Source organism: Chiroxiphia lanceolata, chromosome 32, assembly GCF_009829145.1.
Source record: "Chiroxiphia lanceolata isolate bChiLan1 chromosome 32, bChiLan1.pri, whole genome shotgun sequence".
Taxonomy (NCBI): Eukaryota; Metazoa; Chordata; class Aves; order Passeriformes; family Pipridae; genus Chiroxiphia; species Chiroxiphia lanceolata.
In genome coordinates this window covers 664,796-733,003 of record NC_045668.1, presented here as the reverse complement: position 1 = coordinate 733,003, position 68,208 = coordinate 664,796, and the positions used below count along the sequence as shown (strand labels likewise).

Here is a 68,208-nt window from a genome sequence, read left to right as displayed (position 1 = left end):
CCATGGCAGCGGGTTCGTGATCCAGAGGGATCCGGGAGGAGTTTGGGAGGTTCTGGGGGTTTCGAGGGGCTCCGAGAGGACCCCGGTCCTGGCTCAGAGTGAACCTCGCGTCGCGCTGCAGCCAATGGGAAGGGAGAGATTGGTGATGGACAGCGAAACAAGCCAATGGAAGAGCGTCTATCGCAAAAGGGCCGCCCACACCGCTCTCCTACAGATGGGAAGTGAGAAGAACGATGACAGACAGCAATAGGAGCCAGTTGAAAGGCGAAGACCCCGCCCCCGGGGTGGGTCTCGCTCGCTGAGTGGTGGTGGCAGCGCGCAGACCCGGAAGTGGGGCCGCCGTAGGGGCTGGAGCTGCCGGGTCCGCGGGCGGGCGGGCGGTGTGTGGGGGGTGCCTTGGGGGGGAGGGGGGGAGCAGGGGCTGCCTTGGGGGATGGGTCTCTGGAGTACTTCAGAGGGGCTGGGAGGGCTCCCTGGGCTTGTTTAGTGTGTCCCTGGGGCTTCCCTGGGGTATCGGGGCTGGAAAGGTCCCTAGGCTGTTTTCGTTGGGCTAGAAGAATCTCTGGGGTGGTTGGGGGTCCCTGGAGTGGGTGGTTTTAGGATGCTGGGGAGTCCCTGAGCTTTCTTTGGGGGTGCTGGGGGAGTCACTCTGTGGGTCTGGGGGGTGCTGGGGAGGCGTCTCAGGGCTGGTTTGGGGATGGTGGGGGGTTCTCTGGGGGCTCCCTGGGATGGGAGGGTCCATGCGGGTGTTTGGGGGAGACTTGGGGGATGTTGAGGGGTCTCTGGGGAGTCCCTGGTGTGGTTTGGGGGGTCCGTGGGGTGGGAGGACTTGGGAGGGGCCCTGGGTTGATTTAGGGGGGCTGAGGGGGTGCCTCAGCTGGTTTGGGGGGCTGAGGTGGCGTCCCTGGATTGGTTTTGGGGCCCTTCGGGAGGTCCTGGAGTGGGAGGGCTTTTTTGGGGGTGCTGAGGGAGGGGTCCTTGGCGTGGTTTGGGGGGTCCCTGGAGTGGAGGGGCTGGTTTAGGGGTGCTGGAGTGGAGGAGTCCCTGGACTGGTTGGAGTGGACTGGGGGGATTACTTGGGGCGGTTTGGGGGTTTTGGCAGCTTTGGGACGCCCGTTTTTGGGGGGGGCTGCCTTGGGGGTCTCACCCCAACATCCCCTTTGCCTCCTCCTCTCCTCCACAAGTTCCCTTTTTGCTGGGATATCCCTGGATTTGGGGCTTCCCTGGGATTCTCCCAACCCACCCCTCACCCCGGGGCCATCCTGGGGGTCCCCCAACCTCACCTGTGCCCCCCTCAAATCCCGCAGCCCCCCCGGATCCATGGATTCCCTGCTCTTCCTCTCCGCCCGCCGGCTCGTCGCCCACCGCCCCCTTCCCACTGTCCCCGCCCAGCTCTATCCCGTCCTCTTCCAAGCTGCATTCCTGGATGGGAGACCCTAGTCCTGCAGGATTTGGTGGCCGAGTGGCCCTTCCCGGTGCTCAACTTCCAGCGGATCGTGGGGGTCGGGAGCCGGGAGCTGCTCCGGGATCACTCCTCCAAGCTCTGCATCCAGTCCGTCATCGGGGCCGTCGTGGAGCAGATCCGGCAGGACCTGGAGGAAGCAGGCCATGATTCCAGGTGAATCTTGGGAATTCCAGGATACACAGAACCCACTTCTTTGGTTTTTCCCTGCTTGTTAATTCCTGTTTTTTCCCATTTCCTGGCCCAGCCGGTGCCGTCTCCGTGTACTGGATGTGACAGGACTCCGGGATGATGCCGCTGGCCGTGCTCCGGAAGGGATGAGTGTCTGGTCTGGCACCGTGGCCCTGGCCAAGGCTTGTGTGGAGGTCTCCAAACACCAGCGGGAACTCCAGAAATGCAGATCCAGGAGCCACAAGGGCCGTTCCTGCACCACGGCAGCTCCGCGATTCATCGACATCCACGCCGATCTCTTTGTCAATGGAACATCCTATGGGATCCTGTGGGATGCACTCCAGGCCGTGAACACCAGCCCACTGCGCCTCAAGTGCCGGGAGTTCCAAGCCGAGGAGCTCTGCCTGGCTGGAATTGTGAGTTTGCTGAAATCCTTGGATCCCTCTGGCTTAAGGAGGGGGGACCTTCGCTTCAACAACCTTGGACTGGGGGGTCTCTCCTTGGTTTTGCCACATCTCTCCCCGATTCCTGGGTCTCCGAAGCCTCCGACTTCCCTACAGCAATGTCGACGTGCGGCGGCCAACACCGGAGTTGGTGCTGGGAATCCGGTGTCTGGCCAGGGAGCTGGGAAAGCTGCAGAGCCTCAGGGAGCTCAACCTGGGATCCTCCAGGCTCTCTGGGAATTTGAGGCACATTCTCTGGTAAGTTCCTGCTGGAACAGATTCCCAGCTGCATTCTTCCTGCACTCACTGAGGATTTGCAAAGGTTAGACTTGGTGGTATTAGATATCTTTTCCAACCTTAGTGACCCCATGATTCTGTGATTTCGTTATCCCAATACTCCATGACTCCATGCTCCCATGATTCCATTAGCCCGTAATTCCATGATTTCATGACACCACGATCCCATAATTCCTTGACTCCAGGATTCTCAAAGGTTGAACTTGACCATCTTGAAGACCTTTTCCAAACTTAATGCCTCCTTGACTCCGTGATCCCAGAATTCCCTGATTCCTTGTTTCCAGAGGACAGCAAGCGCTGCATCCTGGAGCTCCACCAGCGCCAGGTGCTCCTTGCTGGCTCCATGACTCCATAATCCCATCACCCCCATGATTCCATAACTCTATAATCCCATAACCCAGTAATTCCTAACTCCATGATCTGATAATTCCATGACCCCATGATTCCATGATGCAATGAATCCATGATCTCATGGCTCCCACAATTCCATGATCCCACGACCCCCACGATTCTGTGACCTTGTAGCTCCATGATCCCATGACTCTATGATTCCACAATTCCAAGGCTCCCTGATCTCATGACTCCGGAATCCCATAATCCCATGATTCTCAAAGGTTGGATTTGATAGTCTTAGAGCTCTTTTCCAACCTCAGTGATTTCCTAATTCCGTGATTCCATGATCATGAAGGGAATCATGGGTCTTGTTTGCTGCAGTTCCCCCAGGAAGTTGGGAGCCATTCCAACATTTCAAGGTTTCATGGAGGGTTTGATCTATTGGCGCATCCCCTCCCAGCTCCATGATGTCACCACAGGGTCACATCTCCTTTTTCATCCTGGCAGCAAACTCCAGGCTCCGCTGGAAAGCCTGGAACTGGCCTTCTGCTCCCTCCTTCCCGCCGACTTCGCCTTCCTCTCCCAGAGCTTCCACGCGCCGGCCCTGAAGCGCCTGGACCTGAGCGGCCACGACTTCTCCCAGAGCCTCCTGGAGCCCCTGCGGCAGCTCCTGGAGGAGACCTCGGCCTCGCTGCTGCACCTGGACCTCATGGAATGCCGGCTGACAGACTCACACCTGGATGCCCTGCTGGTGTCACTCCGGCACTGCTCCTGCCTCCGCTCTCTCGGACTCTTTGGGATTCCTTCTCCACAGCAGGGCTCAAGGATTTATTATGGAAAACTGTGGTCCTGCCAGATCTCCGCCTGGTCGTGTATCCTATCCCTGTGGATTGCTACAAGTCAGGGCTGGATCCTGGCTGGATTTTGGAGGAGCAGCTGGACAGGAATGTTTGGGGAGCAGTGAGCGCAGAGCTGCCCGGATGCTGGAGAGCTTCGGACGAGCCGATATCGTCTGGACTTCCAACCCCTATGGACACGAAGCCCTGGATTACTTCTGCCTTGTAGCTGGGGAAGAGCTTGGAGCCTTCAGCCTGGAGAAGTGCTGTGGCCTCAGTGCCTCCTTCCTCAAAGAATTGTGTGTATTCCACCTCATTTCAGTGTTTTTTCACCTTATCGCAGTGTTTTCAACCTAATTTTGGTGTTTACCGTCCATCATGCACTGTTTCTCTACCTCATCTGGGTTTTCTGCCTCATCCTGGTGTTTTCCTCTAAACCCATTGTCTTTCCACCTCATCCTAGTGTTTTTTCCACCTCGTTTTGTGGTTTTTCTGCTTTAGCCTGCTGCTTTTCCGCCATCACAGTGGTTTTTTCCACCTTATCCCAGTGTTCTTCTCCTTCTCCTAGTGTTTTTCACTTCTAATCCTGGTGCTTCTCCACCTCATTTGGTGGTTTCCACCTCGTCGTGGTCTTTTCCCACCTCATCTGGTGTTCTTCCACCTCATCCAAGTGGGTTTTTACCACGGCCCGATGAGAAAGGAATAGGGATGCGACACTGCACAGAGGGGTTCTGACAGGTGGAAGTTCAGGGTGCAATGGCCACTTTATTGAGGGGAACAAGGACTTATATAGGGTTTGAGTAGGGGAGGGTCTGATAACCAGGGCAGAGCATGGGATGGACATCTCAGGGTATTGCAGGATTGGGGAATGAGGGAAAGTGGGAGGAACTTAGGAGGAGTTAAGCAGCGGGGACCAATGGGAGCTCACTCCGCACTGCGGCACTTGTCGGCCAATCAGTGGGGGATGAGCGGGAATGCAGGGGAGAACAAGGGGGTGAACAACTTTTGATGGGAAAAACTTGTGGACAAGTACAGACTGTTTGGGGCAATACAATCTAAGGGGATTAATACAGAGGTATATATGTAAGGGTACATAAAACATGGGACGAACTGGGAAGTAACACAGAAGTCCATAATTTATCTTCTTCTCTAAGCTCCATATAAGTCTCTCCAGGCTTGGAATCATTCCCACTCACTCTGATGTTCCTCCACAGGTTTTGACCTCATTTTGGTATTTTTCCTGTTATCCAGTGGTTTTTTTGCCTCATCCCAATGGTTTTCCACCTCATCCCAGTGTTTTCCAGTAACTTTTGTTACCACCTTGTCACCAGCCATAGCTGGGACCAGACCTGATGTCACTGGAAACCTCCCGAACTCTGCTAATGAACACTGGATATTAATTAATTACTAATTAATAAATCAGCATCACTTGGCTGGTGATGAAATTCCTGCCAAATCCCCCCTAAATCCCACTCTCCTGTATCCTGAATCCCAGCACTTCACAGTGAGGAATCAGCATGGTGAGTTCTGGTTTTTTTGGGGAGTTTCATGGAAATAAAGGGATCCCAGTTGCCATGGAAACACCCATCCCAGTGCAGGATGGGGGCTTCCCTCCAATTTTAGGGATGTTGGGGGGTCCCCTGGTGCCAGGGATCTCTGATTCTACCATATCCCATTGCCATGGGAGTGATGGGAATGGATGGGGGGGTCTCAAACTTCACCATATCCTGCTGCTCTGGGAGTGACTGGGATGGTTGGGGGTCAAGCCACCTGTTTTTCAGGAATACCACCCCAGGGACCCCCCCAAGCACCCCTGAACCAACCAGAGATCCTTCCAACCCCCCCGAAGCAGCCCAGGGACCCCTCCAGTCCCCCCTAAACAAGCCCAAGAACCCCTCTAGCCCCCCATCCCAGGGAGTCCTAGCCCTCCTAAACCAGCCCAGGGAATCCCTGCCAAGGACCCCCCCAGAAACCCCCTAAACCAGCCCAGAGACCCCCTCAACCCCCCCCAAACCAGCTCCCCATCCTAAAGGACTCTGCCAGCCCCTTCTAAAACGAGCTTAGGGACCCCCCAAACCACCCTCAGATCGCGTGTGTCTGTCACACCCGTGTGGGATCCAGGTGTGTGTCTGTCACACCAAGATGTTTGTCCAGATGTGTGTCTGTCACACCCGTGCACCACCCAGGTGTTGTCATACCCCCTCTCCTCCCCGGTCTGTTCCCTTCACAGGCCAGGAGGGGACAGGCACAAGTGTCCCACGTGTCCCTGTCCCCACAGGTGTGCACACACACCTGCACACAGGTGTTGCTCAACAGGTGTTTTATGGTGTTCCTATCACCACGTGGCCTCCAGGGGGCGCTGAGGGAGGGGGTCTCAGGTGCCCCAGGTGTGCGGGCACAGCCCCCTCCCCAGAGCCCCGGTGTCACCTGCTCACAACCCGCAGTTATACACCCGCTCTGCCGTGGTCCTGCGGAACTCGGGGGGGCACTGAGTGAGTCCCGGGGGTCCTTGAGGGCATCTCGAGGGGCCCCTCAGTGCCTTCAAAGTGTCGACAGCGGAAGGCCCAGCGCCCTGGGACCCCCAGGTTGCTGGCGGTGGCCGAGGGTCTGCACAGTGGGTGTGCGGGACCCTGGCACGTTGTAATAGTGCACGTCGTCCCCGCTGTTAAAACCCGGCCTGGGGGCATATGGGGGGACACACAGGGGGGAGGACAGGACAGGGTGGGTGGTGAGGGGGGCAGTTCTGCCCCAGTTCCCCGCAATTTTACCCAAAAGGAGATTTATTTCACCCCAATCCACTCGTTCCACCCAAACATTCCCTTAATTGCACCTAAAATCCCCCTAATTTCAGTTAAAATGCACAATTTCACCCCAAATCCCTTAATTCCACCCAAAATTCCCTTAATTCCACCTAAAATCCCCAATTTCACCTAAAATGACCCTACTTCCACCTAAAATCCCTGATTTCACCTCAAATCCCCTTCATTCTCCCCCAGAACTCTTTATCCCTCCATCCCAGAACCCCCCTAGCCCAGTGTGGGGGTCCCTGGGGGTGTCCCCATGTCCCCACCTGTGCAGGGATGCCCCCCCAGTCCACTGTGGGGGTCCCCCATGTTGGCAATGCCTGTTGTCCACTGCAAGTCCCCATAGTTGAGCAGGACAAAGCAGGTGACACCATCGGAGGCCAGCACGGCCTGGAAAGTGTTCACCTGGGGGGACATTGTCACCGTGTCACACTGGCACTGCCACCCCCAGCTGTGTCCCCAGTCCTGTGTCCCCCAGAAAGTTGGGGACACCATGGCTGGGGACACTATGGTTGGTGCCACTGTGGCTGGGGACACCTCGCTTGAAGGCCAAGCCATTTGAGCCCCCTCCCCTCCTTGTCCCGTGTCTCACCTTGTCCGAGGCGGCCCCAAAATAGGCCACACGGTCCCAGGTGGCCACGAGGGCCCAGGTGGGGTGCGGTGGGGGGTCCCCTGGGGGCACAGTGGGTGCCAGGTCCTGTGCCAGGCGCTCCAGCAGCTCAGGGTCACGGCTCTGGCGGTACCAGACGTCCCCCCCCAGCCGCGTGTCCACGTCAGCCCAGTATGGGGCCACGAAGGGGCGGTGGCCAGGTAGTGGGAAGGGCTGGGGGGTGAACTCAGGACCCTCGTCCCGAACGACACCACCCCATTGTTGTTCACCTGGAGGCAAAGGGCACCTGTGAGACACCTGGGGGGCACCCACCAGTGACCCCCCAGTGGTCCCAGTTATGACACTGCCAGTCACAGTGACCCCAAACCGGGTGTAACCCCAGAACATCCCAGAATGGGCCTGGGACCCCAAGTGTCACCCCAGAACCTCCCCATATGGAGCTAGGATCTTCCAGTATGGGACTGGGACCCCCCAGGATGGACCTGGGACCCCCAGTGTCACCCCAGAACCTCCCAGGATGGGCCTGGGACCCCAAAACCACCTGGAGGTCCTGCAGGTGTCCCCCATGTCCCCAGGGGTCTCCACTCACCCATGTGGCCAAGAAAGGAGATGCCACCAACTCTGGTGGCCCCCATCCCACTTGCCATCCCCCCCTCCTGGTGTCACCCCCCAGTACCACCCTCCATGTCCCCTCTGTGTCCCTCCAGTCACGTGACCCACGTAGCAAGAGCGGTGGCTGCTCCCGAAGAAGGAGAAGTTTTCCCACAGAAAGATCTCGGGGCTTGTCCCGTCGTCCTCATGGGGAGTGGGCTCATCCCCCACGCCCGGCCCAAAGGGGTACAGGACCCCCCTGGGGACACACCACAGTCAGGGACGCCTGACACTGCCCAGGATGAACTGGGGTACCCCAGGATGGGCCTGGGACCCCCAGTATGGAGCTGGGACCTCCTGGTGTGAGACTCAAACCTCCCCATGTCACCCTGGGACCTCCCATTATGGGCCTGCAACCCCCAGTTGTCACCCCAGAACCTCCCAGTATAGGCCTAGGATCCCCAGCTGTCACCTTAGAACCTCCCAGGATGGAGCTGGGACCTTCCAGAATGGGACAGGGACCTCCCAAGATGGCCTGGGACCTCATACTGTGGGACTGGAACCTCCCAGTTTGGGTCAGGGACCTCCCAGTTTGGGCCTTGGACCCCCAGTGTCACCCCAGGACCTTACAGTATGGGTCTGGTACCTCCCCACTCTAGGCCTGGGACGCCAAACTCACCCGAGGGTCCCACGGGGGTCCCTGATGTCCCCAAGGGTCCCCATTGCTCTGTGAGGCCAAGGAGGAGGAGGATGAGGACGGGGGAGACCTTCATCTGTCCAGGCCTGGGGGAACAGGGGGTCCCTCCTCAGCCATGTCCCCATGTTACCCCCATGTCCCCAGTGACCCCCCATGTCTTCAATGTCCCCCATCTGTCCCCACGTCCCCCATGTCCCAATGTCCCCCCATGACCCCAATGATCTCCCATGTCCCCATGTCTCCCCATGTCCCCTCATGACCCTCCATGTCCCCCCATGTCCTCCAATGTCCCCATGTCCCCCAATGTCCCTATGTCCCCCCCGTCCCCCATGTCCCCCCCAATGTCCCCACTCACTGCACTCCCATGGTCCCAGTCTGTCCCAGTGCTGTGACTGGAGCCACTTTATCCCCAGGGAGGGGACAGGCTGGGGGGTGGCTGGGGGGGCTGACACAGGACACCCCCAGGTGGCACCTCCCAGGGCCCCGGGCAGTTCCGTCTTTGCCCAGACCGCAACTGGGGGGGGACTGGGATGGACTGGGAGAGGCTGTGGGGGGACACTGAGGGGGGCTGGGATGCATTGAGAGGCACTTGAGTGGTACTGGGACATATTGGGGGACACTGGGATGCTGGGGAGGGACACTGGGGGCACTGGGACAAAGGGAGGGATTTGGGAACACTGTGGCAGATGGGGGTGGGGACTGGAATGCACTAGGAGGGACTGAGGACAGTGGGGGCACACTGGAGGAGACCGGGATCAACTGGGATGCCTGGAAGAGACTGGGGGGGAATTACTGGGTGAACTGGGAACACTGAGGAGCACACTGGGGGAAACGGGGGGGGGGGGGGAGGCTGGGGTGTACTGGGAGGAACTGGGGACACTGGGGAGGGACCCCCCAGCTGTGCAGCCACCCCCTTCCCCCCGGGGCACTCGGATGTCCGGGAGCCCCCCCCCACCCCCCCCATCCGTGCCCCCCCGCACCTCCCCCCCCCGTGGGACTCGGGCCTTGGGAAATATTGACCCACGGGGGGGAGGGGGGCACACGGAACCGCCCGGGGCGGGACCCCCCCCCCCGGCCCTGGGAACCCCCCTCCGCATTCCCACGCTCCTGCTTTCCCCACAACTCCCGGAATTACACCCACAAATCACCCGCAAACGGCGTTTTCCTCCCCAACTTTTATTTTTTGGGGGGGGGGAGGGCAGGGCGGGTTTGAGGGATATAGAAACGCGGCTGTTCCGTCTCCGGGGCGGTTTCGGGTCATGGCAGCGGCGAAAAGCCGATTTTCCGCATCACTGGGAGGAAAAAAAGGAAAGGTCCAGGGGAGCTTTGGGGCGGTTTCCCTCTATTTTGGTCATTTTCATGCTTTTTTGAATTTTCTCCTGTTTTCTAGGGCTGTCTCCCCTCCCCCCCCCCCCCCATCCTCTTCGGGAGGCTCTTGCCCCTTTTTTTTGGTCACTTTCCCCCCTTTTTTGGCTCTTCCCCCCGTTTTTGTGCTACCCTCCCCTTTTTGGGGGCTCTTTCCCCTTTTTTGGGGTCTCTTTCTCTTTTTTGGACTCTTTCTCCCCCTTTTTGGGCTCTTTCCCCCCTGTTTTTGGCTCTTTCACCTCTTTTCTCTTTTCCCCACTTTTTTAGGCTCTTTCCCTCCTTTTTGAGCCTTTTCCATCTTTTTTTTTTTTCCATCTTTCCCCTTGCTGGGTGGGCTCTTCCCCTCTTTTTCACGCTCTTTTCCCCTTTTTTCCTTCCACCCCCACAAGCCCCTCCCCCTTTGCTCCCCCAGGTGCCCCCACCTGGCTGAAGTCAGGAGCCCTCCAGGCCTGTGCCAGCTCCCTCGTGTCCCCTGTCACTGTCCCGTCGGGGCCCCGCAGGTCATTGGTCGTGGCCCCATCGTAGTCCCCGCAGAGGCCACAGAGGGTCCCCCGTGTGTCCTTGTCACCTCCAGGGTCACCCCCTGGGCTCCCAGTTCCACCTGGAATCCTGGGATCCACCCGATCCGGAGGTCCCGCCTGACTCTGTGATGTTCAACTTCCCCGAGAGCTCCGCAGGGAGGGAGGTGGGGACTCCGTTGAGCTGGAAAAGCCAAATTGTGAGGGATTTTGGTACTGGATGTGGGAGGGGGATTGGAGGAGTCTGGGTGGGAAAGAAGGAGTTTGGGGAAAATGATGGGATGGGTCAAGGCATGGTGGGATGAGGGACAGCCTGTGTTTCATGAAATTGGGAAGAAATGAGCAATTTTAGCAAAAATGATGGGGTCCAGTCTATGGATGTGTCATAGTGACCACTGCCCACAGAACTGCTTCCCTGGCATGCAACTGGGAGAAAGAGGAGCAATGAGGGGAAAAAAAGAGCAGTTTTAGGCAAAATGATGGGATGGATCAAGGCATGGGGGGGGGTGAGATGAGGGGCAACCCATATAGGTGCCTCTCTGGCACAAAATTGGGGGGAAAAAAGAGTGACTGGGGGGAAAAAGAGCAATTTTAGTCAAAATTATGAGGTGGGTCAAGGCATGGTGAGGGACAACCCATGTAGGTGCTTCCCTACCATGAAATCAGAGGAAAAAAGAGCAATCTGGGGCAAAATCAAGGTCAGAACATCTTGTGGGGATGGGATGGGACAACCCACATGGACTTTTCCCAGCAGAAATAAAGGAGAAAACCCAGATTTTTGGTTAAAATCAAGGTCAGGAGAACTTCAGGGTGCACTTCTGGGCCCAACTCACCCAGACCCTGCTGTCCGTGCGGGCAGTGATGAGCCCGTGGTGGGTGAAGAGGTGAAGGGCCACCACCCCTGGGTGGTCCCCGATGTCCCCAATGACCCCCAGCCGGAACCAGGTGGGGGCCCGGACGTCACACACAGTGGCCACCACGTAGACGCCGGTGGCCAGGGTGGCCCCGGGGAGGCCATCGAAGGTGACAAAGTGGGTGGGAGAGGACAAGAGGCACCGCCCTGGGCGGGGGCACAGGTCCGGGTGCCATTCAAGAGGTCACAGGTGTGGCCCAGGGGGAGAGGGGCGGCACTGGAGCCCCCCTGGGCCCCGGCACGTGCAGGACTGGGAGCAGTCCCGGGTCAGGATGGTCTGGGATCTGTTTCCAGGGAAAAAGGGGGGGAAAGTAGTAAAAAGTGGTCAAAAAATAGGGATGATGGTGCTGTGAGGTGTCATGGTCCATGTCCCCCCACATCCCCATCCCCCCCATGGCGACACTTAGGGGGACTGGGACCTGCTGAGGACACTAGGAATGCTGGGGGAGGCACTGGGGACACTGGGAATGCTGGGAGAGGCACTGGGGACACTGGGACATTCTGGAGACATTGGGGGACATGGGGACATTCTGGGGATACTAGGAATGCTGGTGGAGACGTTGGGATACTGGGGATATTCTTGAGACACTGGGGACACTGGGAAGGACAGTGGGACATTCTGGGGACTGGGACTTTCTAGGGCACACTGGGAATGATGGGAGGCACTGGGGTTTTGGGACATTCTGGGGATGGTGGGAAAAACACTGGGTGGTACTGGTATAATTAGGAGCCATTGGTGAGGGGGACAGAGAAAAACTGGAGGGATTGGGAACACCAGGCGGATAGTGGGGAAGGACTGGAATGCACTGTGAGGCAACTGGGATGTACTGGGAGGAAGTGGGACAGTGGCACACCGAGGGGAGTGGGATCAACTGGGGATGGCTAGAAGAGACTGTAGGATTACTGGGACAGACTGGGATACTGAGCAGGCACACTGGAGGGAACTGGGGGACTGGAAGGGTCTGGGAGGAAACTAGAGCATACTGGGAGATATAAGGGACACTGGGGGTGCAGTGACGGGGAGTGGATCAACTTGGAAAACTGGGAACCCAGGCTGGGACTGAACTGGCCGGGACTGGGAGGCACTGGGCCACACCCACCTGAAGTACCGCCCTTGGTGGACAGCCGCAGTTCCCCGGGGGACGCAGCGGGCGCCGTCGAAAAGGAGCCCCTCAGAGCACTGACAGCCCTCGAAGCACCGCCCGCTGCAGGGGGGTGGGCCGACACACCTGCGCAGGTGCGGGCACAGTGCGGGCACAGAGCTGGTACTGGGAGCGGGGGGGCACAGCAGGGCTGGGGGCGAGACAGAGGGGTCACCGAGGGCACCTGGGGCCAAGGGCTCAATGGGGTCATATTCCCAACCCCAAAATTCCTGCTATCCCAGATCCCTGACCCCCAAATCCCCAACCTCCAAAATTCCCATGCCCCAAAATTCCTGCCCCCCCCCAAATTCCCAAAGCCAAAATTCCCACCCCCAAAATTCCCGACCCCCAAAATCCTAACACCAAAATTCCCAATCCCCAAACTCCTGCTATCCCCAAAATCCCCAGCCCCAAATTCACACTGCAAAATTCCTGCTATCCCCCCCCCAAAATATCCCAACCCTCAAAACTCCTAGCCCCAAAACTCCCAACCCCAAATTCCCACCCCGTCCTCCCGTGTACTCACGACATCCCGTCTCCTCGCGCCACTCTCGGTTCCCCCCCCGCCGCCTGACACGCGGCCGCGTATCCCTGAATGCGGGCAGGGATCGCCCCCTCCGCCCCCCCCCGCGCACACCTGGACTCGCACGTGTCCAGGTGCGCCCGGGGGCACCGCGCGGTGACACCCCCCGAAGGGCCCCGCGGGGTCCGCCAGCACCGCGCAGCGCCCCGGGGGGCACGGGGGGTCCCCGCAGGGTCCGGTGTGTGCAGTTCGGGGGGCGTCCCCAAAATTTTGGGGTCTCCGCAGAGCCCGCGTGGGGGTTGTTGCGCGGGAGGCAGTGTCAGCACCGCGTAGGAATCGCCGTCGTACAGGATTTTGGGCCCCCCCCGCACGTGGAGCAGCCGGTGGGACCCCACCTGGGTGACCCCCAGGGAGCCCCCCCCAAGCCACAGGGGGAGCACGTGGCGCTCGCCGTCCACCTGGGGGGGCAAAGGGGGGGTTGGAGCCTAAAAGGGGGAATCCCCCAAAATAGGGTTTGCAGACCCACAACTGGGGTTTGTACCCCAAAAAGCAGGGTTTATAATCCTAAAAATAGGTTTAAACGCCCAAAACAGGTTTGCATCCCCCCAAACAGGGTTTATACCCCCCAAAAAATAGGATTTATACCCCATATATAGCAGTTCTACCCCAAACCCCATGGTTTAAAATGCCAAGATTGCGGTTTATACCCCAAAACCCGGTTTATACACCAAAGACAGGTTTATAATCCCAAAGAAATACGGTTTGTACCTCAAAAACAGGATTTATAACCGCAAAAATAGGGTTTTCATCCCAAAACCAGGGTTTGTACCCCCCACCAAAAAGGGTTTATAACCCAAAAGTAGGGCTTGCATCCCCCTCAAACAGGGTTTGCACACCAAAAGACAGGGTTTATACATCAAAAAAAAAAAAAAAGGGGGGGTTAACCCCAAACCAGGGCTTGCACCCCAAAGTCAGAGGTTTTACCCCAAACAGCCCTTTCCTGCCTGCCGCTGGCCCACCAACCCCATTTCCATCCTCTTTTTCCCCCAAAAACTGGTGTTCTCCCCCCAAAACCAGGTTTTTTTTCCCCCAAACCAGGACTTGCAACCCTCAACTCCAGGGTTTGTGCCCCCAACCCAAGTCTCTTCCCCAACCCAAGGTTTTCCACCCTAAACCGGGACTTGCCCCCCCCCAAACCCAGTTTCCCCGCCCCGCACTCACCGTGACCTCCCACGCTGTCCCCTGTCCATGGCCACCGTCATCCCCTGTGCCGTCACCGTCACCCTCCTCACCTCCCCCTCGTACTGCTCCAGGGCCACCCTGAGGGGCTGCGCCCCTCCTCGGGGTCCCCCGCGTCCATCTCCAGCAGCGGGAGGGTGCAGGACCCCCCGAAGCCCCCAGTTGTCCCCCGAAGGTGCTGTAGGTGCCCCTCCCCAGGAGCTGGCAGTGCCCGCAGGCGCTGCGGGGGTGGCACCCCAGGACCCCGTCTCGCACCCCGCACTCCTGGCCCGGGGGCACCCCGGGGTGGGCTCACACTCCACGTGCCCCCCCTGGAGCACACGCAGCGCTGGGTGCAGGACGGGGAGGGGTAGAACTGCGCCCCCCGGGGGTAATAACGACCCTCCAGAGTGCAGCCGCACTGGGATAGCGGGACACAGGAATCCCCGCTTCGGAAATAACCGGGATCGCAGAAACACCCTCGGAGCACGGGGAGGGCTCGGGGCAGGACGGCGGGCCGGACTCGTCCTGGCAGGTCGGGGGGCAGGGGGGGCCACACAGCTCGTAGTGCTCGTTCGGGGGGCACACAGGCCTGCGGGGAGGGGAGAGGGGTGAGGAGCACAAACACATATGGACAAGCAAAAAACCCCCAAACCCCACATGGACACCCCAAAAACCCCATGCAAAACCCAAACCCCCATGGACACCCCAGAAAATTCCCTGCAAACCTTCAAACCCCTATGGACACCACAAAACCCTCACGGACACCCAAAAAAACCCAAACCCCCACACCCTAAAACCCCATGGACTCCCCAAATTCCTATGGACACCCAAAAAAATCCCAAACCCCTATGGACACTGCAAAAAAATTCTACAAAACCCCCAAGCCCTCATAGACACCCAAAAAATCCCTTGAGAACCACAAAACTCCCATGGACACCCAAAAACCCACAAACCTCCATGGACACAGCCCTCCCCCTGCAAACCCTCATGAACACCCAAAAACAATCTGCAAACTCCCAGGGATGCCCCAAACCCCCATGGACACCCCAAAACCCTCATGGTCACCCAAAAACCCTCATGGACACCCCAAAAAAACCCTACAACCCTCCAAAACTCCATGGAGACCCAGAAATTTCCCTGCAACCCCCCAAAGCTCTACAGACACCCCAAAACCCTCATGGACACCCAAGTCTCCCTGTGCAGACCCCCAAATCCCATGTGTGAACCCCAAACCCCCCATGTACACCCCAAACCTCCCTTGCCTGAACTGCACAACCTCCCATGCAAACCTCAAACCCCCTTGTGCAGATCCAAGACCTCTCCTGGACACCCCAAAATTCCCCATGTAGACCCCAAAACCCCTTGTAGACACCCAAAACCTCCCCATTTACACACCAAAACCACTGTGGACACTCCAAACCCTCATGGACAACCCAACCCCTCTCCATGGACACCCTAAATCTCCCCATGCAGACCCCAAGACTCCCCCAACAAACCTCAAACCCCCTAGAGCAGATCCAAAACCTCCCATGGACAACCCAAGACTCTCTATGTAGACCCCAAAAGCCCCATGGACAACCCAAAACCCTCCCATGCAGATCATGAAACCCCCACGGACACCCCAAAACCACCATGCAGACACAGAATTCCCATTCACACCCCAAAACCCCACAGACACCCCAAAACCCCTATTCACACTCCAAAACCCCCATGGACAACCCAAACTTGCCATTCACACTCCAAAACTCCGCCATTCACATCCCGAAACTCCCCATTCACACCCCAAAACCATTCTGGACACCCTGAAAACCTCATGGACAACCTAAAACTCCCCATGTAGACCCTAAACCCCCATGGACACCGAAAAAACCCCATTCACACCCCAAAACCCCTGTGGATACCCCAAAACCCTTTTGGACACCCCAAAAGCCCCATGCAGACCCCAAACTGTCGTGGACAATCCAAAACTCTCCTGCAGACCCCAAACCTCCATGGACACCCCAAAACCCCCTGTGGACACCCCAAGCCCCCATGGACATCCCAAATCCCTCTGTAGCCCCATGCCCCATACTGCAGAATGCGTGTGTGCGCCAGGGCCCCACGGCCACGCCGCGGCTCTGACACGCGCTGACGTAGGCGCCCACGGCCTGGCACACGGCGTCGTGGTGGCCGTCGAAGAGACACGCGTCAAACAGACAGTCCTCCAGGAATGGGGCGGGGTCAATGACCTCGTGGCACGTGGCCAAGGGTCCCCGTTTCTTCACCAGGACCCCACAGTGCTTGTCCCCGCGGTAGGTGCGGCGTTGGTGTTGCTGCACCCCTGGCAGCCCTCGGTGCACCCTGGGGAGCACCCAGGGACCTCGGAGACCTTCCAGTTTCCCCAAAGTGGGTCTCATTGTGGGCAGGGTGGCCCTGGTGGGTGACAAAGTCGTCGTGGGGTCTCCATTGGCGTTGCCGCAGAGGCCGCAGACGGCGCCGGCAAAGGTACTGGGCAGGATCACGCGGGCGTAGCTGTGCCAGTCGAAGGTGACGGTGACGCCAAAGGCCGTGCTGATGAAGCCGTGGACACCCCGCAGGGACACCCGGAGCTCGTGGAGGGGTGAGAGAAGGGCAGGTCCAGCAGGACGCCATCCACCTGTGGGTAGGAGGTCAAAGGATGGACTTGGAGACCATCCAGAGGGTGTGGGATGGGCTTGAAGGGAACCTGGATGGCATAGGAACCTGAAGACCATATAGTGGTCTTGAAACCCAACATAACACCATACAGTGACCTTGAAACCCACCTAAACACCTTAAAAAGACCTTGAACCCCCCCCCCAGGTGTCATGTGATGACCTTGAAACCAACCTGAAGACCATGCAAAGACCTTGAACCTCCCCCAAATGCCACACAATGACCTCAGCCCCTCCTAAACCCATGGAATGACTGAACCCCCCTCCCATCCCCTGCCTCTCCCCTACCTTGACCTTCTTGGGGTGCTCCTGGCTGAGGCTGAGGCTCACATTGAACACCTCCAGGTGACCACCTTGGTGAAGGACACCCGCTTGTTCCCACGGTGGTTATTCTCCACGGTGACATTGAAGGGCACGAGGGTGGGTCAGGGGAGCACAGCCCGGCCAGCAGGTACACACAGGTGCCCATGAAGTCGTAGCGGTGCCCATCAAAAGTGTGTAGTGGGGGTCCCCCGTGGCCACGCAGATGGAGCGGTTGGTGGCCACGCACTTCCTGAAGCCCTCCACCACGGCACACACCTCACCTGACTTACACCTGGCCTCCTCACACACAACCATGCCCAGCTCTGGGTCACAGCGGCACCAGGAGCGGCACAAGGGGTCCCCCCCAGAACTCCTCACCGGGCGGTGGTAGCGCCCGGCGCGGTGGCAGCCGCAGTGGGACACAGGAACACAGTGCCCGGCGCTCAGCACGTGGTCGCGGTCACACACACAGGACTCCACGCACGGCAGGGCACACGAGGAAGGAGCATCCGGGTCGAGCAGGTGGCTGGGCAGGCGGTGCCACACGGCTCATAGTGGCTGTTCTCAGGGCAAGGGAGGCTGGGGAGGGAGAGAACTGGGATGAGGGATGGAGAGAGTGGAGAGCATCTGATGGGAGGGGTGGGAAAGGGTCTGGAAACCAGGAGAAGGGTATGGAGCATGAGGAGGAAAGTCTAGGAAGTGTGGGATGGGGGCTGGGACATGTGGGAAGGGGTCTGGGATACAAGGGATGGGGGCTGGGAACAGGCAGGACAGGGTCTGGAACATGTAGGAAGGGTCTGGGCCATGCAAGATGGGGCTGGGACATGCAAGGAGGTCTAGGAAACAGGGAATGGGGTCTTGGACAAGTGAGATGGGGTCTGGGACATGTGCGAAGGGTGTGGGAACAGGCAGCAGCATCTGGGACATGTGGGAAGGGGTCTGGGACCACAGGATGGGGTCTGGGTCACAAGGAGCAGAGTCTGGAGCACCAGGAGAAGGTTCTGGAGAACTTCCAGAAGAGGAATTTGAGGGGTTCACACTGAGATGGATCTCACTGCTCAAAAAGTGCCCCAAAAATGCCCCCAGGACCTGAAGTGCCCGCCAAGTGGCCCCTCAGACCCCTAAGGCCTGGGAGATGGACCCCATGAAAAGGGGGGGCTCTGGGGGGCCTGGGGCCTCTGGGGGTCTAGAGGGGGTCAGGGAGGGTCTTAGAGGGGTCTTTGGGAATTTTAGGTAGAATTCAGGGAATTTTGTGTGAACTCTGGAGGATTTTGGTGAGATTGGGGGCAGGGTTAGGAGGAATTAAGGGATTTTGGGGTTGAATTAAGGGATTTTTGGTGATATTTGGGGGATTTTGGGTGGAATTAAGTAGTTTTGGGGCAAAACCAGGGATCTGGGGAGAAACCAAGGGGATTTTAGGTTGGATGAAGGGAATTGGGGATGGAATTGGAGGATTCAGGGGATTTGGAATGAAACCAGATAGGTTTTAGGAGCTGGACCGCAAAGCACCCCCATCCCTTACGGCATCCTGCTGGTGTCCTCCAGTCGCCCACGGTCGCCCCACTCCTCTGGCACGTGGCCGCGTAAGTCTCCAGCACCCGGCACAGGACTTGCCTCGCTCCGCGCTCTCCGGCACAGCTCGGCCAGGCAGCTGCCAAAGAACTCCTGGGGCTTCACCACAGCATGACATGCCCGGAAGGGCCCCTGGAAGGACTTCTTGATGATCCCACAGTAGCTGTTCCCACCCCAAAGCTCCTTCTCCTCACACACTGGGCACTCCCCATCACAGTGATCCCAACACAAAGGGGATCCTGGGCGTCGGGGTCGAGCTTCTCCAGCCCCTGGCCCAGGCCCCAGGGCAGGGATGTTGTCACAGCCTCGGGATGTCGTCCAGGGGCTGCAGGTTGAAGTTCCCACAGAGGCCACGGACGTGGTCGAAGAAGCTGCTGGGGAGGTCGATGAAGAGATGCCAGTTCCAGTCGTAGGAGACACGGAGCCCAAAATCTGTGTCCAGGGTGACGCGGAGCCCGCTGGGATGGACACGGAGCCTCCCATCCACCAGGAACACTGGGAGCAGGGCCAGCTCCCCGTTCACCTGCCAGCATTCCCAGGTATCCCAGGGTTGGATTCAACACCACCAGCATTTCATTCCCATATTCTATTTCCCACATATCCCAATTCTTTTTCACAGCACGTTCCCAACATTAAATCCCATCATACCCCAATGTTTACACATCACATATCCCAATATTTTTATTCCTGCCGTATTTTATCCCAACATTCTATTCCTACCATATGCAAATATTTTATCCCAAAAACCCCCCCCAGTATTTTATTCCTGAGGCATCCCAACATCTTATTCCTGAAATATCCTACTATTTTATTCCCTAGATACACCAACATTTTATTCCCAATTTATCCCAACATCTTATTCCCAACGCAGCCCAACATTTTATTCCCTCATCCCAACATCTTATTCCTGGCATATCCTAATGTTTTATTCCAGACATACCCCAGCATTTTATTCCAGGCATATCCCAACATTTTATTCCCAATAAATCCCAAAATCTTATTCTCAAACCATGACACCAGCCTATCCCAACATTCTGTTCCTGACATATCCAAATATTCTATTCCCACATTTTATTCCCACTGTATCCCGACATTTTATTCCTGACACATCCCAATATTTTATTCCCAACATACCCAAACCCATATTCCCAATTTATCCCAACATCTTATTCCTGGCACATACCAATATTCTGTTCCTGACTATCCAAGTACTCTATTCCCAACATTTTATCCCCAAAACATCCCAAAATTTCAACAATCCACCTCCCAGTCTGACTGATTTATCCCAAAACGACACTGGTGCTGTGTGAACCATTGGCCAGGTGAAGGAGGATGTTGGGAAGTACTGGATAAAGCAAAAAGTTGGGAAAAATCTCAGATTTCTCCTCTTTCCCCCCAGCTCACCCGGACTTTCCCGTCCTCGTTATGGTGGAAGGACACGCGTTGTCCATAGACGTCGATGTTGACGACGGAGACATAGGACACGGATCTGATCCCGCCCCGGATGTCACTCCTGGCCTCCACCCTAAAGGGCTCCAGCCTGGGGTCATTCCCATGGGATTCGGCCATGGTGTAGGTGCAGGTTCCTTGGAAGTCGAATTCTAGCCCGTCAAAGGTACGGAAGTGGGATCCCCCCATGCCCAGCACGTGGCCACCAGCGCTGGGACACAGCGGGATTCGGAGCCACGGGGCCGGCACCGCTCCTTGGCGGCACTTCAGGGACTTGCAGGGGTCTGGGAAGGGAGGGAGAGAGGGGGGAATGTGGGATGAGCATTGGGAGAAGCCACAGTTTGGGGGAAATGATGGGAAAATACTTGGGGGAAGTCATGGAAGGAACTATGGGATGGGAAAAACAATGGGATGGGAAAATCATGGAGAAACCATGGGAGGAACCACAGGATGGGAAAAATCGTGGAATGGGAAAAATCATGGGAAAAATTATGGAAGGAACCATGGGATGGCAAAGAGCTGGGAAAAAACTGGGAAGAAGAATGAGAAAACCATAGGATGGGAAAAACATGGGAAAGACCATGGGAAAAACCATGGGATGAGAGAAACCAGGGGAGGAACAATGGGATGGGAAAAGTCATGGGATGGGAGAAGCCATGGGAAGAACCTCCCCATTCCTGACCCTCAGTGCCAGGGATGGGATCTGTTCCCTCTGCCTCCCCTTCCTGCAGGATTTTCCCCAATAAATCAAAATCCCCTTTTCCCCCATTTTCCCTCACTTTTGTTGATACATCCCAAGACCCCCTCCCGAATTTCACAGGATTCATCCTCAGTGCAGGAGTGGTCATGGCAGGTGAGGCCCTGGCCCGGGATACAGGAGCACCGGCGCTGGCAGCGATCCTGGAAAACCACCTCATGGGGCTGTAAGGAGGGAGGAAGGAAGGAAGGGAAATCCATGAAAATAGGGGATAAAAAGGAAAAATGCAGGAAAGAAGGACATAAAGGCAGAAAATCGGGAATAAAATGATTGAAAAGCAGGGCAGAAAAGGCAAAAATGGGGGGAAATACTGGGAAAATAGAAAAATAAGGGAAAAGGGGAAAATGCAGGGAAAAAAAGACAAATGCATAAAATATGGAAAAATGCAGCGAAAATGCATGAAAAGAGATGTCAATGCATAAAATAGGGAAAAATACAGGGGAAAAAACTTCCTAAAAATAGAGAAAAAAAGGAATTACATGCGGGGGGGGGGAAAGACAAACATGGGGGGGAATGCTGGGAAATAGACAAGAAATTAGGGAAAAGGGAAAAATGCAGGGAATAAAGATGTAAATGCATAAAAATAGGGAAAAAAGGGAGGAAGTAATACAAACTGTAAATCCATAAAACTAGGGAACAAAAGGGAAATGCCATGGAAAGAGAGGTAAATGCAGAAAGATATGAACAAAAGGAAAAAATGCAGGAAAAATAGAGGTGAAACAGAAAAATAGAGAAAGAAGGAAAAAGTGCAGGGAAAAGTATGCAAATGTATAGAAATAGGGAAAAATGCAGGGGGAAAGGATGTAAATGCCTAAAAATAGGGAGAAAAGGGAAAATACCCTGGAAAAACTACCTTGTAGTATCGCCCATCCTCAAAGCACCCACACTGTTCCTTGGGAATGCAGCCCTGCCCGTCTGACAGGGAGCCCTGGTGGCACTGGCAGCCCTCAGCACAGGTTTGGGGACACGTGGTGGCCCTCCCGGCGCAGGTGTTGGTGCAGGTGTTGGTGCACAGGGAGTAGGTGCTGTTGGCCGGGCAGGGGGGGCTGGAATTTTCATGGAATCATGGACTGAGTTGGGTTGGAAGGGACCCTAAAGCTCAGCCCGTCACCATCATCCCACATCCTGAGTGTCACCACTGTCACCCAACCCAAGAAGAGACATCCCCCCCAACTCCCAGTGCTCCAGGTGGGCTCTCACCAGGGGATCTCCCCAACCCCAAACCAGGGACATTTCCCCCCAAACTCACAGCAGAAGGATGGTGTCCTCCAATCCCCCACAGCAACTCCAGCATCCTGGCACATGCTGACGTAGCTCTGGATGCTCCGGCACAGGGCACCTGTATCCCCTCCAGTCACACAGAGTTATGGACACAGGATTGGGAATATGGGGTGGGGTCAATGATGCTGTGGCAGGAGCCAAAGGGCCCCTCAGGGGCCGTGAGGAGGCCGCAGTAGTTGGGTTTTTGGAGGACCAGCACCTTCTCCTTGGAGCAGGTGGAACACTCCTCAGCAGGATAGGTGTCTTCACAAGGCCTATCCTTGGTTTTCCATGCGGATCCAAAGGCTGTTGCATCCAGAGCCAGTTGGCCGTTGGAGAGGTGGAAATCATCGTCACGTTGCCCGTTGTAGTTGCCACAAAGGCCACACAGCTGGCCCAGGTAGGTCTGGGGGACCGTGAGTGTCACGTGCTGGGTTAGGTCGTAGTGGACGATGAGGCCGAAGTCAGTGCGGAGCAGGACCCCTGTCCCATGGGGATACACCTGGATTTGCCCCTCACCCAGGATGGCTGGGAGATGGTGAGAGATTGAATTCACCTGGGAAAGGAAGGAAGAGTCCTCCAGTGAGGAGGTGGGACCAGAAATGTGGGGAAAACACCTTCCAACCAATGTTTTGATGCATTTATGGGTCTTGCTTGAAAAAAAGTTGGGATGAATATGGATTGGGCTTGGAGATAGGGTGAGGTGTCCCCTCCATCAATGAAACACAATTTTGGGGGAATCCATGAGATCTGGCCCATGAAGTGCCACCTTACCATGACATCTCCCCCTTTTCCTTGGGTTAAGGTCAAGTTGACCCCATAGACTTCCACAGACAACGCTTGGATCCCGGAAACCTTCCCCTTCCTATGGGCCTCCTTCTGAATTGTGACCACAAACGATGTCACGTCACCCGCGCAGGTCTGGCTGAGGATGTAGGAGCAGGACCCGGTGACATTGAAGGTCACCCCGTCGAAGGTGATATAGGCACTGTCTCCCATGGCCACGCAGGTGCCAGATGCTGGCGGGGGACACTGGAAGATGCCATCAACGACCTTCCCAGGGTTGCCATCAGGACAGGAAATATTTTGGCATTCCACAGCACTGCTGGAGAGGCACCGGCACTCTTCATGCTCTGTGGGGTAGAAGGTCTCATCCTCCTTGTAGTACACGCCGTGGTGGGTGCAGCCGCAGTGAGCTGTGGGCACACACTCATCCCCGCTGAGCATGAAGCCATCATGGCATGCGCAGCCCTCGCGGCACCGCCCTCGGCATGTGGCAGAGCTGGCACCGCAGCTGTGCTGGCAGGTGTTAGAGCAGAGCTTGTAGGAGCTGTTAGGAGGGCAGGGAATATCTGCTGGGAAATAACAGGATCCGTGAAGAACCAGGAAATTCCCAAGCCAAACCCTGGAGGTTTCCCAGTGTTCAAGTGTGTCCAGTGACGAACATCACCAAACACAGAGTTTTTAGCCTAATCTTTGTTTTTGTCCTTGTGGACACGGTGAGGGACATCATCCAATGATAACGCAGTGCCTACCCAGCGATGATCCAATGATCATCCATAAGGAACATCCCAATGCACTTAAATAGGAATTTTTGCCCCTAAATCACATAATTTTCTCCATTTTCATGGAGAAAATTGGGACATTCCCTCAAGGAATGGGATCCTCACATGCTGGATCCTCACATGACCTCTAGGCTGGACCCCTTTGCCCCAGTTCTGCTATTTTTGCATTTTTGGTGGTTTTCCTCTAAATAATCCAATTTTTATCCAATACCAAGAAATTGGAACTCTAGGGGGAAAACGATCCCAGATAAAACAACTTCTTCCTTGCAAAGGGTTTACTTTGGGTGGAAACAGGGATTATGGGACCAACCAAGACTTTGGCTGAGATTCCTACTGGTTTCCCACCTCTGGGTTGTTCCTACATGGATTTGGAGTGGAATTGAGGATCCTGCTGAAGGAAAACCCCTCCAATCATCCCAACTTACAGCAGAAATTATCCATCCTCCACCTCCCAATGGACACGCCGGCAGCCTGGCACACGCTGGCATAGCTGGCAATGATCGGACACATCCCATCTTCCTGCTCTGGGAAGAGGCAGGAGTCCCGGATGCAGCTCTGGAAGTACGGCTGGGCGTCCACGTGGCCATGACATGCTCCAAAGGGTCCATCCTTTTCCAACATAATCTCACACCCCATCCTGGACACCTCCTGTTGCAGCCGTGGCGCCGTGGCGGCACTGGAACATTCCACCATCGATCTCTCAGTGCATCCCAGGATATCGGCACCTTCCAGCTGCTCCCAAAGGCATCCGGGTCTGATGCCATGTTGCTGTTGCTCATCCTCATGTCGTCGCTGGCAGCGCCGTTGAAGTTCCCACAGAGCCCACACAGGGCGTTGGCGAAGGCGCCGGGCACTGTCACGGTGACATGGCCACGCCAGTCATAGGTAACAACAAGGCCAAAGTTGGTCTCTACCACTGCGTCCTGCCCGTGGCGATAGACAACAATCTGCTTGTCACCATGGAGATATGGGAGGTTGACCAACCGCTCATCGATCTGGGGGAAAAACCATAAAAATGGACCAAATTGGGGGTCTGATGGGGAAATCCCAACTTATTTTCAACAGCCGCAGCACCCAAATGGCATTGGTTTAATTAAATATTAGAAGGAATTAAGTTTTGGATTTAAGAGTATGAGGCGGTTCAAGTCCCAGTGGGAGGTTGACCAACCACTCATTAATCTGGGGGGAAAACCATAAAAATGGATCAAATCTGGGGTCTCACAGCAAATTCCAACTGTGTTTTCAACAGTTGGAGCACCCAAATGACATTGATTTAATTCCATTTCAGATTTAATCATTAATGAATGGGTGAGGAGATTTGGGAGGAGGTGGTGGAAGGATAAAGGACCATTTCCTGAGCTCACCATGATTTTCCCAGGCTGTTCCCTGCTGATGCCAATGGTTTTGTTGTAGACTTTGACTGTCACCACGGCAATGGCCAACAGGTGCCCGTCGCCCTGGCGGCCATTCTGCACCAACACCTGGAACCCCACCAAATTTGGGTTGTCTTCACACAACCCAACGAACAGGTAGACACATGTCCCCTGGAAGATGAACCTCCTGCTGTCAAAGGTTTCATAGTGGGTGGCTCCAACAGCGCTGCAGACCCCAAAAACTTTGGGATAACAATCCTGGATTCCCTCCTGCACCCGACACTCCTCCTCTCACTGCAGCTGGAATTCCGGCACACTGCCTGACGCTGCCCGCATCGCACACGCAGCGCTGTGTGCAGGTGGGATCACCCCAGAACTCCTCTCCTAGGCCATGGAAGAGACCCCCGAAACGCAACCACAGTCGGAGGGGGGGATGCAGATGTTGGCATCCAGGACAAGGCCCTCGTGGCACACACAGGAGTCCACGCAGGTGGTGCTGGCAGCACAGCTGGACGGCACAGCCGGGATGTTGCAGGTGGGGGGGCAGGTGGGCCACAGGTGCTGTAGGTGCTGTTGGGAGGGCAGGTGAAAGCTGGAAAGGGAGGAGACCATGGTCAGGGTGAGGTGAGATGTGGTGGGATAGACTTCCTGGACTATCTACACAGACTTCCTGGAGTTTCCATGGATTTTCTGAAGTCTCCATGGGCTTTCTTGATCTTCTACCTGGACTTTCTGAGTCTCCACAGACTTCCTGGAACCTTCCACCTGGACTTCCTGAAGTCTCCACGGACTTCCTGCACTTCCTGCTTGGACTTTCTAGAGACTCCATGGACTTTATGGACTTTCTACATGGAGTCTCCCTGGACTTTTACAGACTTCCTGCTTGGACCTGCTGCCATAACCTTTCCCAGCACACCATTCCACAGATCTTGGGACCCACTTGAATTAAGCTCCGCCCACCCCAGGGAGTATTTCCACCCAACCATCCCCTCTACTCACGACATCCCATCCTCATTCTCCAATCAGAAATGTCGATCCCAGTCTCTTGGCAGTCGTCGGCATAGGCCTGGAGGGCGTGGCACAGCACAGCGCGATGGCCGCCATGGGCGCACAGGTCATGGATACAGTTCTTCACATAGACATTGGGATTGATGGTGCCATGACAGCGCCGGAATGGCCCGGCATGCCAGGACAACACCCCACACCACCGCTCTGCCTTGTATATCACCTCCTCATCCACCCACACCGTCCACAGTCCCCCTCGCAGGTGTCCTGGCAGTGACCGCTTCCATTGGTCACCTTCCAGCTCTGCCCCAGCTCCACGATATCCCACCGCTCCCATCGGGAGCCTGTGCATCATCCTGGGGGTTCCCATTGCTGTTCCCGCACAACCCACAGACTCTCCCAGAAAAAGCAGCTGGAATTTTGACCACCACATGATCGTCCCAGTCGTAGAGGACCTTCAGCATGAAATCCAATTGGATCAACACGGATTTGCCCTTCTGGCGAACCCGGAGCTTCCCGCAGGAGAGGGAGATGGGCAGGCGAGAGCTGTGGTTGTTCACCTAGGGGAGTAACAACCAGCAAAACAACCAAAAACTATCAAAATCAGGCAAAATGTGGAGTTTTTGAAGATTTGGGTTTTTTTCATGCAAGGCCTGTCTGCACACTAGGAAATCCCAGAATTTTAGGAAAACCCTCAAATCACCACTAAATGTGTAATTTTGGTGAAACTCCATAAAATCGCTTGGAATTTGGGAATTATGTTGATTTTTGCTTACCCTCACCATCCCATTTTCTGCCTGGACCACAGTGACGGTGACATTGTCGACGCGGACGTTGATGGAGCCAATGGAGGAGACTTTAGAGTTCTCCTTTTTCTCCTTTTGGACCTCCACAGAGAAGGTGGGAAAGGTGGGATCAGAACTGCAGAGGGTGGTCAAGGTGTAGGTGCACGTTCCCATGAAATCGAAGGTCTTCCCATCAAAACTCCGGTAGTGCGAACCACTGGCGAGCCAGCAGGTGGAGAAGGTCTCCTGGACGCACTTTGGTTGTCCATCCACCACCTCACACCTCCCCTCGCACATCAAATCCTCGCAGGAGACCGGCTCTGGAGCTGCAAAAAGCAGGGAAATCCATGGATGGCCAACTGGATAACACCCAACTGTTGGGTTGACACAACAGGGAAACCCACAGATGGCCAACGGGACAATGCCCAACCATTTGGCTGACTCACAATGGGCTCACTTGTACTCACCGGTGATGCAGAGCCCAGCAAAGCCGTACCCGGTGTTGCTCTCGAACCCAAACACCAGGAGCCCCATGGGTGCCTGTGGGTTCTCGGCACTCCGTGTCTGGGGACTAACTGTGATGCCAGCCCAGGAGAACTCCGTGCCGGGAACCGTGCCACTTCACAGCGGCAGCTGGTTGGTGGTTGAGAGTGGTGGCAGCGGTGGCGGCGGTGGGCGCAATGAGGATGGCATGGTTGTAGTAGCCAGGCACAGTGTTGAGGTGGAATGCGGTGCAGTGGGCAGTGACAGGTGGCACGATGAGGAGGAAGGGGTCTTGCCAAGACGAGCCAGTGAAGAACAGCAGCACCTGCACCGCTGCCACTGCAGTGAGGTGCAGGGGGGAGTTGTGGTTCACCATCAATGCCCGCCTCCCCTGCTGCCATGGCCATGGTGACCTCCCCGCTGCTGCTGTTATAGGTGACGGTGTTGCAATCCTCCGTCACCACATAGATAAGGTCAGTGCCTGGCTGCACCGGGTTGGGTGGCACCACATAGTTCCTCCCCCACGCTACTGTCGGCAGGAGCTGCTCTACCACAAAGTCATAGCCCGCGGCCACCTTGGTGCAAGTGTGGCCGCTGAGCACAGCCACAGGTGTGTTGGCCACCACAGCGGTGCCGGTGAAGTCCTGCTGCTCTGCAGCTGCAGGCTGTGGTAGGGCTGCAGGAAGAGGCGCAGCACCGCGCCCGGCACGTAGGTGTCCCCGGCATACTGGAATGTGGCCGTGGTGGTGATGGAGACGCGGTGATGGCAGCACCGGCGACCACCACGAGCTCAGCCATGCCGTAATTGTCACTCCCCATGGGTGTCACCACAAAGTACCTGGTGCCCAGGCTGGGCATGGGCAGCAGGGCCGTGGCACCCACTGTGTAGCCCTTGGCGCTCATGGCCACCACGGCCACATCGGCACTGGCCCGGACCACCACAGTCTTGTTGGCCATGCGGCTCCCTGTGAGCTCCAGGTGGGCGGGAATGGGCACGGCCTTGGTGACACCGGGTGGCACAGTGACCTCGCGGGTGCCGAAGGGACCATGCAGTGTCACCGAGGCCGCCGTGTCACTGGGGCCCTGCCGGGTGAGCAGCAGCTTCAGCGTTGCACTCGGGGACTCATCATCATTCTGGGGGAACACAACCAGGAATTCCCGACCCCCCGAGCTGCAGTTGGAGAGAGCTGGAAAAAGGGAAAGGGGCTCCTGGGTCAGTGGATAGAGAGGAAATAGGGGATTGGAGGGATGATTTTTATATAGAATGATACACGTGGCTTTTTATAGATTTACATGGATTTGATAGAGAATTATATAGAATAATATATAACATATAGAATTATATAGATTTTTTTAGTAGAATTACGTAGAACAATATCTATTATATAGAATTATAGACATTTTTAATGTAGGGTTATACGCAATAATAAATATTGGATAGAATTATAGAGATTTTTAGAGATTATATAGAATTATATTTTTTAGAGAGGATTGTATAGGGTTTATATAGGATTATAGAGAATAGTATTATTATAAGAATTATATGGATTTTTTATGTAGAACTATATAGAATAATATCTATTATAGAATGATACAGGGTTTTAATGTAGGATTATATAGAATAATCTCTACTACATAGAATTACATAAATTTCTTAAAAGATTATATAGAATAATACCTATTATATAGAATATATAGATGTTTTATAGGGAACTATATAGATTATTTAACAGAGATTATATAGAATACCTAATATATACAATTACATAGGTTTCTCGTAGAGAATTATATAGAATAATATCTAGAACAATAGAATTTTTTATAGAGAGTTTACAGGTTTTAATGTAGGATTATATAGATAATATCTATCACATAGAATTATATGGCATATAGAATTATAGCAGGAATTGTATTTAAATGACATGAAAGGTGTAATGGTAGCCTTATCTTTAATTTATAGGTTCTATTTTTATATATAATCACAGTAGAAATTATTGACAGGTTATTATGTTGATAAATAACATATAAGTGAAAGCTCTAAAATAATTTTAACTATTATTACTCTCATTGTTATGTATAAATAAATTGTAAATTCATAATAAGTATTCTCTACTACTAATTAATTATATACAATTATAAGTAAAATGTTATATTATAATCCAATACAATTCTGTCAAATTTCATTGTATAACAATATAAATTGTCCATATTTAATTCATATTTATATATTATTCCATTTTATAATTATCTCAATATCTAGATGTAATTACAGATATAATTTGCTGCATTAATATACTAATATTACATAAACATATATTTGATATTTTTAGATATTACTGCCATATTAAGAATAACTTAATTTTATATATCATATTTTTAGATAATACAAGAGAGATTTTATTTATTTCCTATTACTATATTCATACATAGAGATTATATTTTATTTTGTTTATCTATTTATTGTGATATTTATATAGACATTACATTTACTTTCTATTCTTATAGTCATACATAAGTGTAGTGGTGTATATTTAAAATTAATTTAGGGTAAACTTGAAATTAATATACCCACAGCATCTAACAATATAAGTATTAATAAGTAATAATGTTATTCAATTACACTGTTTAACATTATTAGCCAATTAACACTTTAAATCTTTGTGTAAGTTAATATTTATCCATATAAATCTACAGAAATATATGAAATTAAACTACACAAAGAATAGGGATTTTAAAAGGACCAAAAAGGGATTTTAGAGATTTTAGTAGATGGTTTTGTTTGTTTGTTTTTTCCTGGGGAAAATCCCAAATACTTTTTTTATCTTGAAAAACCCCACCCAAACCCCAAAATATTCAGGACAAAGTGCACTTTTTTCTGTAAATAGTGAGAAAAAAGGGCATTTTTTCCTGAAAACAAAGGGAGTTTTCACAAAAAAAGAAAATTCTAAAGGCTCTTGGATGTAAAGAATTACTAAAAAATGTGGGGTTTGGTTAAAAATAATAATTTTCTGCCCTAAAAAGCTCCAAAATATACCCAAAATGCAGGAAATTTGGGAGGTTTTTGAGGGAAAAGGGAGGTTTTCTCACCACAGAAGGAAAGGAGGAGCCACCAGGTCCCACGCAAAGCCATTGCTGCAAAAAACACCCAGAATCACCAAAAATTACCTGAAATCCCTGTTTTGGGGGAAAATCCATGTGAGCCCAGAGGGGTCACCAGAATCCCCAAACAACCCCCAATTTACCCCAAAATGGCTTTTTTTTACCCCATGGAAACCTGTTGGGGCTTATTTTGGCCCCTGTTGCCACCAAATCCACCCCGAAAGCTCCAAACCCCATGAATTTTGTTCAAAAAATTGGGTCAAAATGGGGGTTTTAACCAAAATTCCCACATTTGGGGCAAAATGGTTGGTTTTTTTCCCCCAAATCCCTCAAAATTGGGTCAAAATGGAGCTGGGATAACCATCCACACCCACCACCACCAATTTTACCCCTTGAGGCCACCTCAGAGTCCCCATTTCCACAAAATCCACCCCAAAACCTCTCAAAAATGATTAATTTTGCCCCCACAATCCTCCAAAATTGTGGCAAAATGGGGTTAAAAAGCCAGGACAACCCTCCCACCACTCAACCTCCCCTCTTGATGCCACTTCAGAGTCCCTATTTCCACCAAATTTACCCCAAAACCTCCCCAAAATTATGAATTTTGTTCAAATCCCAAAAGCTCAGGTCAAAATGGTGAGGTTTTTTTGCCACAAATCTCCCAAATTTGGGGCAAAATGGGTTCAACAGCCAGGACAACCCTCTCCTCACCTTGTCCCACCCAACCCCCCCAAATCCTTAATTTGGGCTCAAAAAGCTCAAAGAATCCCAATTTTGGGCATTAAGAGGCAAAAAATCTGAACTTCAGGAAAAAGAGTACAAAAAATCCTGATTTGGGGCACAAAAAGGGTGAAAAATGCCCAATTTGAACACAAAAATGGCAAAATATAAAACTGGGGGCGAAGAATGTGAAAATCTGAATTTTGGACACAAAAGGGGTAAAATTAGATTTGGGGAGGAAAAATGGGCAAAACCCCCAAAATTTGGGCAAAAGTGTTAAAAACTTCAAAATTTGGGATGAAAAAGGGGTTAAAGATATGAAACTTGCGGGTGGAAAGAGGCAAAAGTCACTAAACTGAGGGGAAAAAAAGGAAAAACTCTGAAATATGGGCAGAAATTTCTGCACATCCCCAAAAATGAGGAAATGAGGGAAACAGAGAATGAAGGCACTCACCGGTCCCTGAGCTCCCGAATTCCCAGGATCCTATGGACACGGCGTCTGGCCCCAAATCCATCTTTTATACCCAAACGGGTCTCGACTGGAGCCACTTCCAGGGACGGATTTGGGCCAAAACCTGGGGGTTTGGGCCAAAAACCTGCAGATTTGGGCTGATTCGGCAGAATTTTGGGAATGAGGGGAGCCAAAGGGGAGTGACCCCGGAGTTCCAGAGAATTTGGGAAGTGGCAGCTGGATCCTGTCACTGAGAGACGTCGGAAGGGGGGGTAGGACTCCCAGGGATGTCACGACACGTGTGGGACCCTCAGGGATGTTGGGACAGGTGTGGGACCCCCAGGGATGTCTTGGGACCTCCAGGGATCCTCCCAGACCCCCCGAATTCCCAGAATCGCTGCCCCCCTGGAGCCCTCTGCCCCCGTGACCGCGGGGGGAGGGACGGACCCAAATACGGGTTTTTTTTACCCAAAATGAACGACCCGAGTCCCAGCGGGGATTTCCAGGGAACGGGGAATTCTGGCCCAAACCCCAGGCAGGACTGAGAAAAACCATCTGGAGCCGGGAGGGAAATCAGGCAGTTAAAAGTGTTTCTCCTTAAAATGGAGATGGAAAACCCCGAACCCCACTGAGACCCCAAAAACCACTCGGGGACCCCCCAAATTCCCCCCGGAAGCCCTCACCCTCTGGACCCCCCAAACTCCTCCAGAAACCCCAAGGCCACGCAGAGACCCCCAAAACCAGTCAGGGAAACCCAAACCACCCAGAGACCCCCAAAACCACCCAGGGACCCCCCAGAACCCCGAGGAACCCCGCGTCCCCCTGGACCCCCCAAATCTTCTCCGGGAACCCCAAACAAACAAGGTCCCTGGAGGTCCCTGGGAGAGTTTTATGGTTCCCCTGGAGGGGTCTGGATGTCCAAGGGGGACAGGGCACGGAGGTTTTGGGGTCCTTGGGAGGGTTTGGAGTTTCTAGAGGAGATTTGGGGGGTCCCTGTTGGGGACTGGGGGGGCTGAGAGGCACAAATCCTCATTGGGAGCCCCAAAGCCGCTCAGGGACCCTCAAATCCTCTCTGGGAGCCCCAAACGCCCTCAGGAGCCCCCCAAATCCTCTCTGGGAGCCTCAAAGCCCCTCGGGAGCCCCTTAAATCATCTCTGGGAGCCCCAAACGACCTCGGGGACCCCCCAACCTCTCTGGGAGCCCCAAACGTCCTCAGGAGCCCCCCAATCCTCTCTGGGAGCCTCAAAGCCCCTCGGGAGCCCCTTAAATCATCCTGAAGCCCCAAACCCCCTCAGGGAACCCCCAAACCTCTCCCGCCCTCCCCCCCTTCCCTTCTCCGGCCTCCCATTGCCCGCGGCGCCCGCCCGTCATCTCCTGCGGCCAATCAGCGCCCGAGAAGGGGCCGTTGGGGCGAGGCCTGGCGGAGCGCGGGCCATGGAGCGGGTGAGGGCGGAGGGGACCCCGGGACCGGGGGGGATTTTGGGGGTCCAGGAGGGGATTTTGGGGGGTGCAGGGGAGGATTTTGGGGTTCCCGCGTCACCCTCCACGGCTTCCCCCCAGGGACTCGGCCTGGAGCAGCGAGCGGAGCGACTGGTGCGAAAGAGGTGGGGGAGCGGCACGGCCGCCAAGCGATTCCCGGACCTGCCAGAATCCCCCTCAGTTCCCTGCTCTGCCCTCCCAGGAGCCCCTTGGGGACGCCCAACTGCCCCCCCCCCCGGCCCCAAGTACTTCCTTCCGACCTCACAACCCCTCAAATGCCCCCGGGGTCCCCAAACCCCTCGCGGGGAGGGCGATGGGGGGGGGGGGGCGGTATTTGAAGGGTCCCAACCTGCCCTTCCCCCCCCCAGCCAGGTCCTGCTCAGGCCCCGCCCCCGTGGGCCAGAGGGGCGGAACCTCCGCTTAGCTCCGCCCCCGCAGGCCCCGCCCCCGACGACCCCCTCATCCAGTGGCGTCTGAGGCGGCGCCGTGGGGAGGAGCTTGCGCTGGACACGTGCCCAGTGGGCGGGCGACGCACTGGAGTCACGTGAGCCCTCCGAGACCCCAATCAGGGGCCACTTCTGCACCTCCCACACCAGGGGCGACCTCGTCCTGGCCCGACTCCCAGGAGTCCTTGCAGTGGGAACCATGCCTGCGGTCACGTGATGCCACTGGGGCCCTGTGGGGGCGCCATGTTGGGTGTCACGTGATCCTCAGGATCTGCGGCCAATCAGGAGTGGCGTCCAGGATGCCCAGAAGGGGGCACCCTCACAGCAGGCACTGGGTGAGGGGAACTGGGGACTGAGGAGGAATTGGGGGATCTGGGGGAGCACTTAGGGGACCAGAGGGGTAATTGTGGGCTGAGGGTTCACTTGTAGGGCTGTGGAGGGAATTGTGGGGCTGGAGGGTCACTTGTGGGGCTGGGGGGCAGTTGTGGGGCTCAGAGTGATCAGTTACAGGGCCAGGGGGGCACTTGTGGGGCTGTGTGGGTGAACTGTGGGCTGAACGGGGGCACTTGTGATTGAGGCACTTGGGGGTTGGGGGTCACTTATGGGGCTGGGGGGCAATTGTGGGGCTAGGGCACCCCTTGCAGGGTGGGGGGGGGGTACAGTGGGGTGGCCCCCCCATGACCTCTGGCCCCTCCAGTTTGTCCCCAGGACCCTATCCTGCGGCTGCTGCGGTGCCACCACCGGGCCCTACGAGAACAGCTCTGGTATGCCCCCCCCCCGCCCCCCCTGATTTTGGGGGGATCCTCCTGCCCCTACCCCTTCCCCACATCCCCCTGACCCCCTTTGCTCTCCCCTTTCTCCCCCAGGGCTGTTGAGACCCTTCTGGAGCCCACCAGGTACCCCCCCCAACCTGGGGGGGGCCAATAAAGCAATGAAACCCCAAAGCTGCAGCTTCACGGACCCCAGAATCCCCTCCCCCACCTTTGGGTCACTCCAAATGCCCCAAGAGTGTTGGCTCGGGGGCTGTTGGAGGTCTAGGGGGCCTATGGGGGTGTTTGGGGTGGGGTTCTGGGAGTCTCATGAAGGAGTTTTTTGGGAGGGATTCTGAGAGTGTTGGGGGGTCTGAGGGGCATTTGAGGGTCCCTGGGGCATTAGCAGGGGGCTGTAACTGGCCATGGGGTGTTTTGGGGAGCCCAGGATGGGCTTGGGGGCCCTGGGGTTTATCGGGGGAGGGCCTCACCTGGCTCCTCCACCTTCACCTTCACGGCCAACACGGGGTGGGGGGACACCAGAATGCCCCCACCCCTGGGGGAGGGGTGAATGAGGGGCATCCCAAATTGCCCCCGGAGCCCACAGAACCTGCTCCCTCCGAACTGCCGCCTCCCATTGGCTGCCGTGCCCGCCCATCAACACTGCCAACCAATCAGCACCCGAGAATGCGTGGTTGGGGTGGTGCCTTTGGCTGAGTCACTTCACTTGGTGGACTACAACTCCTGTCATGCGGCCCCGTTAGAGAGAGGGTTGTCCCTGAGTGCCCCCCAAACAGCCCCCAAATTCCCTCCCCTAACGCCCAAGGGGCCCCAGGCATCGCAGCGATGATGATGATGATGGAGGGAAAGCCATCCCATCACAGCTCCAGGAACAGTTCAGCCTTTAATTAAAACTTCAGTTAAAACTGCAATTGCTGCTGTGGGGGAGGAGCGCAGGTCCATATTCCATGGGGTCAGTCCCAAAGGAACTGCTCAGGTCCACATTCCATGGGGTCAGTCCCGAAGGAACTGTTCCAGGTCCACATTCCATAGGGTCAGTCCCGCAGGCACTGCTTCAGATCTCTTTCCATGGTCCCTTTCCTGCCGGGCACTGGCAGGCACTGGGAGCTCCTGGCCCATGCTGGGAGCCCAAAAGGGACACACTGGGAGCAACTGGATCAACTGGAAGATACTGGAACCATACTGGATGTACTGGGACCACAACTGGAGCAACTAGGATCATACTGAGAGCAACTGGAACCATGCTGGGTTCATACTGGGAGTGTCTGGAACCACACTGGGGCAACTGGTACCATACTGGGACTGACTTGGACTGATGGGGGATCATACTGGGAGTGACTGGGATCATATTGGGATCATTCTAGTATTGACAGGAATTGACTGGGACTACTGTAATTGTGACTAGGATCAGCTGGGATCATACTGGACTCACACTGGGACTGACTGGAAGTCACTAGGATCATATTGGGACCAAACTGGGATCATTCTGAGAGTGACTGGGATCACAGTGGTAACATTCTGGTAGGGATAGGAATTGACTAGGACCATTGTGGGTGTGACTGGGATCATACTGGGAGTGACTGAAATCATACTGGGATTGTATTGGGAGTGACTGAAATCATACTGGGATTGTATTGGGAGTGACTGGGGTCATACTGGACTCACACTGGGAGTGACTGGAAATCACTAGGATCATATTGGGGGACTGGAATCAATCTGGGCGCGACAGGGATCACACCGAGACCATATGGGGACCATAGTAGGATCTCCGCCGCGCTGGGTGCCGCGGGGCGTGGCCACTGTAGATTTATGCTAACGACTCCGCGGCCGCCGCTGCACCATCGAGTCGCGGCCTCCGGGCGGGGCGGAGCGGTTGCGGTCCGCGATTGGCGGGGGCGGTGCGTACGGAAGTGACGTTCGAGCGGCGCAGAGCGGCGGGAGGTTTGAACGGCGGCGGGTCCGGAGGGGTCCGGGAGTGACATCACGGCGGTGAACAGGGGGGAAGCACACCCGGGAAGGGCGAGGGGGTCTCACCGGCTGCCTGGACCTGCCCTGACCCCCCCCCCGGTCCCACCGGCTGCCTGGACCTGCCCTGACCCCCCTCCCCGGTCCCACCGGGTCCTCTCCAGCGTCTCCCTGACTCTCGGACCCCGCACCGAGCCCGTGGTGTGGTGGCCTCGCCATGCCCCGCCCCAAGCCCACCCCCCGGCGGCGTCGCCCCCCTCCAGCCCCGCCATCGCCCCCCCCGCGCCGGCGGGTACGGAGTGAGTGTGGGGGGATACCCCTATGGACACCCCTATAAACCCCCCTAGAGCCCACCATACCCCCTATGGACCCCATATGGACCTCCTATAGCCCCCATATCCCCTGTTCCTACAGACTCCCATAAATCCCCTATAGCCCCTATACCCTGTCCCCTATAGCCCCCCATACTTGCTGTCCCCTGTAGCCCCCTATAGATCCCTCCCCCATGTCCACCCAGGCCCTATAGAATCCCTTATACCCTCATAGCCCCCTGTACTCCCCCATAGCTCCCCACTGTCCCTCTCACCCCTGCAGCCCCCCATAGATTCCCTGTAGCCTCGTGTCTCCCCAGGCCCTATAGATCCCCTAAGTCCCCTATACCCCTCCTGTGCCTCCCAGGCTCTACAGATCTCCTATAGATTCCCTATAGCCCCCATACCTCCCTTTGTCCCCTCCAGGATTCCGCCCGGGCCAGCGGGCACTGCAGGAGATCCGCCGCTACCAGAGCAGCACCCGCCTGCTGCTGCGGCCTCTGCCCTTCTCACGGCTGGTGAGACCCCAAACCAACCCTGGAATGCCCCAAACCAACCCCTGGGAACCTCCCAAACCCCAACAGCCACCCTGGGACCCCCAAACTGACCCCCAAACACACCCTGGGACCTCCAAACCCACCCCTGGGCACCCGCCTGCTGCTGCACTGGCTCTTCTCACGGCTGGTGAGACCCCAGACCAATCCCTGGGAACCCCCCAAACCCCAGCACCCACCCTGGGACCCCCAAACTGACCCCCAAACACACCCTGGGACCTCCAAACCCACCCCTGGGCACCCGCCTGCTGCTGCAGCCTGGCCCTTCTCATGGCTGGTGAGACCCGCAACTGACCCCCAAACCCAACACCCACTCCTGCGCCTCAAACCAAGCCCTGCACCCCCAAACCAACCCCTGGGACCCCCAAACCAACCCTTGCCCTCCAACACCCACCCCTGGGCCCCCACCTGCTGCTGCGCCTGGGTCCTTCACCTTCCTGGTGAGACCCCAAAACCCACCCTGGGACCCCCAAACTGACTCCAGACACACCCTGGGACCTCTAAACCCACCCATGGGCACCTGCCTGCTGCTCCAGCCTGGCCCCTTTGCCCATCTGGTGAGACCCCAAAAAACCGACTCCAAAAGCCCAACCAACCTCTAGGACTCCCAAGTGACCCTCAGAACCCCCCCAAACTCCCCGAGGACCTTGCTGGGATCCTCCAGCCCCTCTCAGAACCTCCCAAATCCACCTGGGACTCCCTAAGCACTCCCTGAGACCCCTAAGTCCACCCTGAAATCTCCTGACAGCCCAAATCCTCCCCGGCCCCCTCTCATGCACCCCCTGGGACCCCTCAAACAATCCCCAGGATCCCTTCAAATCCAACCCAAATTCCCCCTGGGGTCCCCCCAAATCCAGCCTAGAACCCTTCAACCTGCCCTGGGACCCACCCAAACACCCTCTGGGACCCCCCAGATCCACACTGTGACCCCCCCAAAGTGTCACTGTGTCCCCCGATCCCCCTCCTGGATGTCCTCAGGGTGGTGTCCCCATGTCCCTGTGCCTGGGGTATCCCCAGGGTGTCCCCCTCATGATGTCCCCGTGACCTCACTCCCCAGGGCATCCCCAAGATATCCCCAGAGCGTCCCTGTCCCTGGGGTCCCCAGAGTGTGTCCAGGGTGACAACCAGGAGTCCCAGGATGTCCCCAGGGTGGTAACCCCAGCCCAAGGTGTCCCCATATCCCCCTCATGTTTCCCACTGTCCCCCCACTCCCTGTGTCCCCTGCTGTCTCCATGTTGCCCCCATGTCCCTGTGTCCCCTGAGCTGTCCCCATGTCCCCCCCATGTCCCTGTGTCCCTATGTCCCCTCCATGTCCCTGTGTCCTCTGAGCTGTCCCCATGTCCCCCCCTGTCCCAGGTGCGGGAGCTGTGCCTGCTTTTCACCCGGGGGTTGATTATCGCTGGCAGCGCCTGGCCCTGCTGGCCCTACAGGAGTGGGGGGGCCCAGGGGCTGGGGGGGTCCTGTGGGAGCTCAAGGAGGGCCCAGGGGGCTGGGGGAGTCCTGGGGAGCTGAGGGGGGAATAGGAGGGTCCTATGGGGGCTTGTGGGAGACCTGGGGTACTGGGTGGGGGGTACCAGAGGGGCTGAAGGGATCCCATGGGTGCTAGGGGGTTCCCATGAGGGTGGGAGGGTCCTATGGGTGCTGAGGGTCCTTGGGGCTGAGGGATCCAGGAAGGTCTCTGGGTGCTGAGGGGGGCTGGATAGGGCCTGTGGGAGCTGAAAGGTTTGGTGAGGGGGGTCTCATGGGAGCTGAGAGGAGAGTCTGGGAGGGTCCCCATGGATGTGAGGGGGTCTCAGGGGGGCTGAGGGGGTTCTATGGGTGCTGGGGTAGGGGACCATGGATGTTTAGAAGATCTCTGGGGCATCTATGGTGCTGGGAGGGGGGCTGTCAGGGCACAAGGGGGCCCCTCACCCATTTAGGGCCACAGGATGTTTCATTTCCCCCAGTCCCCTGTGGGTGGGTTTGGAGAGGGTGTCTGGGGGTTTTGGGGGTCGCTGCCTCCTGGGGATGGCTGAGGGAAATCGGGGGGGGTTTGGGGGCTCCCCCTGATTTTTTTGGGGTGCAGGCAGCAGAGGCCTTCATCGTGAGACTGCTGGAGGATGCGTACCTGTGCTCGCTGCCCGCAGGGTCACCCTGTTCCCCAAGGACCTGCAGCTGGTTCGGCGCCTGCGAGGGCCCGAGTGGGGGGGCATCTGAATGGGGACCCCCACCCTGCACTGGTACCCACCCCCAACACCCCCAGCCTGGGGGGGTGAGAGCCTCACACCCCTGATCTTATTGGGGCTCCTATGGGACTATTGTGCTGAGACACTGCCCCAGCCTGTGGGGGCCCCCCACACTGGGATCCCCCTGAGTGTACCCCCAGAACCCACCCCCAGGGATCTTGCAGCCCAGAGCCCCCTCTCCAAGGGTCGTCCCCATGGGACATGACACCCCAGTCCTGACACCCCAGTCTTGTTTGGTATCCCCCGCACAGACCCCACCCTGGGACCCCTCTCCAGCCCCCCCACGGACCCTCACCCCGGATCCCCACCAACCCTCCCAGGGTCCCAGCCCAGGTGGGGTCCCCTTCTTGATTCTAGCACCCCTCAGATTTGGAGACCCCTGTCCATGACCCCCCACTTTGGGAATCCCCCCAGGTCTGCTACACCCCAATAAATGTCTGTGACCCTCCAAGAGCTGCCGGATAAAGGGAAAGAATGGGAGGTGGGAGGGGGAGGGCTCTGGAGACTGGGATGAGAACACCTGGGAGGGGGAATCTGGGGGGGGCAGGTGCCACCATGGGGCTCTGGAGAGATTGGGATGGGGGACACTGGCGGGGGGGTGCGGGGACAGGAGTGTCTCAGTGTTTAAGGGGTTCCTTTTTTAGTGGTGGGGGCTGTGTAGGGGGAGGGGTTGTGGGGGTGGGGCTTAGGGGTTCACTTTATGGGCGGGGTCAGTTCTTCAGGGGTGGGGCATAGGCTTGGAAACAAGACCCTCAAACTCAGGGACCCCTAAAAACACCCCAGGGACACACCTGGCACCCCAGGAACCCCCCTTGCACCTCAGGGACCCCCATCACAGGGTGGGGACCAGGGACCCCTAAACACCCTCAGGGATCCCTACTGAAACCCCAGGCCCCTCCCCTGCACTTCCAGATCCCTGAACCCCCAGACCCCAATGTACCCCAATGTCTGTAGCCTAAGAGACACCCCCAGACCCCAATAGCCCCCCTAGACCTCCATAACCCCCCCAGACTGAAATACACCCCCCCATGCAATGCCTCCCAGCACCCTTATAACCCCCCCAGAACCCAGTATCCCAGACTCTGACACACCCCAATCCCTGCGGCCCTCCAGGGTCCCCCCAGCCCCCTATAACCCTCTCAGATCCCAATATGCCCACAGACCCTGATGTACACAGTCCCTGCAGCCCCTCTGAACCCCTCCATAGCCCCCCCAGCTACCCAAATTCACCAGTACACCCAGTACAGCCCACTGGAGACCAGTATAACTCAGTACTTCCCCCGAGGAACCAAACCAGGTGGGTCGGTTTGGGGGGATGGGGAAGAGGAACCAAGAACAGGCGGGGGGAGCAGGAATTAAGGGGGGGAGAAGGGCATGGGACTGAGGGTCCCAGGGACCCCCACAGGGGCTCACCAGGAGGGGGGTGACCCAGCTGTGCCCCCCCCAGCCTCTTTGGGGACACCCAAATCCATCTGGGCAGGGGCCGCCTCCAGTCACGTCATGGGGGGGGTGGGGAGGGAAGCAGTGACACAAAACAATACCCAAAACTTCCCTTTTCTGCCGCAAAATCGCTTGAGGCTGAGGCGGCAGCACGGTGGGATCCCGCCGGGGGGGAGATGGGGTCCCCAAAATCCCTGGGGACTGGGGGGCAGGGGGTCCCTAGAGTATGGATGAGGGGTCCCTAGAGTGTGGATGAGGGGTCCCTGGGTGCTGGGGGGGGGTCCCAGGGTGCTTGGGGGCTCCCTGGAGTCTGTGAGGGGGATCCCGGGGGTGGTATGTGAGAGGCCCTGAGCCCTGAGGGGGGTCCCTCGGTTGCTGAAGACATCCCTCACTCCTCTCTCCCCCTCTCTGCCTCTCAGGATCCCCCCAGGACAGGGCAGGATGTATGCTCCACTGCTGGTGACACTGGTGACACTGGTGACAGTGCCCACGCGCGTCTCTCCCTACGGCTTCCGCAACTGCATCCAGGCTCCGTGGGACCTGGGGCTGTTCCGCTGCGTCCAGCGCTTCCTGACCACCGTGGGGGCTGCCGTGGGTGACCTCCCCGCCAACACCACCTCCCTCAACCTCTCGGTCAACACCCTGCACCAGGTGCCCCCTGACGCCTTTGCCACCTCCCGGCTCCGCACCCTCGACCTGACCCACAACCGGCTGGAGTTGCTGGCCCGGGGGCTTTCCGTGGGCTGCTGGCACTGACCCACCTGGACCTGGCCCACAACCACCTGTCAGTGCTGCCCACAGGGGTCTTCACTGGGCTGGGCAACCTGAGCACGCTGCGGCTGGACCACAACCCGCTGCTCGCTGTGGCCCCGGGGGCCCTGCGGGCACTGCCCATGCTGGCCACACTGCAGCTGCGGGGAGGCCGTTGAGTGCCCTGGGCCCCGTGGCCACGGCTGTGGGGCACCTTCCCCGCCTGGGTCTGCTCGACCTGTGCGGCAACACCCTGTCAGCACTGGCGCCGGGCTACCACCTGCACTGAGGGTCCTACTGCTCTGCAACAACTCCCTGGGGGCTCTGTCAGGGGCGGCCCCCGAGGTGCTGCCCGAGGGGCTGCAGGTGCTTGACCTGTCCTACAACAACATCTCGGACCCAGCACCCCTTGGCCGGCTGCACCTGTACAACCTGACACGGCTGCACCTGGCTGGGAACCCACTGGACGTGGCACGGCTGCTGAGGGTGGTACCCCCGCGGTGCGTGGACGTGTCAGGCCTGCAGGTGGGCGCGGGGGGCTTGACCGAGTTGTGCCAGCACCTTGCGGGGCCGTGGCTGCAGCGGCTGCAGCTGCGGCACATGGGGCTGGCAGCGATGCCTGCCAACGCACTGGCTGACTGCCCGGTGCTGGGTGCCCTGGACATATCTGGCAACCGGCTGCAGAATTTGAGCTGTGTGGGGCAGCTGCTGGGCCCGGCACAGCGCGCGGCGCTGGGTGAGCTGGTGGCCGAGCACAACCTACTGCGGTGGCTGCCGTCGTGCCACGGGGCCCCAGTGCTGCGGCGGCTCTACAACGTGTCCCTGCGCTTCAACCGCATCCTGGTGGCCGGTCCCCGTGCCTTCGCCAACACTCCAGCACTGCGGCGACTGCGGCTGGATGTGAACGGACTGGCGCGGCTGGACCGTGCGGCGCTGTGGGGACTCCACAACCTGCAGCACCTGCGACTCGACAACAACCTGCTCACCGACCTCCTGCCTGGCTCCTTTGCCGACCTGCACCAGCTGCGTACTCTCAACCTGCGCAACAAACCGCGTGGCTGTGCTCTTCCCCGGCACCTTCAGGGGGCTCATACACCTGCCAGACCCTTGACCTGGGTGGCAACAACCTGCGGCACTGCGGCCGCCGCGCTCCAGGGGCCTGCCCCCAGCTGTTCCGGCTCTACCTGGACCCGCAACCGGCTGCTGGAGGTGAGCGAGGGCAGCGTCCGGCCAGTGCATACCACGCTGGGCGTGCTAGACCTGGCGCGCCAATGCGCTGCGCTACCTGAGCAGCACCCACGGCAGCCACCACCATTCCGCCACCTGCACCAGCTCTATGGACCTGACGCGGCAGGCGCAGCAGCCGTACGGGCTGCGCGTTGGTCCCCACATTCGCTTCTTCCAGGGCTTGGGTGCCCTGCGCTCACTGTACCTGTCACAGAATGCAACTCTCGGCTGTGCCTGCCGACGCCTTCGACGACCTGGCACAGCTACAGTACCTGACGCTGGACGACGGCAGTGTGGGATGGGTGCCCTGCCTGCCGCGTCTTCAAGAACCTGAGCGCCTGCGCAGTCTGGACCTGGAGGAGCGCGGGGCTGCGTGGGCTACGGCCCCGAGGTCTTTGGCAATATGACGCAGCTGGAGGAGCTGCGCCTGGCCAAGAACGAGCTGCGCGGGCTGGACACGGCACTTACCACACGCCTGCCTGCCCTGCGCTACCTAGACCTGCGCAAATGCCACTGAGCTGCAGCTGTGCCAACGTCTGGCTGCCAGCCTGGCTGGCACAGGGACTGTGCAGGTGGTTACCTGTACAACTACACCTGCGGCGAGGCGGGCGGGGCCCCGGCATACTGCACAGCTTCGACACACGTGTGTGCTACCTGGACATGGGGCGGTACCTGTTCGCAGGGACAGCACCGGCCGTGCTGCTACTGCTGGCGCTGCCGCTGCTGCACCACCGCGGGTACTGGCGGCTGCGCTACCACCGTACCTGCTGCAGGCATGGGCACCGCGGACGCTGGCGGCGGGGAGCGGCGCCGCTACACCTACGACCCTTCGTGTCCTACAACTCTGCGGACGAGCGCTGGGTGCTTGGAGGAGCTGGTGCCCGAGCTGGAGCACGGGGCCCTGCGGCTCTGCCTTCACCACCGTGACTTCCGCCCCGGCCGCGCCATTGTGGACAACATCGTGGATGCGTGTACAACAGCCGGCGCACGGTGTGCGTGGTGAGCGCGCGGGTACCTGCGCAGCGAGTGGTGTTCGCTGGAGATCCAACTTGCCAGCTACCGCCTCTTCGACGAGCTGCGTGATGTCCTTGTGCTCGTCTTCCTCGAGGACATCCCTGAGGCTGAGCTCTCAGCCTTCCACCGCATGCGCCGTGTGCTGCTGCGCCGCACCCACCTGCGCTGGCCCAGGGAACTCTTGCCCGGCCCCTCTCTGGGCCAAGCTCAGGGGTGCCCTGAGTGGTGGGGATGAGGAGGAGGAGGACAGGGAGAGGGAGAGAGGCACAACAGGGACCCCCAGGGAGGTTCCCCCTCAGAACAGCAGCTTTCTGCCCCAAATCGTGATTTTGTCTCTGGGGAATGTGCCTGAGCAGTGAGGAGAAAGAGGAGGAGGAGGAGGGGAGTGGTCAGGGAGGAAGGCTGTCCTGACATGGCTGGGATCCCTGGGGAGATTCCCCTCAGAAAAACAGTTTTGTGCCCCAAAATCACTGGGTTTCCTCTGGGGAATGTGCCCTGGGCAGTGAGGAGGAGGAGAGGACATGGAGAGGGAGTGAGAAGGAGGAAGGTATGTCTGGCACGATCAGGACCCCCAGGGAGGTTCCCCCTCAGAAAGCAGTTTCTGCCCCCAGCTCACTGTTTTTTTCTCTGGGGAATGTGCCCTACACAGGGAGGATGATGGCAAGGAGGGGGAGTGGGAGGAGGAGGAGGAGGAAAGCTCCAAGGTAAGAGAACAGCTGCCCTAGAGCAGCCTCACCCTGGTGCAACCATGACCCCCAGGGACATTCCCTAACGGTGGAGAGGGACAGATAGAAATGCTCACAAATCAATATGATCAGCAAAAATGTCCGCTTTATTAGAGGAAAGGCAGCTTATATGCTGCTTGTGACACAGAGACATGTGATTCCTTTCCCAGGTTACATTGGATACATAAGGAAAACACACTGAGCTGTACAGTATTAATTGGACCCACAGCAGGTGTCCATAAAACTTGTTTCCTGCCAAAAGAATTCCTCCTTCACCTTGGCACAAGGCCTGCAGCCATATTAGTGGTGCAGTATTTTTTCTGTCTGCACCCAGCCATGCCAAGGCAAAGGTCTCCGAAATGCAATAGAAATTGTTCACACAATTTCTGTCCTCGACAATTGCCCATCAAAAAAATGGCTTTTCGCCCCCAAATCCCTGTTTTTCCAGTGGGAAATGTACCCTGTGCAGTGGGGACAACGGTGAGGAGGAGGAGGAGAGGGAGGCAAGCTGGACATCAATGCCCCCAACCCCAGCAGCTCCAGAGACCCTTGAGAATGGTCCTTCCTGGAGCCTCTGGCAGAAAGTACCTTGGGAAACTTGAGGATGATCCCTGGGATTCTGGAGTTTTGGGATACAAAGGATCCAAGGCCTGTTACACCCCCTCTGGAAGAAGAGATCCTGACAGCTTCTGAAAGGGTTCGAGCTACTTCAGAAGTGATTGGCACTGAAGCACAGCTCTTCCTGGCACCCTGACTGCCAGTGCTGGGCTGGATGTTGAAAAGGAAAGTCCCTTCCACACATCATGCCAATGATGCCACATGGAGCCAGTGGATGGCTCTGGTCACACAGCAAGATCACACAGAAACCCCAGTTAGTCAGGGATCTTGGAATTTGTCACAAACTGACCTGAAGGTGAAAATTTCAGACTATCATCATCAGAGGAGGAGGAGCCACATGCTGAGGAGGCCCCACCCCACATTATCAGCTCCCAGAAAATGAAAAGCAGCACGCTCTCTTCACTGACAGTTCCTGACATGTTGTAGGGACAACAGGTGGATTGCGATGCTAAGATTAAAGTGTCTCGGGTGGATCTGGACTGGCAACACTAGAGTGAATTATTTCTGGCTCAGTGGGCCCAGGACGCCTCAGGTCATCAGGAAGAGATGGAACATTGGCTTATGATGGAGGGGTGGATTTAACCATAGACACCATGTCCTGGGTTATTCATGACTGCGAAACGTGCTGAGAACAAGAAGGACAACCAGGTAAAGCCTCTGTGGGATGGGGGATGATGGTGGAAATACAGATATGGGGAGGCCTGGCAGATGGATCACATCATACCCTGTGTTTACAATGGTGGGAACAAGCCTGGACAGCTGGACAAACACCCTGTGCTCACACCACTGCCTGGAAGAAGATCTTGGGCCTAGAAAGTGAGTCCTGTAGGAACATGGCCCCTAGAAAGAATTGAGAATTTCAAAACATCCTCATGGACCCCTGGGCCAGACAGCTTAGGATGGAGTGGGTGTATCATATTCCCCATCATGCACCAGCCACTGGGAAAGTTGAATAGAACAATGCACCATTCAAAACCACCTTGAAAGCGTTGGGTGGTGGGACCCTGAAACATTGGGATCTCTATTTAGCCAAGGCTACCTGGTCAGTTCACACCCGAGGCTCCACCAACTGAGCTGGCCCTGCCCATCAGAACCTCCCTGTACCATCGGAGGGGATAAAGTCCCCATGGTGCACATGAGGAACGTGTGAGGGAAGACAGTTTGGATCAGTCCTGCCTCAAACAAAGGCAAACTCAACTGTGAGATTGTTTTTGCTCAAGGATCTGGGGGCACTTGCTGGGTGACGCAGAGGGACAGGGAAACACGGTGTGTACCTCAAGGGGATTTGGTTTGGGTGAGAACAGTCTGCGATGTTCAGTTGTATAATACTGGTTGCTGAATGACACTGCCACTGTGTCCCAGAACTCCAATGGACAATGAGGATGGACTGCTCCAGATACACTAGTCGTGAGCTCCTGATGCAGCTTGAAACCAGCCCACAGCACCCCAGCCCTGCCCTGGGAGACATCCAGGGTGGATAGAACCCACAGTCATGGACTAAATGAACTCAACAGACACCTCAGAGGGACAGCATTGACTGGGGAAGTGATTCCTGTGCTTGTGTGTGTATATATATATATATATATATATATATATATATATATATATCACTTGCCTCTCTCGTGCTCTCTGTTATTAATATTGTTGCTGTTGCTGTTCCTTTTCTTATCTCCTTGCAGTTTCCAGTAAACGTTCTTATCTCAACTGTGATCTTCACCTTTTATGCCTCCAATTCTCCTCTCCAATGTGGTTTGGAGTTATTGTGGGAACAATGAACTGGGCAGTTCCATCCCTAAAGCACAACACAAAGCACCCCATGGCCTGGACATGTGCTAGCAGCCCTGCAGGAGGAACCCTATCCTCTGGACAAGGTAGATATTCCCAGGAATTTCAGGAGGTAGAGCAAAACAAGGCCTGTTTTCAAGGAGCTGGTCAAAGTCCTCATCTCTTTTACTTTTGAGGGGGGAGGTAGAGGCTTGGTTTGTGTGTAAAATCTCTCTGTGGATGCTGACATTTACTGAGCCACATGGTGTGAGCTCAGAGCTGTCCCTGCTTGGAGCTGGGACATTGGACTGCAGAGCACTGAGCTCCCTTCCCTCCTGAACTGTCCTATAAACTTCCTGACTGGACAGTCCACCTGCCTGTCAGGTGTGCCCTGAATGGCATCCCAAGGCAAAGGAATGCTCCTCCCAGTTTAATGCCATGAACAAACATGGTGAGAGTTGTGTCCTCTGAGCCACGATAGAGGTGCTGAACTGCCCAGGTCTCAGCAGAGTCCCCTGTGCTGCCCCACAATGCCCCAGTATGTCCCAGTGGACACCAGGGACGGTGTGACCCCTTCACCTCTGCTCTCTCAGCATCATCATCCAGCTGCCTTTTCTGCTCAACTCTTTGTCTGCCCACGCAGGCTGTGATGGCCTCTCTTGGGTAAAAGAACACTGAGGGAGACCAGACCGAAAGTCTTGCTGGAGCTGAGATAAAAAACATCCCTCAAGAAACCTCTGCCTTTTAAACTGGGTGAGGAATTGGCTGGATGGAGCAGCCAGAGAGGTGGTCAATGGTCTATTAATTGCAGTGGAAAGGAGGTATGTAGCTACTTGGGTTATTCTCTATAAAACTATAATATATCACTTCAGAAATACATAAGAAGGAAAAAGAAGGAAAGGACAAGAGTAGGTAGTGGAGAAGAAAGATCTCACCCCCCATGGATCCAGCAATGAGACCTGATTGTTTCAATTTCTGTGGTCAAAAGGATACTTGAGGTCTTGATCCTTTGGTGTTGGGGGCCCACAAAACAAAGAGTTCAATGTGTCAATAATGCATGCTCAGGTTCACATGGGAACACCCAGGTACTCCCCCATGGAGAGTTCCATGCTTCCAAAAGCATGGCAATTCAGGTCCTAGAAATGTGAATTCTTTCTCTTTTTATGGAAATTTGGGAATTAGGATTAAAATACCAGCATGGTTTATGTAAGTATTTGGAGAGCTGTGGAAAGGAGTTGTGTGTATTAGAATCAAAGAATCATGTAATGGTCTATTTTGGAAAGGACCTAAAAGAGCAGCTCATGCATCACCCCTACCATGGGCAGGGACAACTTTTAAAATTTCAGGTTGCACAAAACTCCTAACCTTGGACACTTCCAGGCAGGGGGGAAAACAGTTATGGTTTTGTGCCAGTCTCCTCATAAGTCATGTCCTCCTCATATCCAGTTGAAGTCTACCTTCATTCATTTTAAAGCCATTGCCTTGTACTCGCTCTGTGAGTACAAGACTTGGGAAAAAAATTTCACTCCATCCTTCCTGGACTAAGCACACACTGTTTCCATCTGCAAAAACCTTGGAGAGGACCCGGAAATCTCTCAAGTGGGGTTTGGAAGCCTCAGGCACAGGGCAAATACATGGAGGCTGAGGGTACTGGACTCGATGTGGAGAATTGAAGACAGTGCAGGAGTAGCCTGAGAGGGCTTGAAGGACAGATTCAGAGATGGTGAGTTTTCCTTCTTAGTGTAAATGAGGATGGGAAAGAAACAATGCCACTAAGGGCAGCTGGTGAGGCCCAGACTGGACATGAGGAAAAAGGAATTTCACTCCCAGGGCAGTGCTGTGCTGCAACACATCACCCAGAAGGAGTCTGGATCAGCCCAAGGCTTTGTGTGTGCAGGAAGAGCCAGGGAGGATGATGTCAGTGCAGGAAGGTGCCAGCCAGGTGGGGCAGCCGGGGGGATGACGACAACCTGCAGGGAAAGGGGCAGGGCACGGACACCGTAGGACAGCCTGGGCTGGAGAGGAGACAGGGATGGGGAGAAGCTGAAAGGCCCTGACACAACGACCTTCTGCAGGCCTTTGGCCATGGCTACTGTCTGTGCCCCTGATGCCAGGAGGAGGGGAGTGCCCCTTGCAGCCCTGGGGCCTCATGGCCTCCTTGTCCCTGCTCAGCAGCCTGGCAGGTGCCACCCCATGGTCCTGCCCTTGGCATTGCACATCCCACATGCCAGTGCCCCAGGAAGAGCCCTGAGGAATGAGGCAGGGACAGGATCTGCCTTCGCAGGGGCTGGGGGTCAGGGCTTGGCCCTTGGGTTAATGTGGTCATAAACCAGATCCAAAGGGCCATTTGGATTAAGGAAATTCATCTAGGATTACTCAGCATCGGAGCCACCTTTACCTTGCTTGTCCCTGTTGGAAACGATATAACTTTTCTAATTTTTAATGGTCCTAATTAACCTTTTAATTAGTTGTTTAATTATCATAAGCTGTGTTAGGCCTTAAATCAATTTTAGTCAGCATATAGCAAAAAGATGTCAAGCTACTTTTGTGAGAACACAGCTTAGGAAAAGTACTAAAACTGTAAATTCTGTTAAAATTAACCTTGATATGCTTCAATGATCAACACCGAGGACAGAAAGACATATTGTTGAAATTGGACATCTGAAACATTTATGGATCACAAGGACATTTTTGCAGAAACCAGCAAATAATGAAGAAGACTAACTAAAGCTCAGTATTTGTGTCAGAAAATCCCTACTGGAGGAAAAAGATGCTAAAAAGATTAAAGATTAGGACTAATTACCACACAAACCAAGAAATTAATAACCAGTAGTGGACAGAATACTAATTAATGAAAGGAAATGATGTAATTTAGAACCAGTGAACAATGATTTCTTTCTTTGTTAAAAATGCATAAATAGGTGAAAAAGTGTTGTACTGGGGTTTATGTGGAAGGCAGGAGTTTTGTCAACCTCACAAACACCTAGTGCCATGAATAAAGTAATACTTTGCTTTCTAACACTAAAAATGCAGTGTTAGAGGGTTCTGTTGTCCTGACCATTTTAGAGGTATTTGGCAACAATTTTGGGCAACCCCTGGCAGGAAAAAAGCTTTTGAAGCTCCACAGATTTATCGGATCGAGAGGTACTACTTTTGGGGAGAACCTCTGATGTCTTAATCCAGTGAGTTCAAGGCAAAGAAAATCCCTGGGAGTTTATTCAGGTATCAACACTGTCTCCATACAATCCTTAACATCCACTGGTCAGATTATGTGACCAATACGTCTGTGCTAGAACAGGCAGCAGGCACAAGTATTGAGGCCATGTTGCTGAGAACATAGCTGCGCTGGGCAGGGCACGTCTCCAGGATGAAGGACCAACCACCGCCTCCCAAAGGTCCTGCTTTATGGTGAACTTGCCACCGGCTGCCACAAGAGAGGAACCCCAAAGAGGAGATACAAGGACTCCCTGAAACAACATCTCAGCCTCGGCCATACTGATCAACAGAACTGGTCTACTCTGGCCTCCAACTGGGAGGTCTGGAGACACACCATCTATAACGCTTCTGCTTCCTTTGAGAGCGCACGCAGGATCACTCTCGAGGAGAAAAGACAATGAAGAAAGAACCGTGTCTTGCAGAATATACCACTTAAGGAGTCTTTCTGTTGTGCCTTTTGCAATCGGACATGCCTGTCTCGTATTGGCCTTATTAGCCACCAATGTGCTTGTAACAAATGTGGATAGAGCCTTCCCCAAATCTTCGTTCGAGAAGCTTAGCCATGAAAACTGAGGGTATAGAGAAGGTAAACCTAATTACAACTGCACAAAACTTGAGCTCTATAATGTAATTGGTTTATTGAACTGAAAATACAATTGATTATTTTCTATTAAATGTCATTTTAGCTGGGGATTGTTATGAAGTGAGTTGCAGTCTGACAATTTCCAAGTGGATTCAAGTCCCACCTGGTGGTGAAACTGTACAACTGGTTAACAGGGGGTGCATCTGTAGGTTCTGAAGTTACCCAGTGTCAGTTGGACAAGATGTTGTTGCCTCCTTGTGCAAGAGGTTTGCCCAGATGCTCTGGGCTTATTAAACCTTAAATTTTGTGTTAATGCTGAGGAAATGCAAACATTTAGTGAGTGTGTATTAACGTGTATTCAGTTTGTCTGTAGGAAAAAAATTCCACTCGGGAACACTTGGGCTATAAAAGTCACTTTCTGTAAGTGTGTGGAATGAATTGTATGTTTGCAGTGAATTCTAAAGTATTTGGTGAGTACGAACCATTTGGTTTTAATTCATGTGAGTTGCTAAAGCTAAAATTGTGTTTGCAGCACGACCTGGATTCGCATATGTGGGCATTGAGTTCCCACCTGGGTCAGTTTTAGGGATTGCAAGGAAAAGAAAAAGCAAAAGCCACAGGTCTCGCCCTGGTCCCTCCTGTCCCCGAGGGACGGGTCCTCGAACCTCTCCCCTGATCCTGGTTTGCATCACATCTTTCCTACAGTTTAAGATTCACGGGGTGGGGAACATCCTGATCTACACAAACTGGTAACACCATGGATGGAATGACTTATTTGGATTGTTCCCAACTGCCACAGACACTCTGGATTTAATGTTATACCCTGTTATTATAATCTGGTATTTTTACTGGTACCCATTATAAACAAGGGGGGGGCTTCCCGTGCCTTGTGGCCGGGTCCCCCGGGCTGCCGGGAGCCTTTCCTGTGCTCCGGGGGCAGGACCCCCTGCTGGGGGGGCCTCCCATGCCTCGTGGCCAGGTCCCCCGGCCTGCCGGGAGCCTTTCCTGCGCTCCAGGGGTGGGACCCCCTGCTGGGGGGGCTTCCCGTGCCTCGTGGCTGGGTCCCCCGGGCTGCCGGGAGCCTTTCCCGCGCCGCACGCGCTCCGCTCATGCGGTTGTGCCCCCGGGCGCGGCCATTGCAGGAGAAAGGAGAGACAAGGGGAGCCTTACCGGCAGGTACTGCGCCTCCATGAAAGAGGAGAAGGACGCTTCAGAGCACACAGAGGTTTGGCGTTCCAGGTTTGGGGGGAAGGGCTGGGTGGGGGGGAGGATTAGCGTAGTGTGTCAAGCGGGCCGTGGGGGTCCGCCAACTAGCAGGAGGGAGAGCGGCACAATCCCGTATGAAATGTCGCAGGTGAGTAGTGTGCCTGAAGATATGTGGAAACACAGTGGGGGAAGGATAAGGTCAGGGTGGATAGTGGGTTCTTTTAGAATAATGGGGGTCCCCGCCAGGCTGGGGCCAATAAAAGGCACCCCCGCCTGGATGGGTACTGCGGTCAGAATGTTTGCTTTGTTTGTTCTGTCTGTCTGGTTTTGGTTCTCCTGTGGCTACTGCCCAGGTTCGGCATGTTCTGGATATACTTGCTTTGCTCTGTTACATCCTGAAACAGTGGACAGGACAAAGGGTTGTCCCTGGGTACCTCCTTCAGTTTGTTTATAGGTAGGTGATAATAAAGCAGGAAATGAAAGACTTGCCCAAAGCATTCTAATAGGAACATAGTCTCTGTACCCCTGTGTGGTTGCAAGCTATATGGTACATGCCTCCAGTAGGGTCGCCCATGCCAGACAGATCAAAACCGTAGGACCAGATTTAATACATTCTTGGGCAGGATGAGCTCATTAGCGTCCTGGCAGTCATCCTAGGAGAAGGACAACTCCAATCCCAAACCCGGGCAGATGGAGCTCGCTTAGCCCTGTAAGGCCATCCAAGAGAAGGTCACTCTAATCAAATCTACGTCCTGAGGACCTCACTGCCACCGTCCAAGCTCGCTCGGCCCTGGTAGACAAACCTCAGGATTAAAGGGTGGGTTCAGTTCCGCGCACACTGTGTCTCACCTAAAAAATCCATTGCGCAGGCTTGAAGGCTTTACCCACATGCAAAAAGTCCTGTAGTGACGGGCAAGGGTCAAAACGGCAGGTGAAAAGTGCACTGGGAGCTGCAGACCCAACCCTGCATGCAGGCGGTTCAGGATATTGGTCATTTGAGACTGACCAGAGATGACAGTCTCTTGGGGCAGCACCCTGAACGACCAAGCAGCCTTTTCAAGGACAGCACTGCTTGCTCCACTCGGAGAGGGGCTTAGAAAAGGTGGCCTAAACAAAACTCATCTCCACTTTCACCCGGTTGGTTAACCACAGGCCAACGGGCATCTTCTTCCAATGCGGTCGCACAAAGATCAAAAGACAAAGGCATGCACCTGCCTCCAAAGATGTACCTAAATTAACTCTAGCATGTTGGAATATCAGAACCATGCTCGATTCTACGGATAGTGGACGTCCTGAGCGTCGGTCTGCCCTAATTGCCCATGAGCTGGCTCGTCTCAACATTGACATTGCCGCTCTCAGTGAACTTCGCCTTCACGAGGAAGGCAGCCTCAGAGAACATGGTGCCGGTTACACACTCTTTTGGTCAGGTAAGCCCAGAACCGAAAAACACCTCTCAGGAGTCGGCTTCATGATCAAAAACTCCATTGTTCCTAAACTCGAAAATCTGCCGACAGGTCACTCTGACCGCATTATCTCTGTATGCCTTCCACTAAACAACAAGCAACATGTTGTCATCTTCAGTATATATGCCCCAACTCTCCAAGCTGACCCTGCTGAAAAAGATAAATTTCACACTGACCTGCGCCTCCTTACCCAAAAGGTTCCTGCAGACGATAAGATCATTATCCTTGGTGAATTTTGAAGCCTGGAAAGGAGTATTAGGCAAGCATAGCGTTGGAAACTGCAACGATAATGGTCGACTTCTGCTAGAATTCTGTGCAGAGCAACAACTCACCGTCACTAATATTATCTTTCAGCAGAAAGATAGTCTGAAGACAACCTGGATGCACCCCCATTCTAAGCATTGGCACCTCATTGATTATGCCTTGGTGCGACAGAGAGATGCCTGCGATGTCCACCACACCTGCGTGATGCCCAGTGCAGAATGCCAAACAGACCATCGGCTTGTGCGCTGTAAACTCAATTTTAAGCTCAAATTCAAACCAAAAAGGGGCAGTATCCCAAGGAGAAGACTCCAAGTTAACAATCTCCAATCAGCCACAGTAAGAAACAGTTTCCAGGCAAACCTTCAAACTAGGCTCGAAAACATTCCCACAGATTCTGCAGATTCCTCTCCTGAAACAATCTGGCACCATATTAAAAACAGCATCCTGCAATCCTCTGAAGAATCCTTAGGGTTCTCCCTCAAGAAGAACAAGGACTGGTTTGACGAAAACAACCAAGACATCCAAGACTTGTTGAGGAAGAAGAGAACCGCCCACCAAGCACACCTTGCACTACCATCCTGTCACGCAAGAAAAACAGCTTTTCGTCTCGCATGCAGCAAGCTCCAACAGAAACTCTGTGACATCCAGAACAAGTGGTGGATCGATCTAGCTGAAAAAACTCAATTATGCGCAGATACAGGTGATCACAAAGGTTTCTATGAGGCCTTGAAAACAGCATACGGGCCTACATACCAGGTACAAAGCCCTCTACTCAGCGCTGATGGTCAAACCCTTCTAACAGATAAAACCTCCATTCTGAATCAATGGTCTGAACACTTTCAGACTCTTTTCACTTCCAACCATGTAGTCCAAGATTCAGCAATTCAGTCCATCACACAACAACCAGTAAAGTATGAATTGGATACTGCCCCCACTTTAGGAGAAACCCTCAAGGCCATACAGCAGGTGAAAATTGGCAAGGCAGCTGGGGTTGATGGAATTCCACCTGAAGTCTGGAAACATGGGGGCCTCGCACTCCACACCAAATTTCACGAGTTTGTGGTGCGCTGCTGGGAGCTCGGTGAACTACCATCAGACCTTCGTGATGCTGTCATCATCACTTTGTATAAGAAGAAAGGTATTAAATCAGATTGCTCAAACTATCGTGGTATTACTCTGCTCTCCATTGCTGGCAAAATCCTGGCAAGAATACTCTTGAACAGACTAATACCCACTATAGCAGAAGGAATTCTACCTGAAAGTCAGTGTGGTTTCAGAGCCAACAGGAGCACCACAGACATGGTATTTGTCCTCAGACAACTGCAAGAGAAGTGTAGGGAACAGAACAAAGGTCTCTATGGAACCTTTGTCGACCTCACCAAGGCTTTTGATACTGTGAGCAGAAAAGGTCTCTGGCAGATTTTGGAACGTTTAGGTTGTCCCCCCAAGTTCCTTAAAATGATCATCTCTCTCCATGAGGATCAGCACAGCCAAGTCAGATATGGCAACACACTTTCTGAGCCCTTTTTAATTAAGAATGGTGTAAAACAAGGCTGCGTTCTCGCTCCTACCCTATTCACCATCTTCTTTAGCATGATGTTCCAAAGGGCCACAGCAGACCTCGATGATCAGGACGGTATCTACATTCGATACCGTACTGATGGAAGTCTATTCAATCTAAGGCGACTGAAGGCCCACACCAAGACCTTAAACCATCTTGTCCGGGAGCTGCTTTATGCTGATGACGCTGCCCTTGTTGCCCACACAGAAGCAGCCCTGCAGCGTTTAACATCCTGCTTTGCAGATGCTGCTGAGCTCTTTGGGCTGGAAGTCAGCTTAAAGAAGACAGAGGTCCTCCATCAACCTGCACCTCAGGAAGTCCCCCATCATCCCACATCACCATTGGCCAATCAGAGCTCAAATCAGTCCAACAGTTTAATTACCTTGGTAGCCTCATCTCCTCAGATGGTAAGATCGACGGAGAGATAGACAACAGGTTAGCTAAGGCATATAGTGCTTTTGGAAAACTCCACAAAAGAGTATGGTGTAATAAACATTTAAAGAAAAGCACCAAGATCAGTGTTTACAAAGCCATAGTCTTGTCTACTCTCCGATATGGTTCCGAATCATGGGTCATGTACCGCCACCATCTGCGTCTCCTAGAATGCTTCCATCAACGCTGTCTCCGTACAATCCTTAACATCCACTGGTCAGATTATGTGACCAATACATCTGTACTAGAGCAAGCAGCTGTCACAAGTATTGAGGCCATGTTACTGAGAATGCAACTGCGATGGGCAGGGCATGTCTCAAGGATGAAGGACCACCGCCTCCCTAAGATCCTGCTCTATGGTGAACTTGCCACTGGCTGCCGCATGAGAGGAACCCCGAAGAAAAGATACAAGGACTCCCTGAAACAACATCTCAGCCTTGGCCATATTGATCACCATAACTGGTCTACTCTGGCCTCAAATCGGGAGGCCTGGAGACACGCCATCTATAACGCAGCTGTCTCCTTCAAGAACACACGCAGGATCACTCTCAAGGAAAAAAGGCAACGCAGAAAGAACCGTGTCTTGCAGAATACACCATCTAAGGAGTCTTTCTGCTGTGCCTTTTGCAATCGGATATGTCTGTCACGTATTGGCCTCATAAGCCACCAGCGTGCCTGTAGCAAATGTGGATAGTGCCTTCCCAAATCTTCGTTCGCGAAGCCTAACCATGATTATACACAAACACAAACACACACTGCCTTCCCCTCCCCTAACCCCTTCCCCCATCCCCATTTCTTGATTTTACACCAGTTTCTTGGAAACCAAAAGCAAAAACACTCCAGGTAGGGAGTGGCTACTCGGGGCAGGAGAGGAACCACAGAGCCCCGGGGGTCCCCACTGGGGCCAGGTAGGGCACGACCAGCGGACCCTGCCTGGTCCTGAGCGCACCAGGAATGGCACTGGGAGGGAACTGGGAACACTGGGGGAGCCAGGGAGTGATGCTGGGAGCACTTGAGTTGTACTGGGAGCACTGGGAGGACTAGGGAGAGTTGGTGGGGGGCACTGGAGAACAAAGAAGGGCACTGGGAGCACTGTGCACCCCATCATGTCTCCCCAGTTGCCCCAGTCCAGCTCCCCTCCTGGGTGGGGGCTCTGGGGAGGGGTTGAGGGGTCACTAGGGTTTTGTGGTGTCCCCAAAGCAGCGAAGGTTTGGTTGACACCTGGAGGGGATGAGAGGAGGAAAACAGGGCAGGGGATGCTGAGGGTGCTGGGAGTGGGTGCTGGGGGGAGACAAGGTGCTGGGGGTGCTCAGGTGCTGGAGGGGGCCAGGTGGGGGGTCCTAGGGATGTCAGGGAACTTGGAGGTGTGTGGGTGCTGGGAGTTGGGGGGTGTCTGTTGGGTGCTGGGCGTGTGCAGATGCAGGGTCTTGGGGTGCTGAGTGCTGTGTACTGAGAGTACCCAGGTGCTGGGTGCTGGGAATGCTGGGGGTGCTGGGAATGCTGGGAGTGCTGGGTGCTGGGGGCACGGGGAGTGCTGGGGGTGCTAGGAGTGTTTGTGGTGCAGGGAGTGCTGGGGTTGCTGGAGGTGCTGGGAGTGCTGAGGGTGCTGGAGGTGCTGGAAGCACTGGAGGTGCAGGGAGTGCTGAGGGTGCTGGGAGTGCTGCGGGTGCTGGGGGTGTTGGGAGTGCTGAGGTGATAGTTGTGCTGGGGGTGCTGGGTGTCTTGAGGGTATAGGGTACTGGGGGAGTACAGATGCAGGATCCTGGGTGTGTAGGGTTTTGAGAGTGGCCATATGCAAGGTACTGGGGGTGCTGGGAGCTGGAGATGACCAAGTGTGGGGTCCTGAGGGTGCTGGGGGTGCCCCGGTGCAGAGTCCTGGGTGGTGGGGTGCTCAGGTGTAGGGTACCGGGAGTGCTGGATTCTGGGGGTGGCCAAGTCCTGCAGGTACTGGGTGCTGGGGGTGTCGGGTGGAGCACATCAGAATGCCAGAGCCCCGGATCTTCACCTGGGGTGAGCCAGGAACATGGAATCTGGGAAGTGGGAATTTTGGGACTGCAAAGCAGTGAGATGGGGGTTTCTCTCCCCCTCCTCATTATCCTGTCCTTCCCAGAGCCAGAATTTGGCTGCTGGCTGGAGTGAAACCATGACACACAGCTTTCCCAGTCACATGCATGGGGTGGCATCAGCTCAGCGGAAAGTCCTGGGGTTTCACTTCTTCTGCCCCCTAATCAGGAGCAACTTATCAGCATAAATAATCACAGATTCATTACTCCCTGAGTTGCTTTGGTCCTCTGCCAGGCACAGGCCAGCACGGGCTCAGCAGTCTGCAGGGCTGCCACATCCTGCCAGGGTTCAATGCATCGGTTTTATTTCCCTCCAACAGGGAAAAGAGCCCCAAATCCCTTTGGTTGAGTGGAGGAGGGGACAGTCTTTTGGTATAAAACTCCAAAGAATGGTTCCTGCAGCTTGGGAAAAACAAACCAAACAAAACTGAAGCACTTCTCTGAACCATCCCCATGTGAACCTTTTCCTGGGATGCTTGAGGATGGGGAGCACTGGGAAGGGGCCTGGCTTGGGGCACAGCTGTCACGTCATGCACAGGAGCTCCAACAGCCAGGATGGAACGTGCACAGGGGGAGCAGGGGAAGGGACAGGGCTGCTGGGAGCAGGCACCTTCTGGAGCAGAAGAGACAACAGTGGGACTTCAGCAGGAGTTAATGGAAAAGTAATAAAACCATAAGGAAAGAGAAGAGCAGCAGCAGCAGCGTAGCACTGCAGCACTGCTGGGTGTCCCAGAAGGACTTCACTGCCTTGCATGGGGCCCAGCCTGCACCCGTCTCATCCAGTGGCAGCAGCCTGAGCTCTGTCACACAGTGCAAGAGCAGAGACACAGGAAAGGCACAGGAAATGCAAACAGGAGCACGAGGAGCTCTGGTGAAGTTCTGGGAGGAGGAAGAAACCACTTCATGCTGGAGGTCCCAACCTGGTTCAGTCCAGCCTCAGATGCAGTTTTACCCCCAGTGTCTGGCTGTGGACCACAGGATGAGACCACAGCTGGTCCTGGCCCTGGGGGACCCCGAGGCTCAGGAAGGTGATGCCAGCTCAGTCCTGCCCTGTCCCTGCTCCCGGTGATGCTGTGGCAGCACCTGGGGAGACAAGAGGGAGTTCAGGGATGGTCCCAGCCCCTCCAGCCTCTTTGCCAAGACCAGAACAGCTCCTGCTCACCATCAGCCTCCTCTCCATCCCCAGAGGGCCCCAGCCCTGGTAGCACCCCCAGCACCCCACCAGCCTCACTACCCCTCACCAGTCTCACCACAGTTGATGGGCCCTAGGCTGGGGCAGGGGTCACACCTTGAGCCTTTGGAGCCACGGAGAGGCTGGAAACTCACTTGTCCTGGGGGCTGTGGGGTGAAGGGCCTTGGGCAAAGCTTCTTATGGGGGCTCAGCAGCTGGGGGAGGGAGAGAGCAAGGCACAGCAGGGAGGACCTGATATGCACCATTCATTTTATTTATTTTTTTCACCATTTACCTGACACCCCTTGCCCCCTCAGCCCCATGGGTCATGACAGAAAACAGAGCTCCCAACAGCTGCTGCTGACAAGCTCCCTGTCATGATGTGGACACCAATGCCTAGGAGCTGCTGGCACAGCAGAACAGGCTCAGCCAGGGAGGGAGAACCAGCACCCCAGAGGGTGCTCAGGATTGTGCCCAGCAGCCCCTGCCCCCGCAGTTTGGAGCCCAGGGACACTGAGCCGTTCCAATAAAAGATTCAGTTCCTGTTTAGGATCCAGAGTTGGCTCCCTGCCAGGAAAAACAAAGTGAAATGCGCAGCAGCTGTTGAGGGAGGAAGGAGTGATGATCTCAGAGAGAAAGGGGGGATGGGGGAGATTGGAGAGTGAGGGGGGTGAAGGAGAACCCACTACCCGGGAAACCCAGGCGAGAGAGACTTCCTCCCTCCACTGACTGCTCCTGCCATGGAGCCCAGAACGGTTTGGGCTGGGAGGGACCTTAAAGCTCATCCCATCCCACCCCTCTGCCATGGGCAGGGATGCCTTCCAGCAGCCCAAGTGGCCCCAAACCCTGTCCCACCTGTCTGGGAACACTCTTGGGGACCGGGCAGCCACATCTGTGGGTCCTCACCTGCCCAGGGCCATCTCTGAGCTCCGCTGCTGCTGCCTCACCAAGGCTCCATGTGCTCTCCTTCCCCTGCTCCAGAGTGTGTCTCTTCCCACGGGGTCAGCCCTTCCCCTGCTCTGGAGTGGGGTCTCTTCATAGAATCATAGAATTGAATCATAGAATTATCAAGGTTGGAAGAGACCTTTAAGATCATCCAGTCCAACTGCCTCCCTGAGCAACCTATTCCAATGCCTGCCCACCCTAACAGTGAAAAAAAATTTTCTGATGTCTAATCTGAATCTCCCCTGTCTCAGCTTAAGCCCATTTCTTCTTGTTCTCCCACTCCAGGCACAGTAGAAGAGACCGGCCCCCACCTCACTAAATCCTCCTTTCAGGCAGTTGTAGAGAGCAATGAGGTCGCCTTTAGACTCCTCCAGACTAAACAAACCCAGCTCCCTCAGCTGTTCCTTGTAGGACATGTTCTCTAGTCCCTCCATGAACTTTGTTCCCTTTGTCTGGACGTGCTCCAGCCTCTCAACGTCTCTCTTGCAGTGAGGGGCTCAGAACCGGACACAGCACTGAGGCGGGGCCTCACCAGTGCCCAGCACAGAGGGACAATCGCCAGGCATGGACTGAGCGCCGGGCACCCGCCCCGTGCACACAAGTGCCGCTCTGCGCCTCACCTCCCCAGCTGGAAGCCCTGTCCCCTGGAGGAACTGAAGCTTTTCCTGCCTTCGACGAGCAGGTGCCATGGACAGGGACACAGAACCTGGTCCCTGCCCCACGCAGCCCCTGCTGCCCCCCCAGCCCCTCGCCTCCCCAGCTGGAGGCCCAGGCCCTCAGCAGGCAGCTGCCTGTCCCCACCAAACGTCTCTCCCGCTTCAGGCGGGCGCTCGGGGCTCTGCGCAGGCTGTTCCGCTCCTGCACGGCGGGACAGCCCCAGGATTAGGCCCCGCTCCAGCACCAGGTCGGGCCCAGACACCTCTTAACTGCTTCCAGCACAGACGCTGACACCACTACCAACCTGCGACACTTATTCCAATACTTGACTACTCCTGCAGGGAATGAGCAAGACAGGACCTCTTGCTCCCAGAAACTCCCTGCAGGAGGACAACATACTCGATTATTGCCAAAAAACCCAAATATGGCTTAAGTCAATTAACTACTTTAATTAATTAATTAGGCTAGTTAAGTAATTAAGTAATTTAATTAATAATTATTATTATATACAGTTATAATATTTAGATAGACTATTTTAGATTTACTTCAAAGATAGAGTTACATAAGATAGATATACTGTATTTACATATTATAATAATTACTATATTTATAGGGAACATAGATAGATGCTTGCAGTTAGACTGTAGGAATTAGAAACAAGAGAAGACATAAAATTAGGAAGATTTCCTGTAGTTTCCATTTAAGTACCCTTTACCTCTACCTATCTCTTTACCTCACATTTATCGTTAAATAAAATCTGTATTAAATAAAATCCGCCTGTTGTCAGCAAATGGTCTCATTTACACCTTAATTTGGGCTGAGGCATCCCTTCCTAATCAGATCAGAACACATGGGCAGGGACACCTTCCACCACACCAGCTGGCTCCAACCCCGTGCCCTGGTCCTGCTGGCCACACTATTCTAACAGGCCAGGTGCCACTGGCTTGTTGGTCACCTGGGCACACACTGGCTCACGTTCAACCAGCACCCCCAAGTCCCTTCCTGCTGAGCAGCTCTCAAGGCACTCTACCCTCAGCCTGGAGTGTTCCATGAGGTTCCTGTGAGCCCAGTGCAGGACCTGACACTTGGCCTTATTGATCCAGCCTGTCCAGGTCCCTCTGCAGGGCCTTCCTGCCCTCCAGCGCACCAACACTCCCACCCAACTTAAGGTCAGCTGCAAATTCCCTGAGGGTGCACTCGATGTTAAACAGGACCAACCCCAACATTGAGCCCTTGGGAACCCCACTAGTGACTGACCCCACCTGGATTTAGTTCCATTCCCCACCACTCTCTGGGCCTGGCCATCAGCCATTTTTTTCTCAGCAAACGGTTCCCTCATCAAAGCCACAAGCAGCCAGTTTCTGCAGGAGATGCTGTGGGAGATGGTGTCAAAAGCTTTAGTGAATTCTAGAGAGACACATCCCCAGCCTTTCCCTCAGCTACTGAGGGGGTCATTTTGTCATAGAAGGAGTTCATTCAGTCAAGCAAGACCTTCCTTTCCCAAACCCACTCTGGCTGGGCCGGATCCCCTGGTTGTCCTGCACATGCCATGTGATGGCACTCAGGAGGATCTGCTCCATGGCCTTCCCTGGTACTGATGTCAGGCTGACAGGCCTGGAGTTCCCCAGATCCTCCTTCCGACCCTTCTTGTAGATGGGCATCACATTTGCTGATTCCCAGTCAGCTGGGACTCCTCCAGTTCTCCAGGACTGCTGGTAAACCAGTGAGAGTGGCTTGGCCAGCTCTTTCTCCAGCTCCCTCAGTACTCTCAGGTTCATTCCATCTGGGCCCAGCCACTTGTGGGGGTCTCACTGGCAGAGCAGGTCACTGATCATTTCCTCCTGGATTATGGGGGCTTCACTCAGCTCCCCATCACCAGCTTCCAGCCCTGGGATCTGGGCATCCTGAGGACAACTGGCTTTGGTGTTAAAAGACTGGGGTAAAGGCGGCATTAGGTCCCTCAGCCTTTTCCTCCTCCCCTGACACTGTGCTGCCCTCTGCATTCAGCAAAGGATGGAGAATCTCCTGAGCCCTCCTTTTGCTGCCAAGGGATTTATAGAAACTTTTCTTGTTGACTTTAAGTGCAGTGGCCAAATTCAGTTCTAATTTGGCTTTGACCCTTCAAATTTTCTCCCTGCATGACCTCACTACATCCTTATATTCCCTCCAAGTTCCCTCCCCTCTTACAACCTGCTTAAATGTTGCAGAAAGAACTTCAGATTTGAATATTCCCCTGAGCAAAATCAAAGCTCACACAAGTTATCTGTTGATACCAAACCCTGATTTTATTAGTTGCTAAGAGATGCAAAGAGGAAGAGGAAAAAATAAGAAAAGGTTGGAAAAAGCTAAGATTACTTCTAGAAGCAAAGATACCACCATACTTATCTTCCTGCCGAGCTAGTGTGTGTGGGGGGGAGAAGCGGTTTATACCTTTTTCTTTCTCTGTCTCTGCTGCTTTTTAATGTTATCTCTTAGCTGCTGGGGGTGGTCTTAGCGGCTTAGTTCTCTGGAATGCAGCCAGGATGTGTGGCCTTACTGCTCACATTGAGCTGTGTCCCAGTCCGTGCAGGGTCCCGATTCAACAGCACCTTTCAGCCGTCAGAAATAGGACCAAGGTGGAGGGATAAGATATAACTCATGCACGTGCACAGGGGGTGTCAGTTCTTCTACACGCTGGCAGAGTTTCAGTCTCCTGTGGCAGGTAGGCAGCACACAGTGGCAGAGAAAAGGTGATGGGAGATGGGGAGAGATTCTCCGCTAGGGTAACTGGTTCTTTGATAACCATAAGCAATGGTAGGATCTTTTGGCAGGAAAACTCCAGCAGCAAGCTCTGGTGAGAACTTCTGGCAGAAAACTGACAGAGAATTTTTGGTAGGAAGTTTTGACAGGAAGAAACAATGGTAAAACATTATTTTTGGCATTTCTATATTATCTGGTTGTTACAATTAAGCCAGTTAAGTAATTAATTAAAAAAAATTAATAATTATTATAATATGTAGTTAAAATATATAGGTAGACTATTTTAGATTTACTATGAAGACAGACTTACATAAGATAGATAATACTATATTTACATATTATAATAATTACCGTATTTATAGGGCACATAAATAGGTGCTTGCAGGTGCTTGCTATAGGAATTACAGAATGCAAGACATAAGATTAGGAAGATTTACTGTAGTTTCCATTTAAGCATCCATTATCTCTACCTGTCTCTTTAACTCACATTTATTGTTAAATAAAATCTTTATTAAGTAAAATCTGCCTGTTGTGGGCAAATGGTCCCATTTACACCTTAATTCGGGCTGAGGCATCTCTCCCTAATCGGATCAGAACACATGAACAGGGACACCTTCCACCACACCAGCTGGCTCCAACCCCGTCCAACCCAGCCTTGGACACTTCCCGCAATGGGGCAGCCACAGCTTCTCTGGGTAACCTGGGCCAGGGCCTCCCCTCCCTCCCAGGGAACAATTTCTCTCAAAAAGTCTCATCTCCCAGAGGTCACTCCCTGGGGCCAGGCTGCAGTGTGTTCCTCCCCAGCACTGCCTGCCTGCAACAGCCTGGGGCCAGACAGGAGGGCTTCCCCTCAGCCACCCCCACCTAAGGCAGCAGCTGGCTCTGGGCTGTTGCTCCCAGATCCCTGTGCCATCAGCTGGAAAGCTCTCAGCAAGGTTGTCCTAAAGGAAGCTACCCTGGGAAAGGCAACGTGCTGCAGCTCCAACCGGGAAAAGAATCCCAGAATCAGAAAGGTTGCAAAAGAGCTCCAAGATCATCGAGTCCAACCTGGGACCTCTCCCAGGTGACTTCCTGAATCCCTCTAACCCAGGAATTGTCATCCAGGGCTTTTAGGAATCTCCTGGACCTGTCTGACCAGCTCTGTGCTGCTCCCAGTTAACACTGCCCAACTGCCAAGGGCCGTGTATTTGGAGATGTTCCTTGGCTATTCCTGAAACAACAATTCCTCCACGTCACTGTCCTTCCTGGGCTACCAAGAGCAGCCTCCCATGTGGACACATAGCCGCTTCATTGGTTTGTCCCTCAGTCCTTCCCCAGAGGGTCTCGGGTTCCATTGACAAGTGCAGCTCCAGACATTGCAGCCCCTCCGTTCCATCCAGTGCTCACAACAGTGTCCTGCACACTCGCACGCTGCCCCCACACTCACACGCTGCCCAGGGTACCGGGGGGGCTACAGTGCTGGTTTCTGTCAGAAGGTGCTGGAAGCTTCCCCCCGTCCAACAGGGCCAGTGCCAACCGGGTCCAGGATGGACCTGCCGCTGGCCAAGGCTGAGCCCCTCAGAGATGGCAGTGACACCTCTGGGAGAATGGACTGAAGAAGGAAAAATAAAGTTCTGGTGCCGATGGAATTGCGCTCAGAGAAATGAGACGTGAGAACGTGTGGGAGAAACAGCTCTGCGGACCCCCAGGGCAGTGGAGAAGGAGGGCCAGGAGTGGCTCCAGGCACCGGAGCTGAGGTCCCTCTGCAGCCCATGGGGAGGCAGCTGTGCCCCTGCAGCCCGTGGAGGTCCATGGGGGAGCAGAGATTCACCTGCAGCCCCTGGAGGAGCCCACAGCGAGCAGGGGGATGCCCAAAGGAGGCTGTTACTCTGGGGGAGGCCCAGCCTGGAGCAGGGTCCTGGCAGGGATGTGCAGTGTCATGGAGAGAGGAGCCCACTCTGGAGCAGGTTTTCCTGGAAGGACTTGTGGCCCTGTGGGGGACCCATGCTGGAGCAGCCCGTTCCTGAAGGATTGAGCCCATGCAAGGGACCCACACTAGAGTGATTCCTTAAGGACTGATCCTGTGCAAGGACTCCTGCAGCAGAAGTTCCCAGGGAACTGTCTCCCACAGGAGGAAGCCCACGCTGGAGCAGGGAAAGGACTCTTGGCCCTGAACAGTGGCAGAAACAGCGTGCAATGAAGTGCCCATGAAAGCCATTCCCCTTTCCCAAGGGTATTTAGCTGTATTTTATTTATTATTTATTTCTTGTGCCTTTCAAACCCCGGGTACAACAGACTAGCACAATAAAACCTGTTTTCTGTTGCAAACAGATTAAAAACTTAGTTTGTTTGGGATAAAAAAAATAGTTTTTTAGTCAGTTTGGGGTAAAAGATTAAACCCTGTGTGTTTAGTGTCACCTCTCACTTAACTGGTCCCAATATCTCCACAGGTGATTTTTGCCCTGGTGCAGCCATGGGGTGATTTTGATGCACCCAACCACAGGAATTCTAGTTCATTTCTTAATGGATTTGGAACTCTCTTTACATTATTTAGCAGCAATTTATTGATTCTTTCTTTGTTTATCCTTATTTAAATAAATGAAGTACTACTACTAAGAGTACTGCTAAAATAAATCAAATAAATTGAAAATAGAGATAAATGAAAATACTAAATAGCAATCAAATATTATATCAATTATAATTTTAAAATATTTATAATATATTATACATTTTTATTTTAATAGATAATAGAAATGTAAACAATAATAATATAAAATACTGCCTTGTATTCCTTAAATTCTAGGCCACTGTTGCAATGCAGTTCCCCAGGAAATTACAAAGCAAAGAAAGAGAGAACACTGTTCAAATTACTTCAGAATTTGTGTCTTTTCTATTTAAACTTGTAAGGCATCAGAAGAGAGTGTACAGATGTAATTTTTTAGCTACTCTAGATAGTTATGCATTTGAAAACTCAGGTACCACTTAGGGATCTGTGAGGAGGGACTACTCAGCTCCCAACTCTCCCAGTAGCAGAGTTCCCAGTTGAGGCTGGGAGGGCAGGTGTGTGCGTTCTCTCCAAAGGCAAACTGAACCTGTCCCTTGAACCCGGCTCACAAAGAACTGGCATCCAAACACATTTGCCCCAGGACTGTGGAGCCTGTCCGGCAAAGCCTGCACAGACACGCTCTGAGCCTGACTATTGCCAGTGAGTCATCTTTGTTAGGAAACAAGCACAGTTTGGACGTGGGCAAACAAGCCCTTTTGAGCTGTTTTCACAGCTCTTTGGTCCACCCCAAAATCTTTCCAAAGGCACCTTCTAAGTGTTCCACGGGGGAAACGTGAGCGGCCCAGAGCTGCAGCCATGGGAAGAACGTGGGACAGTGCGAGAGCTCAACCTGTGGGGAGAAAATGAGAGTCAAGAAGTCAAGAGATACCAAGACCTGTGCGACTGGGAAGACGACATTGCCCAAGAGCTTTCCCAAGAGGAAGACTCCATTGGCAAAGAGTTTTCTGCCTGGGAAGGCTACACACCCTCAGAGCTATCCCGATGGGAAGATGACAGCGACAGAGAGCTCGCACTCAACCAAAGGCACACTTTAGACTCAGTGGATTGTTTCAGTCAGTACCAGATTCTAACAGAAATACACAATTCTGTTCCTCATAAAACCACACGAGGGTTTGCACTCACAGGAGTCATTCCCACAATCAGAAACAGGAACAGAACAAAGGAGAAATGAGTCCAAAAAAAAAGAAAAACAAAACAAAAACTGAGGCTGAAGTTTATGAAGACAAGTATTTCCATGCCAAAATGATTATTTCATTTCATCCTCTTTTGTTGACTGTAAGGCCAGAGGCAAAAAAAAAAAAAGCTTTCCCAGGGTAGCTTTCTTTAGGACACCATCTCCCACAGCATCTCCTGCAGAAACTGGCTGCTTGTGGCTTTGATGAGGGAACCGTTTGCTGAGAAAAAAATGGCTGATGGCCAGGCCCAGAGAGTGGTGGGGAATGGAACTAAATCCAGGTGGGGTCAGTCACTAGTGGGGTTCCCAAGGGCTCAATGTTGGGGTTGGTCCTGTTTAACATCGAGTGCACCCTCAGGGAATTTGCAGCTGACCTTAAGTTGGGTGGGAGTGTTGGTGCGCTGGAGGGCAGGAAGGCCCTGCAGAGGGACCTGGACAGGCTGGATCAATAAGGCCAAGTGTCAGGTCCTGCACTGGGCTCACAGGAACCTCATGGAACACTCCAGGCTGAGGGTAGAGTGCCTTGAGAGCTGCTCAGCAGGAAGGGACTTGGGGGTGCTGGTTGAACGTGAGCCAGTGTGTGCCCAGGTGACCAACAAGCCAGTGGCACCTGGCCTGTTAGAACAGTGTGGCCAGCAGGACCAGGGCACGGGGTTGGAGCCAGCTGGTGTGGTGGAAGGTGTCCCTGCCCATGTGTTCTGATCTGATTAGGAAGGGATGCCTCAGCCCAAATTAAGGTGTAAATGAGACCATTTGCTGACAACAGGCGGATTTTATTTAATACAGATTTTATTTAACGATAAATGTGAGGTAAAGAGATAGGTAGAGGTAAAGGGTACTTAAATGGAAACTACAGGAAATCTTCCTAATTTTATGTCTTCTCTTGTTTCTAATTCCTACAGTCTAACTGCAAGCATCTATCTATGTTCCCTATAAATATAGTAATTATTATAATATGTAAATACAGTATATCTATCTTATGTAACTCTATCTTTGAAGTAAATCTAAAATAGTCTATCTAAATATTATAACTGTATATAATAATAATTATTAATTAAATTACTTAATTACTTAACTAGCCTAATTAATTAATTAAAGTAGTTAATTGACTTAAGCCATATTTGGGTTTTTTGGCAATAATCGAGTATGTTGTCCTCCTGCAGGGAGTTTCTGGGAGCAAGAGGTCCTGTCTTGCTCATTCCCTGCAGGAGTAGTCAAGTATTGGAATAAGTGTCGCAGGTTGGTAGTGGTGTCAGCGTCTGTGCTGGAAGCAGTTAAGAGGTGTCTGGGCCCGGCCTGGCGCTGGAGCGGGGCCTAATCCTGGGGCTGTCCCGCCGTGCAGGAGCGGAACAGCCTGCGCAGAGCCCCGAGCGCCCGCCTGAAGCGGGAGAGACGTTTGGTGGGGACAGGCAGCTGCCTGCTGAGGGCCTGGGCCTCCAGCTGGGGAGGCGAGGGGCTGGGGGGGCAGCAGGGGCTGCGTG

General features: G+C 54.4%; 6 protein-coding genes and 2 long non-coding RNA genes across 11 annotated transcripts; 5 read left to right on the top strand and 3 right to left on the bottom strand.

Annotated features, from left to right (window-relative positions):
• Positions 1 to 285: 285 nt before the first annotated feature.
• On the top strand, positions 286 to 4,996 carry LOC116779917 (leucine-rich repeat-containing protein 14-like). Its single transcript, XM_032674429.1, is given in 9 exon segments — positions 286 to 369; positions 1,308 to 1,435; positions 1,438 to 1,618; positions 1,710 to 2,154; positions 2,156 to 2,334; positions 3,214 to 3,503; positions 3,506 to 3,679; positions 3,682 to 3,843; positions 4,757 to 4,996. Coding segments are annotated over 8 exon segments (1,743 nt in total). The 5' UTR covers positions 286 to 369; positions 1,308 to 1,320; the 3' UTR covers positions 4,954 to 4,996.
• Positions 4,997 to 9,400: 4,404 nt separating this feature from the next.
• On the bottom strand, positions 9,401 to 11,327 carry LOC116779896. Its single transcript, XR_004354240.1, has 3 exons — positions 10,961 to 11,327; positions 10,032 to 10,311; positions 9,401 to 9,536 (listed from the first exon to the last, which is right to left on the bottom strand). It is a non-coding gene; the product is annotated as an uncharacterized LOC116779896 (long non-coding RNA).
• An 885-nt stretch (positions 11,328 to 12,212) lies between these two features.
• Positions 12,213 to 25,714, bottom strand: LOC116779893 (IgGFc-binding protein-like). The gene is given in 17 exon segments (XM_032674388.1): positions 12,213 to 12,333; positions 12,709 to 13,163; positions 14,240 to 14,344; positions 14,386 to 14,515; positions 15,991 to 16,514; positions 16,887 to 16,942; positions 16,945 to 17,010; positions 17,013 to 17,096; positions 17,099 to 17,449; positions 18,424 to 18,566; positions 18,776 to 18,996; positions 19,878 to 20,206; positions 22,036 to 22,495; positions 22,714 to 23,294; positions 23,930 to 24,499; positions 24,869 to 25,469; positions 25,601 to 25,714. Coding segments are annotated over 15 exon segments (3,894 nt in total). The 5' UTR covers positions 24,198 to 24,499; positions 24,869 to 25,469; positions 25,601 to 25,714.
• A 439-nt stretch (positions 25,715 to 26,153) lies between these two features.
• Positions 26,154 to 32,648, bottom strand: LOC116779895 (IgGFc-binding protein-like). Of its 2 annotated transcripts, XM_032674393.1 has the most exons (5): positions 31,424 to 32,648; positions 30,238 to 30,282; positions 27,135 to 28,337; positions 26,659 to 26,993; positions 26,154 to 26,442 (listed from the first exon to the last, which is right to left on the bottom strand). In XM_032674393.1, exons 3-5 carry the CDS (start codon positions 27,199 to 27,201, stop codon positions 26,173 to 26,175), a joined length of 672 nt encoding a protein of 223 aa, XP_032530284.1. In that variant the 5' UTR covers positions 27,202 to 28,337; positions 30,238 to 30,282; positions 31,424 to 32,648; the 3' UTR covers positions 26,154 to 26,172. The 2 variants fall into 2 exon arrangements, with proteins under 2 accessions (XP_032530284.1, XP_032530283.1); XM_032674392.1 differs by lacking the exons at positions 26,154 to 26,442; positions 26,659 to 26,993 and having other exon boundaries at positions 27,216 to 28,337.
• Positions 32,649 to 32,833: 185 nt separating this feature from the next.
• Positions 32,834 to 35,002, top strand: LOC116779892. Its single transcript, XM_032674386.1, has 6 exons — positions 32,834 to 32,863; positions 32,981 to 33,024; positions 33,338 to 33,680; positions 34,043 to 34,109; positions 34,212 to 34,353; positions 34,921 to 35,002. The coding sequence occupies exons 1-6, from the start codon at positions 32,855 to 32,857 to the stop codon at positions 35,000 to 35,002; spliced, it is 687 nt and encodes a 228-aa protein (XP_032530277.1). The 5' UTR covers positions 32,834 to 32,854.
• Positions 34,522 to 39,621, top strand: LOC116779894 (histone H3-like centromeric protein A). Of its 3 annotated transcripts, none has more exons than XM_032674389.1 (5): positions 34,522 to 35,403; positions 36,245 to 36,372; positions 36,818 to 36,909; positions 38,302 to 38,376; positions 39,009 to 39,621. In XM_032674389.1, the coding sequence occupies exons 1-5, from the start codon at positions 35,063 to 35,065 to the stop codon at positions 39,030 to 39,032; spliced, it is 660 nt and encodes a 219-aa protein (XP_032530280.1). In that variant the 5' UTR covers positions 34,522 to 35,062; the 3' UTR covers positions 39,033 to 39,621. The 3 variants fall into 3 exon arrangements, with proteins under 3 accessions (XP_032530280.1, XP_032530282.1, XP_032530281.1); XM_032674391.1 differs by lacking the exon at positions 34,522 to 35,403 and adding an exon at positions 35,423 to 36,056 and having other exon boundaries at positions 36,245 to 36,379; XM_032674390.1 differs by lacking the exon at positions 34,522 to 35,403 and having other exon boundaries at positions 36,188 to 36,379.
• Positions 39,622 to 40,233: 612 nt separating this feature from the next.
• On the top strand, positions 40,234 to 44,278 carry LOC116779918 (toll-like receptor 13). The gene is given in 15 exon segments (XM_032674430.1): positions 40,234 to 40,467; positions 41,030 to 41,331; positions 41,334 to 41,534; positions 41,537 to 41,632; positions 41,635 to 42,407; positions 42,409 to 42,459; positions 42,461 to 42,550; positions 42,552 to 42,698; positions 42,700 to 42,804; positions 42,806 to 42,973; positions 42,976 to 43,096; positions 43,099 to 43,451; positions 43,453 to 43,552; positions 43,555 to 43,592; positions 43,594 to 44,278. Coding segments are annotated over 15 exon segments (2,934 nt in total). The 5' UTR covers positions 40,234 to 40,321; the 3' UTR covers positions 43,837 to 44,278.
• Positions 44,279 to 44,730: 452 nt separating this feature from the next.
• Positions 44,731 to 46,648, top strand: LOC116779920. The gene is made up of 2 exons (XR_004354253.1): positions 44,731 to 45,592; positions 46,307 to 46,648. It is a non-coding gene; the product is annotated as an uncharacterized LOC116779920 (long non-coding RNA).
• The last annotated feature ends 21,560 nt before the right edge of the window (positions 46,649 to 68,208 follow it).

Excerpts from the sequence above, each read along its gene's own strand:
- LOC116779894 (XM_032674389.1), top strand. The coding sequence starts at position 35,063 with ATGGGGTCAGTCCCAAAGGAACTGCTCAGGTCCACATTCCATGGGGTC. Across the intron at positions 35,404-36,244 it reads GAACCACACTGGGGCAACTG|CGTCTCCCTGACTCTCGGAC; the intron begins GTACCATACTGG and ends GGTCCTCTCCAG. Across the intron at positions 36,373-36,817 it reads CGCCCCCCCCGCGCCGGCGG|GATTCCGCCCGGGCCAGCGG; the intron begins GTACGGAGTGAG and ends TGTCCCCTCCAG.
- LOC116779892 (XM_032674386.1), top strand. Across the intron at positions 33,681-34,042 it reads ACCCTCACAGCAGGCACTGG|TTTGTCCCCAGGACCCTATC; the intron begins GTGAGGGGAACT and ends TGGCCCCTCCAG. Across the intron at positions 34,354-34,920 it reads TCACTCCAAATGCCCCAAGA|GGGCCCCAGGCATCGCAGCG; the intron begins GTGTTGGCTCGG and ends CTAACGCCCAAG.
- LOC116779895 (XM_032674392.1), bottom strand. The coding sequence starts at position 31,484 with ATGGATTTGGGGCCAGACGCCGTGTCCATAGGATCCTGGGAATTCGGG. Across the intron at positions 30,283-31,423 it reads ATTCGGGAGCTCAGGGACCG|CAATGGCTTTGCGTGGGACC; the intron begins GTGAGTGCCTTC and ends TGTTTTTTGCAG. Across the intron at positions 28,338-30,237 it reads GCTCCTCCTTTCCTTCTGTG|CTCTCTCCAACTGCAGCTCG; the intron begins GTGAGAAAACCT and ends CCCTTTTTCCAG.